This window comes from Nansenia antarctica (assembly GCF_963989245.1).
Source record: "Nansenia antarctica genome assembly, chromosome: 16".
NCBI lineage: Eukaryota > Metazoa > Chordata > Actinopteri > Argentiniformes > Microstomatidae > Nansenia > Nansenia antarctica.
The window spans coordinates 2162031-2234119 of record NC_137686.1 but is presented as its reverse complement, the minus strand read 5'-3'; the positions used below and the strand labels follow the sequence as shown (position 1 = coordinate 2234119).

At 44.0% G+C, this 72089-nt stretch overlaps 2 protein-coding genes across 2 annotated transcripts; one reads left to right on the top strand and one right to left on the bottom strand.

The window, feature by feature from the left end:
* Window positions 1–8297: 8297 nt before the first annotated feature.
* On the bottom strand, window positions 8298–15046 carry LOC308171670 (allograft inflammatory factor 1-like; the record flags this gene model as incomplete). The annotated part of the gene is made up of 6 exons (XM_080546542.1): window positions 8298–8385; window positions 8585–8750; window positions 9033–9074; window positions 9187–9253; window positions 10663–10724; window positions 14668–15046. 6 exons carry the CDS (start codon window positions 15044–15046, stop codon window positions 8298–8300), a joined length of 804 nt encoding a protein of 267 aa, XP_080402668.1.
* A 32341-nt stretch (window positions 15047–47387) lies between these two features.
* mcm4 (minichromosome maintenance complex component 4) lies at window positions 47388–65055 on the top strand. The gene is made up of 16 exons (XM_080546413.1): window positions 47388–47537; window positions 47679–47831; window positions 48007–48170; window positions 49210–49314; window positions 49431–49526; window positions 50330–50425; window positions 54732–54870; window positions 55047–55267; window positions 60139–60259; window positions 60522–60781; window positions 61661–62026; window positions 62231–62358; window positions 62634–62841; window positions 63788–64016; window positions 64581–64714; window positions 64860–65055. The coding sequence occupies exons 1-16, from the start codon at window positions 47474–47476 to the stop codon at window positions 64950–64952; spliced, it is 2577 nt and encodes an 858-aa protein (XP_080402539.1). The 5' UTR covers window positions 47388–47473; the 3' UTR covers window positions 64953–65055.
* Window positions 65056–72089: the final 7034 nt, after the last annotated feature.

Here is a 72089-nt window from a genome sequence, read left to right as displayed (position 1 = left end):
AAGCGCACAGCAGGACTGAGATCTTCTCCCCAGCTTCTGATCTGCTACGGCGAACAGAAAGCCGGGGCACCACTCTCGAAGCAGAGGCTGTCCCATTGGATTTGCGAGGCTATTAGCCTCGCATACGAATCGAAGGGGCAGCCCGTGCCGACTGGCATTCGGGCTCATTCCACCAGGGGCATGGCCACATCAGTGGCCATTCTCAGGGGAGTGGGAGTGGAGGAGATATGTGAGGCGGCGTCTTGGTCGTCGCCATCACCTTTTGTACGGTATTACTTGAAAGATATTTCTTCCTCATCCTTTTCTCATTCTGTCCTCAGTTTTGCTGATGACTGATGTAGTGGGGAAGGCACTTGGATTACCCTGGTCATGGGGATTCTATTCAAGTGCTGTCAGGATGAATACGGATGTGCCTGGGGAGGGGACCCTCCTCCAGGACATGTTCCGTTAGATCAACAACCCTACGTGCTCACGTAAGGGTTAGATCAGTGATATTTCTTCCTCATCCTTTTCTCATTCTGTCCTCAGTCTTGCTGATGACTGATGTAGTGGGAAAGGCACTTGGATTACCCTGGTCATGGGGATTCTATTCAAGTGCTGTCAGGATGAATACGGATGTGCCTGGGGAAGGGACCCTCCTCCAGGACATGTTCCGTTAGATCAACAACCCTACGTGCTCACGTAAGGGTTAGGTCAGTGATATTCTTCCTCAATCCTTTCTCATTCTGTCCTCAGTTTTGCTGATGACTGATGTTGTGGGAAGGGCACTTGGATTACCCTGGTCATGGGGATTCTATTCAAGTGCTGTCAGGATGAATACGGATGTGCCTGGGGAGGGGACCCTCCTCCAGGACATGTTCTGTTAGATCAACAACCCAACGTAAGGGTTGGGTAAGTGATATTTCTTCCTCATCCTTTTCTCATTCTGTCCTCAGTTTGCTGATGACTGATGTAGTGGGGATGGCACTTGGATTACCCTGGTTGGGGATGCTATTCAAGTGCTGTCAGGATGATTACGGATGTGCCTGGGGAGGGGACCCTCCTCCAGGACATGTTCCGTTAGATCTACAACCCTGCGTGCTCACGTAAGGGCTAGATCAGTGGAGCAGACTCGGTGTGGGTTGGGCCAACTTTTTAAAGTTGTCTTGAACCAACATCAGTGGTCAGCTCCGGGTGCCGCTGAGATTGTTTTCGGATTAATAGTCTCAGTGGGGGTACATTTGGCCTCGCTCGCTCCGCCTAAACCAATAGCAGCAGAGCTCCCCTATGGGGCGGAGCTCCACGATATAGAACGATAGTTATGGAGATAGACTCCAGTTCTATGAGTGGAGCGGAGCCCCATAGGGCTGCTGGCCCACTTCGACTCGTTCAAACCCGGCTGTTTTGTATGTTTGGGAGAATAGCACCCCAGCTGGGCGCAGGCATTGAAAAATTCAGTCATTGGCTACTTTAGGTAGCGGGTAAACCAATAGGAGCAGAGCTCCCCTATGGGGCTCCGCTCCACTCATAGAACTGGAGTCTATCTCCATAACTATCGTTACATGCGTTGTTTACTAAGCTGTGTGTATGTCCAAGTTTGGATGTTTCTTGCCACGACACGGCATAGCCAAACGTGTTAGTTTGTTAACTAGTGTACTGACATACATGCTAAGCTGTGTCAGTGTTAACTAGTAGTGTACTGAGTTACATGCTAAGCTGTGTCCATGTTTACAAGGCTAGCCACACAGGTGTTAGCTTGTTAGCTAGCTAGCTAGCTTTGTTAGAAGATTGTTTGTGTGTTTGGGAGCATGCCTATGTTCCCCGGGTCCTATGTTCCCCGGGTCCTATGTTCCCCGTTCCCCACTTCCGAAAAAGGGTTCTATGTTCCCCGCTTCCGAAAAAGGGTTCTATGTTCCCCGCTTCCGAAAAAGGGTCCTATGTTCCCCGCCTGCCGTTGTGTCAAGCGACCTCATGTGTCGTTATGTGGTACTGCATGAGAGTTTGACTCTTTTTTTTTTTTTCTTCTTTTTTTGGGGGGGGGGGGGGGGGTCTTAAGATGACTTGGAAATAATGAAGAACACAATGAATGTCATAGTATTGTCTCCGCATTTTATATAACTCCCTAGATAGATCATTTTCGAGATGGAATTGAAAATCTTATATTCCTAAAAGAACACCAGTGATATATATATACACATTATTAAATATTTTTTCTATATTTTTGTCAAACGAAATCAAATAAATACAGTAGAGATATCAATCCAAAATATAGGCTTTTATTGCAACCAACAACAACAACAACAAAAAAACTATGTTTGTGCAAACATGGTGTTTGTTTCCAAGACCAAGCATCAAAATGCCAACCTATGGGACAATACTGTACATCCCATTGGCAGGACGTCACGTAACAGCGCAGTGTGTCTCTAGGTTACAGTGTCACATATCCCATAATATAATCCCTAAGTAACTAGCCAGTTTCCGTAGCACAGTGAGTGACGTCTTCGAAATCGAAAACCCTGCTGTGCGGTTTTGAGCGACATTGAAAAATATGCTTTTCGTATTATATCTCGTTAACGGTACATGACTATGACTCCATTCAAAGTTCAGTTTGTTTAGCATGCTATTGTGATCATGGAGACATTTAGTTTGGAATTATAACCCATTGTGACCCTGAGATATTCGTCCATAAGAGACGCCCCCCCCCCTGCTGTGCGGTTTTGAGCGACATTGAAAAATATGCTTTTCGTATTATATCTCGTTAACGGTAGATGACTATGACTCCATTCAAAGTTCAGTTTGTTTAGCATGTTATTGTGATCATGGAGACATTTAGTTTGGAATTATAACCCATTGTGACCCTGAGATATTCGTCCATAAGCGACGGGTCCCCCCCCCCCTGATGAGCATTTTACGAGGTACCATAAATATGCTTTTCGTATTCTATCTCGTTAACGGTACATGACTGAGACTCCATTCAATTTTTAGAGTGTTCAGCATGCTATTGTGATCATGGAGATCATGGAGACAGACTGATTAGTCACTTTTACAACGAGGTATGACTTGTAAGGATCATGCATTTGTGGATATGAGCAACACAGCTAAACGTGTGGGTAGCGGCACAAAATTTGAAATTGTATGCATGGATTAAAGAAAGTGCATCATGGATACAACTGTGACAAAACAAAGAGTTTCCTCAGGTGTTTTTATTCAAACAATATATCCAGACAGTAGCAATCGATGGCCAATATCAGGCCTTAAACAAAGTGATAATGAACATTATAACATGAATACAAAGACATTTTGTAGATCAACTAAAAAGTCTGAATAGAGCAGATTAATGTATGAATAGAGCAGATTAATGTATGAATAGAGCAGATTAATGTATGAATAGAGCAGATTAATGTATGAATAGAGCAGATTAATGTCTGAATAGAGCAGATTAATGTGTGAATAGAGCAGATTAATGTATGAATAGAGCAGATTAATGTATGAATAGAGCAGATTAATGTATGAATAGAGCAGATTAATGTCTGAATAGAGCAGATTAATGTATGAATAGAGCAGATTAATGTCTGAATAGAGCAGATTAATGTATGAATAGAGCAGATTAATGTCTGAATAGAGCAGATTAATGTCTGAATAGAGCAGATTAATCTCTGAACAGAGCAGATTAATGTATGAATAGAGCAGATTAATGTATGAATAGAGCAGATTAATGTATGAATAGAGCAGATTAATGTCTGAATAGAGCAGATTAATGTATGAATAGAGCAGATTAATGTATACATAGAGCAGATTAATGTTTGAATAGAGCAGATTAATGTATGAATAGAGCAGATTAAGCATATGTATTGGAATTATAACCCATTGTGACGCGGAGATATTCGGCCGTAAGCGACGCCCCCCCCCCCCCCCCCCCCCACCGCTGCTGCTCAGAGAACCGCTTCCTGGATGAAACTCCCGCTGACAGCGGGGCGAGAGAATATTTCTACCCGGGAATTCGCTCCTTGCTGTGTCGACGGTGATAGGAGTGTAGGATCGACACCATTCAAATGGTTTTGGATTCCCTGTCCTCTCCCCTATCCGGACACGTTTTAATTGTTATCCTAACCCACGGTAAATCACAGTTATTAATTATTCCATTTTGAATTGCACTTGCATTAATTAGTTAGGCGACATTTAGGGTTAGGGTTAAGGTTAGGGTTAGGGTTAGGGTAACCATAGGGTTTCCAATTCAAAATGGAATAATCCTGAGAGAAGCCCCGACAGGCGCACATAACAGGCGCACCCCTGCGCTATCAGAACGAGCTACCCCAATGTCACGTCGGAATTCGACGTTTGGATGCAAATGTCACGTCGGAATTCGACGTTTGGATGCAAATGTCACGTCAGAATTCGTTGTTGTCCATCAACGTCGAATTCTGACGTCTGCCGTGTGAGACCAGGCTGATTAGAGTTAGTAGATTTGTGACAGCCCCCCAGTGTGTCTGAATTGGAGTCCTAGTATACTGTACTTCCAAATGGTTTAGCATGGGGGGTCAGGTTCAGTACTAGATTTGGGCCGAGGTCCAATAGTGTCCTACCTACAAAAGGTTTTGTACATATAATCATTTTGTTCATATAATAATGTTGTACACATAGTAATCCACAGTATGATTATGTATTTGTGTATGTTGTTCAAAAAAAAAAAAAAAAAAAAAAAAACAGTATAATTATGTATTTGTGTATGTTGTTTAAAAAAAAAAAAAAAAAAACTCATGCAGTACTACATAACGACACCTGGGGTCGCTTGACACAACGGCAGGCGGGGAATATACGGAAGCGGGGAACATAGAACCCTTTTTCGGAAGCGGGGAACATAGAACCCTTTTTCGGAAGTTTTCGGAAGAGGGGAACATAGAACCCTTTTTTTTTTTTTTGCTAAGAAAACGGGGAACATAGGACCCGGGGAACATAGGACCCGGGGAACATAGGGATGACCCCGTGTGTTTGTTTTTGTTAGCTGACTTAGCGGTTTTGTTTGTTGTGTGTGTGTGTGTGTGTGTGTGTGTTTACTAAGGCTTAGTAACTAAGCTAGGCAAACAAGTGTTCGCTTGCTAGCTAGCTTTGTTAGATTGCTTAATAGGATTTAAGCAATCTAACAATTGTGCTTTTGTAATGAATGGTAATGTTGTGTGGAATAAAAAATAATGATTCATTCATTGATTTGTAGACTTATACTGTGTAGAATAATAATGTGGACTGAAATTATATATTTCACTAGCCTACTTCTTACAGTACATGATGACTTCAACAAGTAGGCTACAGTACACTATCGTTCGAGAGTCTATGGGATGCATGCAAGCCTACACTATAGAAGTGTCCACACCTCTGACCTGAAATTTGTGTTATAGAATGATGAAGGTGAGAGGTTCTGAGAGATGATACCTTGATGTGAGTCACCAGCACTTCAGGTATTTGTCATTGTCATTGTATTAGCATTTCTATTTGATCAACATAGTAGTATTTTGTAAAAATGGTGTGTAACAGTGGGCAATCATTTTAAATGTACTGTCTTCTTTTTTTATTACAGCTTTGATGCCCAGATGGAATGGGAAGGAACTACAGTGAAGTCCCACTAGATGCTTTATGGACTAATGATAAATGCATACACACGACACAACATTATCATTTTTTACCATTCTATTATTGTATTTCTCAATTGTATAAAAAAATGCCCATTTCCATTTTGTTTTCTCTTGCTGCTGCAATTTCGACTGAACCATACTCTCTTGTACTTGTATACCGTAATAGGATGTAATAAACGTTTGGCACACATGACAATAAAAAATAAATCATGAATCTTGAACTATTATTATTATTATTTAGCTATTTAAACGTGTCAGCCCTGCAAGTTTGTTTCCTGAGGGTTAGCTGACAACCCCACTGACAGATGACAGGTAGATAATGACATGTGTAATGGGGGAGTGGTTGTCTTGAGGGAGTGGTTGGGGGGGAGTTAACCAGCTATTGTTCCCACCCATTACCTACCTGTGAAAAAAGGCTGAAAATACCTTGAGGGCGGATATCTTGGTTTGGTAATTTGGGGGGTATCAACATTTAAATATGCATGACTTCTTCAACTTGTTTCAGATTTCAATTTCCATAATCTGGAAAAAACAGAAAAATGATGTTGCCAGACTTGCAGACTTTTTAACCAGACCCAGTCACATATGTTTTGGTTGTGTCCCTCTTTCTCTTCATTTTGGGAATCTGATTTTGACACTTTGTCAAGGTCACCTCTGTCCCCATTGAACCCTCCCCAATTGTGGTTATGTTTGGAGTCTTGCCAGCCGAGTTACCTCTGCCCAAATATGTTCTGGAATTTGTGGCATTTTTAACTCTACTGGCAAGGCGGTTAATTCTTATGAATTGGAAGGGTCCCTACGTTTCCACGCAATCTCGTTGGATTGGAGACGTGCTGCATTTTATGCAGCTGGAGAAAATCAAGCATATTCCACGAGGCTGCCTATCCAAGTTTGACAAAATATGGCAGCCATTTTTACATTATATAGATGCCATTAAAATTACGTATGGACCCTATCAGGACCACTCTCGAGGCTCACAGTAGGACTGGGTCCACCAGAGCTTCATACACTGATATCAGGTATATATACATACACAGGCTCCTCTGGCTGTGAAGTAGTGTCTGAATCATCCCTTATGGGAGTAATGCACACACTCTAAAGAAAAGTAAAACATATCTACATACAAACTTACCTCACTCACACCATCAGGAGCAGAGCAGATAATTATAGAAGTAGTAGTAGTATAAAAATCGTCCTTTAGTAGGTGATATAGTCAGAGTGAGGTGCAGATCTTGGTAGTACTGGGCAGATCTAACATGTCGAACCTTGGACTTAATGCATGTAGTGAATTTTAGCACACGTTGTAGCAACCACTGGTCCCGGCCGAGGGAAACACCCACACACACCCAAATCAGAAAACGACACAGCACGTTTTAGCTGCTACGGGCATATTTAATAAAACAAAAGCAAGGAAGGCATAATCCAGCTGAACGTAGGTTCCTCATGAATGAATGAATGAATGAATGGTCTTTATTGTCATTGATATAGTACAGGTACCAAACAACGAAATTTGGGAGGGGGGGCTCCCCTGGTGCTAGGAAAGAAAAAAACAAAAAACAAAAACAAGAAGGGAAAGGAGCTGGTTTACACAAATAAAGGCTATGTACACTATCCACTATGCTATACTGTACAAATAAAACACTGTGCTGTACTCTATGCTATGCTATACCTATTCTAACCTATTGCTGTACTCTATGCTATGCTATACCTATTCTAACATTTCCTATTCTCTGCAACCCTATGTACCCTAGGGTTGTCATATTGCACATAGTGTTATTGCACATTCATTTAAAGTGTCGCAGTTTGCAGGCTTGAAATGTACACATTTGTGCCTCAGCACTACACCTGATTTTCAATCCAGCAGCTGCCATCAATCCGTCCAGACTGTCCAGGGCCCAGAACCTAGGTCTTTGCTGTGTTCAGGGCCTGTATGGCCCTGGGGTAGAAGCTGAGCTTCAGTCTGTTTGTCCTTGCGAACATGGTCCTGTACCGCCTGTTCGAGGGCAGCCGAGCAAAGTGTTCGTACCCAGGGTGCGATGGGTCTCTGGAGATCTTGGAGGCCTTCCTGAGGCAGCGTGTGTTGTACAGCTCTTCCAGAGAGGGGAGGGGGGCGCCGGTGATCTTCTGGGCCGTTCTCACGACTCTCTGTAGCGCATTCCTCTCTGCGGCTGTGCAGCTGGAGAACCAGTTGCAGATGCAGTAGGTGAGGATGCTCTCCACTGCGCAGCGGTAGAAGGCCACCAGCATCTCCTGTCCGATGTGGTCTTTCCTGAGGACTCTCAGGAAGAAGAGCCGCTGTTGTGCCTTCTTGATGATGGCTGCTGTGTTGTTCTTCCAGGACAGGTCATCCTCATCCGTCAAGGGCAAAAGGGAAACCCAGGAACTGGCCCTCTGGGTTTGTATTAGCGGCTGCCTTCCGCCACTCAGGGGATCTCTCTGGGTGTGTTCACTCCACGCCACTCAGGGGATCTCTCTGGATTAGCTGCTAGCCGGCTTCTCTTATGTGCTGCCTTCGGCCGAAGCACAGGTGAGATGTTTTTATGTTTTTCTGTGAACATGCTGCTCTAAACTAATTGCCCCTAGTGGGAATAATACATTTTAATTGAATAGAATTGAAATTGATTTTTTTTAATATAAAAAATATGAAACAAAATAACGGTATAGAGATGAGTAAAGTTTAATGGAAGTATTTTAAGGTAGATCTGAAAAGGTCTTGCGATGAGGTGGTCCACTTTTTTTTGGCTCTTGTTCTTTGCCCATGCCCTCAAACATCAAGATCCTTTGACAGAGAGAAGAGCATGTTATTTATCTATTCCCCCTCAACAATAAAACACATTAATCAATAGGTTATCTTATACAACAAAACAAACATAAAAACAAATTGTAGGTCATTCCACCATGGCTGTTTTTTTTATATATCGAATTGGAAATGTTTGTCCATGGTGTGACTTTTATTGTAGTTTTAACTTTAAACGTACAGTCTCAGTATGGCGTTCTTCTTTCCCAGCATCATATTCAGAAAGTCGGTGTAGCCAAAAGTGTTTTGTGAGGTCCCACCAACCACCTCTGACATCATCTTTTTAAGCTCCAGGTGAGTCTTGGCTAGCCCCAGCTTTTCCAGCATGCGTTTAAGCCCCATCATATCTATGACAACACAGGAGGGAGAGACACATGACAACACAATATAGTAGTATCCATACACCAGATCCAAATATCTGTTTAAACATTGCTGGCATCATATCTATCAACTTGCAACCATAACAAATTAATTATTCAAATGGGAAGTTGTTTTTCACTGTTGCAAATTTGATAAATCTCACTATTGATTTGTATGATATTGACAATGTAGATGAAGTTTACTTTGTAAACACAAATGTAAACACAAATGTGTTACTTTGTAAACACAAATGTATTTCAGTCCTGTACCTATCTCTCCTTGGTCATTGAGATCAAACTCCATGTATTTTTCTGTAAAACAATGAGATATTGAATTATCATTGATTAATTAGTGTAATTAAGATAACTGATAACTGTTGTGTCAATGTTTAATGTCTTCAATTACAATTCAGAAAAAGCTCACTTTTAAACCATTCCAGTTTAGAGGTGAGGTCCTCCTCTTCTGCATATTTAGGATCGGAGACAAAGGCCTTCATAATAGATAGATAGATAGATAGACTTTATTTGTCATTGTTACAGTACAGGTACCAAACAACGAAATTTAGGAATATTAGATTATTAGGATAATAGAATGTCAGAGGGAATGTCAATGTAAGATTAGAGTGCTACAGGATGCAATACAATTTATTTTGGTGACTTAATGAGTGGAGGTACATATCCAAGAGAGAGGCATATCAAAGAGCAGGGGCCTCATTTATAGAAAGTACTCAGATCATTTTGATCTTACCCGTGTCGTACGTAGAAAACCACATCCACATAGTGATTTATACAATTTCAACTTGAGTCAATTTGACCGTGGAAACGATCGTAGCTCTACGTCGGGTATTGACCTTGCGTACGCACATTACCTACTGGTTATGCGGAGTTATTACAGGCATGTGAGCTGCACTGCCTACTGTAATTCATGCGAAGTGAACGTGACTCGTAATAAAATTAACGATGTTGTTATCAGCCGAGAAAATGAGTTTAATTCAAGATTTAAAGGGAACTGATGTTTATGATTGTATTTCAGTCTTCCTTTATATTCCTCCGGAGCTGTCAAGGCAACGCCATCTCCCCTTCAACATGCCTAATGCGCTAAATTATACTGGATTTTTCTCCGGTGTCTCCGGTGTCTGGGAGTGAGCAGCCATATTTTCAATGTCACCTGATAAGAATAAGACCATTATATTATTACAGTATAAGCATTTGCTACTTAGTTGTCATCAGCACTCATGTTGAGGGGGGATGGCATCCCCCCTGAAATAAAAACGGTAAAAATCATCCCCCTTCTAAAACTGCCATCCCCCCTTTCCATCCGTTATGTAATTTTATTAATGAAAGTGGTATTACTGCCATTTCAACATTTAGTTGTGCGCATATTGAGTAAAATACTGTGAGCGAGGGGGGGGGGGGGGGGGGGGGGGCACGCACTGACATTTTTACCAAGTCACTGACACTGAAGTCACTGACGCTGTGTGGATGCTAAAATTGTCCTCATTATGATAAAATCCACCATCCCCCTGATTTTCTTTTACAACTTGAGTAGCCTACTGAGTATAAGCATGTGCCTGGTTAGTTGTCATGATCAAACGTTACAAATGCAACTTACCGAGAAGCCACCCTTCTCTGCCCTCTCCCGCTGACTTGGCTTAATTCAGCTGCTATAATTGAGCCGCTATCACCGGGCGTAAATACAACGCTCATTCTCAAGTATATTTGGTATTTATAGACTTTAGTACGTACGCAATTTCAAACAAGCGCAGCCCGTTTTATAAATAATGCTTACGTCCGTTTAGAAAAATGTGCTTACGTGCAAGTCAAAGATGACGTTCAAGTACTTTTTTATAAATGAGGCCCCATGTTAGATATATGAGCATAATAGAAGATATGAACACACTTCATTGATTGAGTTCAGTTTTTCCTCCTGCTGGGATTTAAGAAATCCAAATGCTTTCCCACCTGAAACAATGTGAAATAGATTCAGGAAACATGTCATATCCCACATTATTTTTCATTTCCCTCTTTTGGTTGATTGCAAGCTCGTAAACAAAGTACAATACAACAGAAAATACAACTATAAAACAGGAAGGCAATTACTGTATGTCCTGCAGTAAGAAATGTTACAGTTGTCAACTAGACACCATCATTCAACACAAATTAACTTCCATCACATTATCTCTCACTCCCACTAACAGCCAACTACAGCATTTCATTAGTTACTAGGTTTTAATACAGTATATGTGTCAGCAGCCAAAAAGCATTATACTGTATATCTAGAAACACTAGATTGATAGGGCAAACAGCTATACAGAGACAGACATACGTGGTTACCTACCTTGAACACTTTTGTCCATGTCAATCAGATGTTTTTTGGTAGATCAGAAATAGCCAAATCAAATAGCAGACTGGAGTGTTTTGTTTAATGAAAAATGAAAGTGTGGGGGAGTATGCAGTGGATCTGTATATGCTGATAGAAGAGGAAGTGCAAGTGGGTTAAAGTTAGCATGTGATCACTTGTGTGTTCCCCTCTCACACAGAGTCCCAGCAGACAGAATGAAGAGGTGACAAAGTACAACAGGGGATTTGAACACCACATTCAATGTTTCAAATTAAAGTCCTTTCATCCACTCTCCGCAAAACTTTCAAGACTTAATCTCGGAATGAACCCAGGATCTCTCATCTCTGAGACTAGCAAAACATATTTTTTTTATCTACTGAATTACTGTTACTCTAAAATCAGAAATTCATGTAAGGGGGCACTGATGAGAAGGCAGGGGTAATACAGGGCTTCAGCAACTACACTGGTTTTGTCCAACACAAACAACACGCCACTGTCTACCGTCCACTCGGACCCCAGTCCCTCCAATTATAAATAGGCACACTCAGCAGCACTACAAAACGTGAACTAAGAGATCAAAATATCACACACTCAAGCTGAATCATGAGATCACTACACAGCAAAAATACCCCTTCCACACAGTAGGGCAAACCGGAAAGCACACACATGATTGCACACGTTGCAAATTTAAGGCCGATTTAGACTTCTGCGTATTATCAACGCCGTAGCCTTGCGTAGTCCCGCGTGGGCCCGCCTTGCCTACGGCGTAGGTTGACGTGCACATCTCCAAAAATTTAAGAACGCGTCAGTTTCTACGCAACCGTAAGCTCTGTGATTGGTCCGCTTGGTAGCACATTGATTGATTGATTGATTGATTGAAAACCTTTATTGTCCCCAATGGGGACATTTTGTTGTCAAACAGCTCAGTTAGGGCAGACAGAAAACATTCAATAAAATACATAAAACAGTGCAGGCTCAATAAGTAAAAAGTTCCAAAAGTTCCATCTCCAGGTCTCCCCCACCCTGCAGGGCCTGGTTGTAGAGTCGGAGTGCAGCTGGAACAAAGGACTGTCCAAATGTTTTTGTACTTTGACGGGGGAGAACAAATCTGTGGCTGAACTTGCTCCTCATCCCCGCCAGCTCGCAGTACATCGGGTGGGAGGGATTGGCCAGCATGGCCGCCAGTTTTTTCCCCATCCTCTGTTCTGCCACCACCTCTAGGCTGTCCAGCCCGGTCCCCACCACAGAGCTGGCCTTCTTCACCAGTTTGTTTAGCTTCGCAGCATCCCTGGCACAGATGTTTCCACCCCAGCAGGCCACGGCGAAGAACAGAACGCTGGCAACCACCGACTGATAAAACATTCGCAGCAGCTTGTTGCAGACACCGAAAGACCTCAGCCTTCTCAGGAAAAACAGTCTGCTCTGCCCTTTCCTGAGAAGAGCCTCGGTGTTGTCAGTCCAGTCCAGTTTGTTATTAATTTGTACTCCCAGGTACCTGTAGGAGTCCACCCCCTCGACTTCCACCCCCTTGATGGTGATGGGGGCTGGGGTCCTTCTCTTCCTCCTAAAATCCACCACCAACTCCTTTGTTTTGCTGGTGTTAAGCAAAAGGTAGTTGGTGTCGCACCACTGCACAAAGCTCTCCACCAGGGCCCTGTACTCCTCATCCCTGTCGTCTGTGATGTAACCGACGATAGAGGAGTCATCAGAAAACTTCTGCAGGTGGCACTGGTCGGAGCTAAACTGGAAGTCGGAGGTATAGAGGGTGAAGAGAAAGGGTGACAGAACAGTTCCCTGGGGGGCACCGGTGTTGCACACCACCACCTCAGACTGACAGCCCTGCAGTCTCACATACTGACGCCTGTCTGTGAGGTAGTTGTGGATCCAAGCCGTCAGGGAGTCCTCCACACACATCACTGCTAGTTTGTCAGCCAGCAGTGATGGCTTGATAGTGTTAAATGCACTGGAGAAGTCGAAGAACATGGTCCTCACCATGCTCTGTGGCCTCTCCAGGTGTGTGTAGGCCCTGTGCAGCATGTAAATGATGGCATCCTCCACCCCCATGCTCTCCTGGTATGCAAACTGCCGGGGGTCCAGGAAGTCCTTCACCTGGGGCTTAAGGTGTTGCAGCACTAGCCTCTCCAGGATCTTCATGACCTGTGGTGTCAGGGCGACAGGTCTGTAGTCGTTTGGGGTGCTGGGCCGTCCCTTCTTTGGCACTGGGACGATGCAAGAGGTCTTCCAGAGCTGTGGCACCCTCCTCAGTCTTAGAGATAGACTGAAGAGATGTTGGAATGTGTCCGCCAGCTCTCCAGCACACACCTTCAGAACCCTGGGGTTGATGTTGTCTGGACCTCTGGACTTGTTCACATTCACCCTGGAGAGCTGCCTTCTCACCTGCTCAGATGTTGTGAGTACCGGTGTCTCCAGGTGTGAAGCATGCTCCCTGGCTCCTGGTGTTGGTAAGGGGAGGCAATTGCTGCTGGGGTGTGAGGGGGTCAGGGGGAGTGGGGGCTACTGTTGCCAGGGGTGCGGTACATTGGAGAGGGGAGGAGAGGGTCGGGGGCTGTGGGGGGTGACAGGGGGATGGTTGGTCAAACCTGTTAAAGAAGCAGTTCAGGTCATCCGCCTGCTCTCGGGTCCCCTCCACCACAGTATGTGGCTGCTTGTGGCCCGTGATCTTCTTGAAACCCTTCCACACCTCCTTGGAGCTGTGGGCCACTAGCCCGCGCTCCAATTTCCTCCTGTATTCCTCTTTGGCTGCTCTCAGCTCCTTCTTCACCTCCTTCTGAGCGGCCCTGGCTCCCTCAGTGTCCCCTGCCTTAAACAGCCTCCTCTTCCTTTTCAGAAGGTTCTTGATGTTCCCATTTATCCACGGCTTGTTGTTAGGAAAGCACCGTACCTTTTTAATGGGGACGATGCTCTCCTCGCAGAACTTGATATAGTCTGTGACACAGTCTAGCAGACCATCTATGTCCTCCCCGTGGACTCTCTGGAACATCCCCCAGTCGGTTGTTTCAAAACACGCCCTCAGCTCCTCCTCCACGTCTTCTGACCATTGCTGGACAGTCCTGGTGGTGATAGGCAGCCTTTTTATGATAGGGGTGTATGTTGGTTCCATCCAGACCATGTTGTGATCGGATGCCCCTAGTGGCGGGAGGGCAGTGGATGTGTAAGCTCCCTTCACATTGGCATATAGTTTGTCTAGTATTTTGTTCTCCCTTGTTTTACATGTGACATACTGGGTAAAATCCGTCAATGTCTTTTCCATATTTACGTGGTTGAAGTCCCCATTCACAATGACAAATGCGTTTGGGTGTGCAGTCTGTATCCCCGCGATGCAGGAATGGATGACGTCATTTGCGCGCGCCGGGGTCGCGCTTGGGGGAATGTAAACAGTCACTGCCACAACATGGGAAAACTCTCTCGGACAGAGATCTGGCCTCAAACCTAGCGCCAACAGTTCTATGTCTGGAGTGCAGACTTGCTCTTTGATTGTGATATGGCCTGGCTTGCACCACTTGGAATTAACAAACACAGCGATCCCGCCTCCTTTGTTCTTACCGCTATTTCTGGTTCTGTCCGCGCGGACCATGGTGAAGCCATCTTGCTCTACCGCTCCGTCTGGGATGCCAGGATTCAGCCAGGATTCAGTCAGGAATAGCAGGCTACATTTCCCATATTCCCCCTGTCCCTTCATCAGAGCAGAGAGCTCATCAGCCTTGTTGACCAGCGACCTGACGTTCCCCATAAGAACAGACGGCAGGTAGGTCCTCTTGGCTTGTCTGTCTCTCCTCGCCCTCACGAACGCTCCAGCCCTCGTTCCTCGTCTGCGTGTCTTTATTTCGCTGGGCATTCCTGTTGGAGGAGCGGTAGCTCGACTCCTAAGGGCAATGAGCTCCTCTCTGGAATACACCCGCACTCCTCCGTTTATCAGGCACATATTGAGCACTCCGGTTAAAAGATAAAAGATAAAAGTTAGATTAAAAGGGCTAAAAAAGGGCTAGTAGAAGAAAAAGTAGAAGTAAGACTGAGCTGTTTAACTGGCTGCCACCCAACCGGCGCCATGATTCCGACTCTCTCGTAGACCAAAATGCGGAAGCCATGACAGAAATGTCATTGACCTTTTCTGTAATTACTCATTAATAAAGATTTGAAAAATTATGAGAACCATCGTATTATCTTAGTTTAATGTCATTTCAATGCATCATAGAACTTTTATTTACAACAAGCATAACAACAAAAAGATCGTATGCCGCTTTGAGTACACCTTTCCAACGGAGCTCCCTATGGAAGCGTCAGGCACAGCCTTCCTGAGCGCGATTCACATTTACGAGATGTACAATCCTGTTTATTTAGAAATAAATGATTAGTTACAGGGAGCCCCATGGCTGTTCGTTGGGTTTAAATTATATTTATGATAGACATATTTAATGTTAAGTTATCTATAAGAACTATGATTGGTCCGCTTGGTAGCGTCACATTCCGACTCTCGTAAATGCGGAAGTCATGACAGAAATGTCATTTACTTTTTCTGTAATTACTTATTAATAAAGATTTGAAAGATTTGAAAATGTATGATAACCATCTTATTATCTTAGTTTACTGTCATTTCAATGCATTATAGACATTTTCTGTACAACAAGCAAGTTTTTTTATCGCTATTATGCCGCTATGAGTACACCGACCAACGCGACGCGGTCCGCGGACCAACGTCGAACTATAAACTTGGAGAGCCCTCGCGTAGCCACGCGTAAATTCGACGCAGGAGTATAAATCAGGCTTTAGGTTGCACACGTGATGAAGGATACTGGGGGCAGCCACAGGACAGCAAGGATACTCAACTGGCTTGTTTGATCAGTCTCAGTGGTTCTCCAAGTCCTCCGTTACAATCCAACAATATACTCCAGAACGAGAAGGTCTCGTGTGTCAGGCGTTTTGACAATAGCGTCCAGCGCAGGTCTAACAGGGAGGTGATTCGGTCCTGTCACCGTCAGCGTGCGGTGTCGGAGCCGGCGTCACGAAGACCTCTCCTCCGGCGTAGCTCTCCGTCTCTCGCGGTGCACTCGGAGGAGAGAGACAAAACACAGGTCAGGAACAGAGACAAAAGGCGGCCCCAACTCACATGCAAAATCCTTATAATAGGGTGAGGTGTCGACCGTCCCTTTTGCCCCCAACTAGCGAGCGTAGATCAGAAAGCCCAATTTATACTTCTGCATCGAATTTACGCGCGGCTACGCCGTAGCCTACGCAAGGGCTCTCCCAGTTTCTACTTCTGCGTTGGTCGGTCTGCATCGCGTTGGTCGGTGTACTCATAGAGGCATAATAGCGATCAAAAAACTTATTTTTGTTTGCTTGTTGTAAAGAAAATGTCTATAATGCATTGAAATGACAGTAAACTAAGATAATAAGATGGTTATCATAATTTTTCCAATCTTTATTAATAAGTAATTACAGAAAAAGTAAATGACATTTTTGTCATGACTTCCGCATTTACGAGAGAGTCGGAATGTGACGCTACCAAGCGGACCAATCACAGTAGATAACTTTACATTAAATATGTCTATCATAAATATCATTTAAACCCAACGAACAGCCATGGGGCTCCCTGTAACTAATAATTTATTTCTAAATAAACAGGATTGTACATCTCGTAAATGTGAATCGCGCTCCTTATAGACCTTGCTGGCACACGTGATCAAAACGCGTTGCATGCTGGGAAAATTAGGCAACTAGCGAAGGCGAGCAATGAGGTAACACATAGGTGACGCGGTCTGGTGAAATGTGCAACGAGAAGGCAAAGTCATTTTTCAGTTTGTTTGCATGTGCTTAAACTACAGATTGTAAGCTTTCAAATGATGTGTCATACATTGAAATCGGAGATAAATTGAACACGACAGGCGTATTTGAATGTTGGTACACCCCTGACTCTCAGGGTTGCTAGGTGGGATTGACAATTTACAGCCTAACCAGTTTATAACTTACCGCTAAATCGGTAACCTGCCCCATCTGGCAACCCTGGTGACTCTAAATTGGGCTTTAAACGCAGCCACAGCTACGAACGCTGCTAACAGCTAGCGGCTAACAAAACACATCGCTACGAACATCTAAACTGTATTTGAATAACATAACAACAACTAACTAGATAAACACACAGTACTTCTTGCTTTTGAACACGACCTAAAACGAAACTATGTTGTCAAGTCTAGTGAATCAATCCAATCCACAAATTATAAGTATTTAGTGATCGTTAAACTGTTGTTTATTATATCGACTGGGTACAAGAAAAATAGATATTGTTGACACAATATGTTTCGAGTGAGCGTGTTGTTCGCAAGTTCACCAGATCCCAGTGCCTTGGATTCAGTCTTTGAATGCATTACTTGAGAAGTTACAAAGCCACTTTACCTAACTAGTTTGCAGTGTAGCTTTATGTTCATTCCATTCGATGTTCACACAAATGTAGCTGTGTTGTACCATTAGATAGTCATTCTATGTATTTCAAAACAATCGCTTCTTGCCTAATTTTCCCACAATGCATTGCAGCGTGCTTGCTGCTTACACAGATGTATGATTTTACTGCTTTCATGGGAGCTCAGACCTTCCTTATGGGAGCTCAGCTCCCATTGGCTCCCACATAACTCGAACACTGAACCTATTGCATATCTATGGATCTTTTTTTGATGTTATCTGAAGGGTATACCGCCGTCCACTAGGTGGCAGTATTTCGCTTGTTATGCTGTCCGGCTCAGTTAGGAGTCGGCCAGGGTATTGTTTATCAGTTTCAGACGTTCATGTTACGGTGGTTGTCTAGTAAGCTGTCCACCTAATTCCTGTAAGTCTGTTATTCTAATGTTTATGGTTAAGTTACATGTGATACATTTACCCTGCTTATACTTTATACATTATATATACATTGTTATATTATTATTAGTATATTATATTCACATGTGTTGAGTTGTGAGTTATCTACTGTGTTGAGTTAGCCTACTACTCTCAGTTCATGCTTCTATTGTTTGTATCACTGCAGGGCTTCTTCATCTTTGTCATTAAATTATTGATTGACACCAGGGGCGGCGCTAGGGGGTGGCTACTGGGGCTCAAGCCCCGGATGTTTTCTGAAAAGCCCCGAATGTTTTACACTCTCGTGAGTAACGTGCAGTACCGGAGTCCAACAGAGAGGCAGCAGCTGCGCGACATTAGCCTGCATACTGCGTAGCCTACCCTGCCCTGAAGAAGAAGTGATCTCAATCAGTGCCTGACTTGCAAAAGTGTAAGGATGGATATCCGAAAGTTGTTTTCAACAAAACAAGCGCCAAGAACTGTTGCAGCAGCCGTATCAGCAGCTGACAACAATGACATCACCAGCAGTGATGACATAGATGATGTTTCAGGTTTGTGAATCTTATTAGAAAGGTGACTGACTCACTGACACTACTTTTCCGGTTTGCTAATGCTAGCTGGCTATCATAACATAACGTTATGTTATAATGAAAATGAAACATAGCAAGGTACTGTTACGGTACATGGTAAGAAATCAAACAAAGGATAATACTTATGGAATGGAATGGAATGGAATGGAATGGACTTTATTTGAAAAACAGATGGAATGAAGTGGTTATTCACTTTATACAAATAAAGTGAATAACAGGCTGATAGTCTTTGATATCTGCACTCTGGTTGACTGAGTAACAAGTGAAAAAGAATGATGTAACGTTAATGTTACAGCTAGTAAACATGGAGTAACCACATTAAGTATGCCCTTATGGTAGTATGTATGTATACAGAACATGACTCAAATCTATCCTAAGATGTAACGCTAACTAACTAAGTTTGTTTAATGTCCCAGGGGGGATTTGATTTCACAGTACTATACACAGGCCAACAATACATGTAATATATCGTCATATAACACAGGACAAGACTCTAAATACAATATAAGTGGTGAGCACAGAGTCTGCCCTGATATACATACTGTAACATAACTAGCCTCAGTCCATCAATTATGTAATTCTATACAAATATAAATGATGGTGACTGGCAGGGGGAGCTACGTGTGCTGACCTCCCTCTGTGCCCAGAACCACCACAATTAGTTTGCTTCATTAAAGGGTGTGAATGTGTTCTCCAGTGCCTTTTGTCCGCTTTAAGGTGGTGGTAAGTTGAAGGTTGAAGGCAAAATTTTCCGGCGCGCTCTGCGCGCACATTATATTCTCCCTCTGGGCTAAGCCCCGGATCTCCTACGATCCTAAATCCGCCCCTGATTGACACTGAGGAGCGTATTTCTTCATGAAGAAGCCAGGCAGCCATGGTCGTCGTTGTATGCTCCGGCCCTGGCTGCGCTTTCGGAACTGAAGACGTGTCTGAAGCACTCGCCGTTGTCCTGTTGACAAATCATGGATTTGCCCATCAAAGCACATCGCCTGTCACAGCCGCGCCGGCCCCGGCCCCCCGAGGCTCGAAACTGGATCGGCCTAAAGTCGACGTAGGCGTATCGATTGAGGAATGGAACGTGTTCATCCGTCGTTGGGACGTCTTCTGCACCAGCTCAGGCCCCTTTCCAGTTGTTTCAGTGCGCTGGGCCTGAACTTGGTGACAGCCTGTTGAAAGTCAACCCCAACGCCGCTTCCGAACCTTTGCCACATCTAATTGCCGCCTTGCGTTCACTAGCAGTCATTCCAGTCGCCACATGTGTCCTGCGCACCAAGCTGCTCCAGTTACGCCAGGAGCGTGATGAGACATTCCGCGCCTTCACTGCCAGAGTGCGGGGGAAAGCGGAGACATGCGCCTATGTTACAGTATGTGGGTGTGGCGAGGATGTGGACTATACCGACCACATCATCCGCAACGTTCTAATCAATGGTATCTCTGATTCGGACATTCGCCGAGAGATACTAGGGACGCCAGACATCCTTAAAATGCCAGTGAATGACGTGGTTGCACTCGTCGAAAATAAAGAGATGGCCCACAATGCTCTCCCGTCATCCGCCCTTTCGGCCATGTCATCATTCCAGCGCTTAAAAAAGAATCCACAGGCGAGCCCCACCCCGACCCCAGGCCCAGCGGACGTGGCGAAACGAGCCCCGTGCCCAGAGTGTAAGAGAACCTTTAATGTCTTCATAGAGGGATCTCGCGGATGGAATACCAAGCCCCACCAGCTTTGTATCGACTGTTATAGGGCCCGGACTGGAATGGCTACCACAGTGCGCCCCTGCGTGAATCGGATCGTCATCTGACCACATTCATCACGCCCTTTGGCCGCTGGCGCTACACCAGGGCGCCACAAGGTTTCCTATCGTCGGGGGATGGCTACAACCGTCGTTTCGATGCGGTCCTTTCGGACTATGAGCGCAAGGAACGTTGTGTGGATGACACTATCCACTATGACACTGACCTGGAGCAGCACTGGTGGAGGACCATCAACTTCCTGACTCGTGTCGGCCGGGCAGGCATCGTGTTGAACCCGGACAAGTTTTAGTTTGCGGAGAGGAACATCGAGTTTGCTGGCTTCAGGGTGTCGGACACTACTATCGAGCCACTCCCCAAGTACTTGGACGCTATCCGAGACTTCCCCACCCCGGACTCCATGACGGATGTCAGGAGCTGGTTCGGCCTTGTCAACCAGATGTCGAACTATGCCCAGTTGCGCGACACAATGGCTCCATTCAAGCCGTTCCTCAGCCCACGCTGTAAATTCTCACGGTCACCCGAACTGGAGGAAGCCTTTCAAACGTCCAAACGTGCTATTGTTGGATCCATCCGTGAGGGCGTGGAGATCTACGACATGCAGAAGCGCACCTGCCTCCGCCCTGACTGGTCCAGGCGCGGTATTGGTTACTTCCTGCTCCAACAACATTGTAGCTGCGCCTCAGGCATACCAGACTGCTGCCCGGGAGGATGGAGGATCACCCTCGCTGGTTCACGCTTCCTGTCCCCGGCCGAGCAGCGCTATGCGGCCATCGAAGGAGAGGCCCTAGCCGTGGCCTGGGGTCTGGAGCAAGCACGGTACTTCACGCAGGGGAGCGACAACCTCGTCGTAGTTACCGACCATAAGCCCCTGGTGAAGATCTTTGGCGACCGTACGCTAGATGAGATAACAAACTCACGCCTGTTCAGACTCAAGCAGCGTACCCTCCCATGGCGCTTCGACATTGTGCACCTGCCTGGAAAGAGCAACTATGCCGCTGACGCAACCCCAAGACATCCGTCTCCATCAGGCTCAGCGAACGGCCTCTCACTGGGATTACCGGGCGTGCCTGACACCGTGCAGTCAGCACTTATGAATTCCATCCGCGCCGATGCACAAGAGCTCGGAGCCGTCTCTTGGACCCTTCTTGCACGAGAAACAGCAGGTGACGCATGCCTCAGCCACCTTCTGCACCTGATCGAGCATGGAGACAGGGTTGATATGAACGACCCCGCCCTGGCGAGTCTATCACCAGTCTGAGAGTCCATTTACGCACAGGACGGCGTCCTGCTATATCACGACCGCGTCATGGTCCCTCCATCCCTCCGCGACAGCGTCCTTCGACACCTCCATGCCGCCCACCAAAGGATCTCGGCGATGGGGCGACATGCCCGTGCCATAGCCTACTGGCCAGGGATGTCAGAGGACATCCGAGCCGCCAGGTACGGATGTGCGGACTGTAACCAGAATGCTCCATCACAAGCAGCCACGCCCCCCCTACCATCCTCGCCACCGTCCACCCCATTCGAGGCGGTGTTTGCTGACTTCTTTGACTATGGAGGTCGTCACTACCTAGTTATCGGAGATCGACTATCGGGCTGGGTGGAGGTCCTATGCTCCACAGCAGGCACTGATATGGGAGGCTCAGCTGGGCTGGTTCGCTACCTCTGTGCGTTCTTTGGCTCCTTTGGCGTGCCGGAGGAACTTTCGAGCGACGGTGGTCCGGAGTACACAGCAGGCCAGACACAGGACTTCCTCCGCTTGTGGGGCGTCAAACACCGTGTGTCCTCTGTCGCTTTCCCACAGTCTAACGGTAGAGCGGAAGTTGCAGTGAAGTCTGCTAAGCGCCTCCTAATGTCCAACACTGGCCCGACTGGCAGTCTTGATCATGACCGCTTTCTGCGTGTCATGATACAATTACGCAACACGCCTGACCCCGACTGCAACCTCTCACCGGCGCAGATTGTCTTTGGTCACCCCCTTCGAGGTTCGCTTTCCTTCGTCAACAGGCTTGAGAAGTTCTCAAACCCACATATCCGTCCGCTCTGGCGCCAAGCATGGGCGGCAAAGGAGAATGCCCTTCGGACCCGGATGTCCCATACCACCGAGTCCCTGCAGGCTCACTTGAGGCCACTCCGCCCGTTGGCACTTGGTGAGAGGGTGTTCCTCCAGAATCAGCAGGGCCCAAGCCCTAACAAGTGGGACAGGTCTGGGGTGGTGGTGGAGTCACGTGATCACGATCAGTATCGGGTTAAGGTTGATGGGTCTGGACGCCTGACTTTGTGCAACCGTGCACCCCCTATGCTCCTCAGCAGCCAGCTGCTATGTCCCCTCCGCCTACGCCCCTGGTACACCGCTCCCTACCTGTCCAACCGTACCCGGTGATGCCCCAGGGGATCGTCCAGCAACCGGCGGATGGACCCTGTGGCGCGGCTCTGGGCTCCTCCTTGCCGGCGCCTGCTGGTGAGGCGGCCCCTGGCCTCGGGTCCCAGGGCGACCCTGCCCCCGCTGATGCCACCCCGAACGCTTCGCTTCCAGCGTCGCAGTCGCCTCTGTCGCTGCCCCGTCCTACGCGGCCGAGCCGTACAAGGGAGCCACTCCAGCACTACGAGCCCGAAACAGGCCGTTGGACGCGGGACTGAGTCCGGTTACCTATTTCAGTTTATAGCTTTCCGGACTTGGGGGTATGAAGGGTATACCCGCTGTCCACTAGGTGGCAGTATTTCGCTTGTTATGCTGTCCGGCTCAGTTAGGAGTCGGCCAGGGTATCAGTTTCAGACGTTCATGTTACGGTGGTTGTCTAGTAAGCTGTCCACCTAATTCCTGTAAGTCTGTTATTCTAATGTTTATGGTTAAGTTACATATTATACATTTACCCTGCTTATACTTTATACATTATATATACATTGTTATATTATTATTAGTATATTATATTTACATGTGTTGAGTTGTGAGTTAGCTACTGTGAGTTAGCCTACTGCGTTGAGTTAGCCTACTACTCTCAGTTCATGCTTCTATTGTTTGTATCACTGCCGGGCTTCTTCATCTTTGTCATTAAATGATTGATTGACATTGAGGAGCGTATTTCTTCATTAACGAATAAATAAATGAGATCCGGGTCTACCTCCGGAGCCAACAGCCGCCACCTTTGTAGACTGAGATATTCGTTTCACATACATTATATAGAATTTTAGATTTATAAAAGGCCCAAGCGCTCTTAAAGATAGATGACAATTTTGCGAAATGATGGCGCTCAGTGGTGCGTAATGCTATGTGCGTGTGCGCGTGCGTGTTCGCCCGCTAATGATTAATCAGAACATCTGTTTATGTATGCACATTCTTGTTGTCCAATTTGTCCCATTAGAATTAGGGAATGACGTGATTGTTAATGTTATGTTTCTATGCTATCGTGATTGGCCTAGGCTGCGTTCCTAAATTCTCTCCGAGAGCGCCGGAGCGCACACTCGGTCAACGTCATAAGGGACCAAGTAATTTGATTGATATATATATTTGTATATACTTGTTTTCAGTTATACACTATTCTTGTTGTTCATTTAGGGGGCTTGTTAATGATTGCCACAACATTTCAAAATGTTTTGTTAATGTTGGAAATAAAATACTTGGCCCACTCTTGTTTAGCCTATATATCAACGACCTACCATCTGTCTGCCCAGAAGTGCATGTACAAATGTACGCTGATGACACTATTTTATATGTACATGACAAGAACAAACACCTGGCAGCTGCCAAACTTAGCTATGGAAAAGGTCACCAAATGGCTCAACAGCTCTTGCCTCCAGCTCAATGTTAATAAAACTGTAGGAATGTTCTTCTCCAAACAACACAATATGACCACGGCAAACATAACCATTTCAGGGCAAAACATTAGTATAGTTCCGTCGTTCAAATATTTAGGGATCATCATTGATTCAAACCTGACTTTCAAAGAGCACATCAAGAAAGTGTCTGGTAGGGTGAAGTTTGGCCTGGCAAACTTCAGGTACATCAGAAGCTCACTGACCATGAGTGCTGCCAGACTATACATGGACGCATCAATTATGTCGCACCTCACATATTGTTTGACAAGCTGGAGCCATGCATACAGCACTTCCCTAAAGCCATTAGCCACCCTATACAAGCGGACCCTTAAGGTCATGAACCAGAAGCCCAACAGCACACACTACTGTACCATCCTAGACAAATGTAAATACCTTAGCTGGGAAGACACCATCAAATACAAAAACATCTGTCTCATCCATAAAATTCTGCATAACAAAGCTCCTCCCCCGCTTAACTCTTTCATAAACCAGCGTGACCACAGCTTACGGCCCACCAGAAGCACCTCTCGTGGCGACCTTATAGTTCCATTCAGGAAAAGCACCTTCAGTAAGCAATCCTTCTCAGTGATAGCAATAGAAAACTGGAACTCACTACCCAACCAACTCAAAGACATACATACTTACTCCACCTTCACAACACACATGAAAGCCTGGCTGACACAGAACTATACTTGTCCTCATTAATCCCTCTCTGTGCTGCCTCCCCATAATGTTTTGTTTTGTTTAATGTATTGCTGTTTGTAAGTGCTTAATGTTGTGTGGCCTGTAATTGTCCTGTGGCTTATATGTGCTTGAAATGTCGCTGCCCCCATAAGTGTGTATGTGGTGTTTGTTGTAGCCCCTTCTATCACCTCAGCTTGCTTACGTGTGTTTTTTGTCAAGTGTGATGTTGGGGTACCTTGTCTCAGCCACGTGTTCTTAGAATATTTAAATGTTTTATTTTAACTAATGACGTTACTTTTCAGGATGCCATGTTGCAACTGGCCGGGGACTTCAGCTGAAAATTAGCCGACTAGGCTAACGCTGCCTTTTTTACTGTATTTTATATGGTTCATGTATTAGGATTGTCCTCGATATAATAAACTAATAAACTAAACTAAACTAAACAAAAACTAAACTTTTCTTGACCAATGTCTATTAACTGGTTTAAATGTAGAAACTGGGGTAGATCATCAGAATTTCATATGACTTGACTTGTGACTTGCTTGACATGAGCAATGACTTGACTTGATTGGCTTATAGCAGGGACTCGACCTGACTTGCTTGATTCACCACAGTAACTTGGGACTTGCTTGAGACTTGAGATTGAGACTTGCTTGTGAGTTGTGACGTGCACATGTATGACTTACTCCCACCTCTGATATATACAGTACCATTCAAAAGTTTGGGGTCACTTAGAAATGTCCGTACTTTTTAAAGAAAAGCACAGTTTTTTTCAATAAAGATAACATTAAATTAATCTGAAATACACTCTATACATTGTTAATGTGGAAAATGACTATTCTGGCTGCAAACTTGTTTTTTAATGGAATATCTACATAGGTGTATAGAGGCCCATTTCCAGCAACCGTCACTCCAGTGTTCTAATGGTACATTGTGTTTGCTAATTGCGTTAAAAAGCTAATGGATGATTAGAAAAACCTTGAAAACCCTTGTGCAATTACATTAGCACAGCTGAAAACGTTTTTGCTGGTTAGAGAAGCTATACAAATGGCAAATTCCTTTGAGCTAGTTGAGTATCTGGAGTTTTTTCACATTTGTGAATTTTTTTCACATTTGTGGGTTCGATTATACTCTCAAAATGGCCCGAAAAAGAGAACTTTCATATGAAACTCGACAGTCTATTCTTGTTCTTAGAAATGAAGGCTATTCCATGTGAGAAATTGCCAAGAAACTGAACATTTCCTACAACGGTGTGTACTACTCCCTTCAGAGAACAGCACAAACAGGCTCTGACCAGAGTAGAAAGAGAAGTGGGAGGCCCCGGTGCACAACTGAGCAAGAAGACAAGTACATTAGAGTCTCTAGTTTGAGAAATAGACGCCTCACAGGTCCTGAACTGGCAGCTTCATTAAATGGTACCCGCAAAACGCCAGTGTCAACGTCTACAGTGAAGAGGCGACTCCGGGATGCTGGCCTTCTAGGCAGAGTGGCAAAGTAAAAGCCATATCTGAGACTGGCCAGTAAAAGGAAAAGATGAATACGGGCAAAAGAACACAGACATTGGACAGAGGAAGATTGGAAAAAGTTTTATGGACAGACAAATCGAAGTTTGAGGTGTTTGGATCACACAGAAGAACATTTGTGTGACGCAGAACAAGTGAAAAGATGCTGGAAGAGTGCCTAACGCCATCTGTCAAGCATGGTGGAGGTAATGTGATGGTCTGCTTTGGTGCTGGTAAAGTGGGAGATGTGTACAAGGTAAAAGGGATTTTGAATAAGGAAGGCTATCACTCAATTTTACAACACCATGCCATACTCTGTGGACAGCGCTTGATCGGAGCCAATTTCCTTCTACAACAGGACAATGACCCAAAGCACACCTCCAAAGAAGGACTATTTAGGGAAGAAGCAGACAGCTAGTATTCTGTCTGTAATGGAGTGGCCAGCGGAGTCACCAGTTCTCAACCCCATTGAGCTGTTGTGGGAGCAGCTTGACCGTATGGTACGCAAGAAGTGCCCATCAAGCCAATCCAATTTGGGGGAGGTGCTTCAGGAAGCGTGGGGTGAAATTTCTTCAGATTACATCAACAAATTAACAGCTAGAATGCCAAAAGTCTGCAATGCTGTAATTGCTGCAAAGGGAGTATTTTTTGACGAAAGCAAAGTTTGAAGGACAAATTATTATTTCAAATAAAAATAATTATTTCTAACCATGTCAATGTCTTGACTATATTTTCTATTCATTTTGCAACTCATTTGATAAATAAAGAACGAGGCGAAAGAGTTTTCATGGAAAACACGAAATTGTCTGGGTGACCCCAAACTTTTGAACGGTAGTGTATAGGTTTAGGTTTAGGTAATACGTGCGTCAAAATTGTCTCACAGGCGGAAACTATATCCCGAACGACAGTAAACAACATGAATTTCGTTTTCTTCGAGTTGAGGACTAGCTTAAATGCCTCGAGAGGGCGTCTTGCAGTGAGTTAAAGGCTAGCTGCAAGTTGATAGTAGCAGCATGTGGGGAATCTGCTGTACTATAAGTGTGACAGTTATAGCACTAGGACCCAGCACCAGTGGTGACTGGAAGGAGATATAGGGGGGTGGGTACCTCAGACTCATTCTCTGCACCTGTTGTTTGGAAGCCACATGGTCACTGCTTCAAGCATTGTTTCCAGATTATTGCGGTATGTTTTAATCCAAACCTTTCACACAATGTTTGATGACTAGAGGAGGAATCCTGTCTAAAGTGCTAATGTATTTCCCACAGACCTAGTCGTGGTTGGTGAGGAAGGATTCTCTGCACCCATTTGTTTGGAAGCCACATGGTCACTCAGCCAAACTTTTATTGATGCTTCAGGCATAGAGCCTCAGAGTATCAAGGTATGTTTAAATTCAAAGGTATATTTATAGTCCATTGTTATTGTAATATTCTGTGGGTTTAACTAATGTGACTAATGTAATATTATGCTTTCTATAGGAGGTCCACGCTACCTTGTCCTATCCATTGTTTTTTTCCTACCCTTGTGCCATTATGTTTTTAGTCTTGCAGTGGTTTTAGAGCAGTTTGATATTGAACTATCCCTGACCTGTTGGAGTGTAGAGCGGACGTGTTCCCTTATCTACTTTTCCCAGTTTGCTGTGCTTTTATACTAAAGGTTGCTTGTGTGCCGTGATACTTAGAGCCCTCATTTTATGGTTGTCTTTTGAACTCACTGTGTGCCGTGTATTGCCCACTAAGAATTCCTAGCCTACACTATTTGCTGTGTTTGCATGCACCTTTTAAGCAACGGTTCACGTTTGTCTGCCTTTAAGGATAGAGTCCACCCACAGGTTCCCCCCCCTTCCCCTTTTTAGTAGCCCTGTTTTTATAGGCCTTCACCATTTGAGAGTGATTATTGTGCCTTGGTTTATTGTTATAATCTTGTAATAAACTAATTGTATTTTGGGTACACCAGCCTCTGGTTCAGTTAATTCCGGACCCGTCCTAGTGGGGAACTTAGCCTTAACGAACTTAAGGGTCCCTCACCGCTACAGTGTGAGGGTGGCGTTGTCAAACAGTTATTACTGTGTTACGACTAGGTATCTAAAATTTCTGTATGCCACATTTGGCGTTGTCGGCAGGATTTGAGGCTGGTGTATGTTTCAGTTTTTTTGGTTTGGTTTGTTGAGTTAAAGGAGGCACAGGGGTAGGGTAGGAAAAAACCCAGTGGTGGGCATCTGAAGCAAGGGAGCTGCGACGGACGGGACACCAGCACCTACCTGGTCTACACAACCCACAGCCAAGGCTCTCCTGAAGGCATGGAGGAACTACAAGCTCTGATGGAGCAGATACGTCAGCTTAAGGCTGACAATGAACAATTGCAAGGACAGGTTAACACTTTAGCTGCTGTACCCATAGCGGGCCCATCCGCTGACGCCCATCGGGCTGGCACTGCAGTCACCACAGCAGAGAGCGAGTCAGTTATCACACGCTACGTTCATGTCCCGAGGGAACGTAAATGCCCAAAGTTCACTGGTAAACTATCTGTTGACTTATTGACAGTAGAACAATGGGTAGAAGAGGCTTGTAGATGCCTGGAGGTTAGACGTATGCCGCTAGCCGAACAGCTGTTGTTTTTGATGGACCATGTGGAGGGAGGAGCTAAATCAGAACTTGACTTTCATTCCTTTGAAACTAGAAATACCCCTGAAGATCTTTGCTACCTTGATTGAAAACTTTAGCTGTACACAGTCCTATGTCGCTGCCCAGTTACGACTTTATCAGCGTAGCCAGAAAGAGGGAGAATCCTTGCGAGATTAATCCTATGCGGTAAAGTTATTAATGGATGTAGTCATACGTAAAACACCGGGTGGTGTTCCAAATTCAGACAGGGTACTTCGTGATCAGTTCATTGAACATGCTCTTGATGATACATTACGTAGAGAACTAAAGCAGCGGGTGTGCTCTGACCCCAACATGTCCTTTGTGTCCCTTCGTAGTATTGCCATCAAATGGGGGGAGGAGGGAAAGCATGGGGGGAAGGCTAGGGCCAGAGCTTATTCCTGTGATACCTACATTCAAGCAGTAGGCGGGTGTGATGTGGATGTAAATGCAGTCAGTGTTAAAACCACAGACGAAATGTCAGAGTTGAAAGAGTGTTTCCGTAAACAACAGGCACAACTGGATGCCATTTTGAAGCATTTGGGCACATCACACCAGCCTGCTACCCAGCCTAGGGAGCAAACAAACTCCTCAAGACCCTATCGTTGCCTCCCCGATGGTACACAATCTATTTACGGTGCAATAAGGCTGGTCATATTGCTAGGTTTTGTCGGGGGGACACAGGAACAACGCAAAATCAATCTAGGGGGTCAGGATTCAGGGCCCCTGCTCATAGCCAGACAATAGGAGCTGCAGCAAATTTCAGTGAGCCGGCGGGAAACTAGCACCCTCTGGTGTAGGGAGCCAGACACCAGGCGGGGATCTCTCGAGCTCAAGTGACAGCAAACCAGAATACCCATCCCAGCTTATAGGGAATTGTCCTGTAGTGGAGGTGTGTATGGGGGGCATCACCGTCCCCTGTTTATTAGACACCGGGTGACCACAATCACAGAAGATTTCTTTATTGCACATTTTCAGTCTCAGGGTGCAGAACAGCTTCAGCAGTGCAGCTGGTTACAGCTAAAAGCCGCTAATGGATTGGCAATTCCCTATGCTGGATACCTAGAGCTTGATGTGAAGGTTTTGGGCAAGAGCCTCCCAAAGATGGGCGTCTTAGTTGTAAAAAATGCTCTCGATCCATCCACCAAACAAACAAAAAGCGCTGTACCTGGTTTAGTAGGGATGAACATCATCCGCAGCTGCTACAATGAACTCTTTGGCCAACTTGGTCCTACGCCCTTTCAGCCCCCGACGAAGACTATAAGTAAGAGTTGGAAGCAGGCCTTATCGGAATGTCAAACCATCGATAACCTCCTTGATCAAGGTTACTTGGGCAAAGCCAAAGTTTTAGGCCCAACAGTCAGGGTCCCTGCTGGCTCTCTGAAACTAATTCGCACTCTTTGCCCCAATTCATCCAAGATGTCCTTGCCCGCAGTACTACTGGAACCCCTAACCGATGGCAATCACCTTGCAGCAGGGTTGCTGGTCTCAAAGGCCCTACTCGCCGTTTAAGAGGGAATAGTTGAAATACCAGTTGTTAATGTTGGTTGCCAGGACGCATGGCTCACACCTCACACGGCATTGGGGGAGCTACATGCAGTAGAGCTAAGACCCAATGCCTGTGCAGTCGTCGTTGAAGAAGTAGAGGTTGGAGTAAAGTAGCCCTGGTGCAAGCTATAAAAGCAAGCAAGGCGGCCTCAATAGACCTTTCCTCTCTTTCTTGGCCTGACCTCCTTCCAGGCCAGGAGCAGCAAAGTAAAGATCTCCTTGAAAAGTACAGGACAGTGTTTAGTCAAGACGAGGGAGACTTGGGCTGTGCCACATTAGTGCAACATGAGATTCCTTTACTGGATGATATCCCTGTCAGGCAACGATACCGGCGCCTTCCCCCCTCCCAGTATGAACAAGTCAAGACACATATTCAGGAACTGTCGGATAGGGGTATTGTTAGGCAGAGTTGTAGCCCTTATTCTTCTCCGATCGTTGTGGTACAGAAGAAGGATGGAGAGATGCGACTGTGCATTGATTACCGCCTGCTGAATGCTAAGACGAGGAAAGATGCATATCCCCTTCCACGGATTGAAGAGTCACTGGATGCTCTTAGTGGCGCACAATGGTTCACAACCCTTGACCTTGCCAGTGGGTACAATCAAGTACCTATGGCTGAAAAGGACAAGGCAAATACGGCTTTCTGTACTCCTTTTGGACTATTTGAGTTCAATCGCATGCCGTTTGGCCTTTGTAATGCGCCTGGCACCTTCCAGAGGCTGATGGAGCGCATCTTTGGAGATCAAAGCTTCCAGTCCCTGCTTCTGTACCTGGACGACATAGTCATCTTTTCATCCTCCTTCGAAGAACACCTGCAGCGCCTTGAATTAGTCTTTACACGCCTCCAACAGCAGAACTTAAAGTTGAAGTTCAAGAAATGTCATTTCTTTCAGCAAGAGGTGAAGTACCTGGGCCATGTCATCTCTGCAGCAGGGGTAGCCACTGACCCAGACAAGATCAGCGCAGTGGCTGAATGGAAACAACCTACCACCACCAAGGAGCTTCGGTCCTTTCTTGGGTTTGCTTCATACTATCGCCGCTTTGTCAAAGGCTTTGCAAAACATGCAGCCCCATTGCATCACCTAGTCGCAGAAGTTGAGGGCAGCCGGAAGAAGCCCAAGATCTTTGGGAAGGGAGTGCTGGGTGACCGTTGGAGTGAACAGTGCGAACAAGGGTTTCAAACCCTTAGAAGTCTACTGGTCAGCTCCCCAGTTCTGGGATATGCAAATTTTTTGAAGCCATTCATCTTAGAGATAGATGCAAGCAATGCAGGTCTGGGGGCAGTCTTATCACAAGACCAGGAGGGACAGCGCAAACCCATTGCTTTTGCCAGCAGAGGTCTTCGGCCCACAGAGAAGAACATGTCTAACTACAGCTCAAGGAAGCTTGAATTACTAGCACTGAAATGGTCAATAACAGAAAAGTTCAGAGAGTACTTGCTTGGAGCCAAGTTTGCTGTGTACACAGATAATAACCCGCTCAGTTACCTACAGACGGCAAAACTTGGGGCTGTGGAGCAACGCTGGGCCTCAGAATTGGAGCTCTTTGATTTTGAAATCAAGTACCGCCCAGGCACGGCTAACCGCAATGCCGATGCACTCTCCCGGTTGCCAACCCCACTCTCCATCTCTGCAGTGTCATCTGGTATCACTATCCCAGGTGACACAGTCTTACGAGGGGAGAGAGAGACTGCAAGACTCAATCAGCCCCCAGTCACTAGCCATGCCATTGATGCCCTTCCAGCACGAGAAAAGGCTGATCTGAAAGCTCTGCAGAATGCAGACCCCATCATCCATTCCTTCCTGCACTATTGGAGGAGAGGGAGGCCCCCTTCAAAACAAGAACAGGCCATGGAGCGTCTAGACCAGGGGTCGGCAATTAGGTTTGGCCTCGGGCCAAACATTTTTTTGGCCACTAGATGGCGGGCCCGAACATAATTTAAGTAATTGATTGTTAAAAAAATGTGACACGTTCTAATGCTTTGACTTTTCTTTCGAGAAATGTACACATCGCTAGTCAACTAACACAGCTTGTTTTGTGAGCCTGCTAACAATGTAAAGTAGTGTTATAATTAACTAGGTAGCAGTCCAATCCATTTCGTTGCAGTATTAGGCTTGACTAGTGAGTTTGTGTTGTGATTCTCAACAACGTTGAAACGTAGTTTCACCCTTTTCCATAGTTTTGAATAATAAATGTGTGGACTGACGATGTATCGCAGCCTAACTTATTCTAATAATTATTTAACATACTTTTATTCTGAATGATTCCCCCCTCCTCCAGACAAGGTCACATTATTTATTATTGGATTGGTTGTTTGCGTGTCGGGTGAAGTTAGCTAAACATTTAACCTGCTAACTAGCAAGAGAAACATAATGTCACTCTCCAAAGGTCTAAAGAGGAAAGTTGACGGTGAAAACAGGGCATTTAAACAGGAATGGACAGCGAACTATACGTTCATCCTACCTTTCATCAATGCAAAGCCGTTGTGAGACTCACATCTTCCGTGCTCACAATGTTCCCTTTCTATACATGCGAGTCGTCCTTTTCCTCAATGAATGTGATAAAGACGCACGAAGGAATCGATAGATGCATAAAAAATAAAAAAAACTGCCTGCGGATTAAAGTGACGTCAATATCACCAGATATCAAGCAAATAGTGACCGATGGGAGATGCCACTTTTCACATTAAGTGAGTACCAAGCCTGTCGTTATTGTATTTAATAACCTAATTGTATTTTGTATATTTTGAATGAATGGCTTATGGCTCATTGTACTTATTATCCCTAGCGCGTTTGCTCTGTCGTTTCAGGAGCATAGGCCTACCACCACTTTTGCGCCGATTTTGTTGTCAATGTTTTTCAGAAAATTAAACAGAATTTGCTTTGTTACTGTGTACTGTTACTGCTAATGTGTGTTGCAGTCACATACGTAAACATTACGTTTGAATGATTTAATGAGCTGATGTTATTTTTTTTTCAAACCACACACCGCATGTCGGCTATTTCAGCACCACGCCGTGTCCACCTGCTTATGATTCACTATGAGGGGTTCAGCGTCAGTGCGCTTCGGTGCACCCCGCTGCCTGATTGTCTGTCCCTGTGTCATTCACTCTCAACATGAATAAAAGTACAATAAGCATTATTCAGGTGGTGGTAGATTCTCTATTCGGACAGTATAGGCGCGGTGTGGGACTGTCGGTCCGATATTGTAAAAAAAAAAAAAAAAAAGAGTGGATTCTCAAAATAATCTGCTGGGCCAAATATTATTGGTGACGGGCCAGCAATGGCCCACGGGCCGCCTATTGCCGACCCCTGGTCTAGACGTTCGCAAGCTGGTCCAACAATGGGCCAAGATCCAGTCGAAAGAGGGTGTTTTGTATCGCCGCATACATCCTCCTGGTGAGGGCAGGGAGATCTTACAACTTTTACTACCACAGTCCCTGCAAGCTGAAGTGCTAAAGAGCCTTCATGATGACCATGGCCATCAAGGCATTGAACGAACAACGAACCTGGTCAAAGAAAGATGTTTTTCGCCACACATGAGACGTGACATAGAACAGTACTGTCAAAAGTGTGACCGCTGTGTCGTCGCAAAAGCTGTCCAGCCAAAGGTCAGAACCTTCCTGGGAAACCTCATGGCCTCCAGACCACTGGAAGTGGTGGCCATAGATTTCACAGTACTTGACAAGGCCAGTGATGGGAGAGAAAACGTGCTTGTGGTCACAGACGTGTTCTCCAAATTTACCCAGGCCTACCCTACCCCAGACCAAAAGGCCAGCACTGTTGCACGGGTACTTACAGAGAGGTGGTTCTACACCTATGGTGTCCCAAAGCGCATTCATAGTGACCAGGGAAGGAATTTTGAGGGAGATCTGTTGAAGCGGCTGTGCCAGTTGTATGGTATCGAGAAGAGTCGAACAACACCATATCCCCCGGTGGGCAACGGGCAATGTGAAAGATTCAACAGAACCCTACATGACCTGCTGCGTACCCTCCCACCAGAGAGGAAGAAGAAATGGCCACAGCATCTACCCCAGGTGTTATTTGCCTACAAGACCACAGAACACCAGTCAACCGGCCATTCACCATATGAGTTGATGTTTGGGCAAAAGGCCCAGCTACGAGTGGATCTTCTTCTAGGCACTGCTGATGAGGACCCTAGCTCCCGACCAATGCAGGACTGGGTCAACGAACATCAGGACCATCTGAACTCTGTGTACCTTCATGCAAGGGAGCAGCTGAAAGCAGCAGCAGACCGGCGGAACAATCAACACCATCCCACAGTAACGGATATACTGGCACCCGGAACCCTTGTTTACAGAAGAAGTCACCCCTTAGGACGTCATAAGATCCATGATGTCTGGGACTCAACAGTTTATGAGGTGGTGAAGACACTGGATGACCATGGCCGAGTTTACACACTCCGTCTTACGGATGGAATGGGGCCAGAGAAGAACATTCATAGGTCAGAATTAAGAGTAATCCCAGACAGTGCTGCAACCGATCTCCCGTCATTGGCCAAGCAGCCCTTGGCTGGCCACGAACCTCCAAGCCCACCAGCTAACAAGCTTAATATCAATGAAGATGACGACAGTGACTCTGAGAGCGTGTACATGTTGGAGTCGTTAACCCACCACTCAAATGCTAACACTCCAGCAAATGACCCCCAGGTGCCTGGTGCTCCCCCTGCAGCCAGTCTCATGCGATCAGCGCAGGGAACCAACACAGACCATCTCCCCAGACAAACGTGTACCTTGCCTTCAAATGCACACTTGGGTGTGCGACGCACCATTAGGAGTACAGCAGGCCACCATCCCAACCCCTTTAACTTGCCTAGAACCATAACTCAAGTTTCTGGTAGGGAAACGGTGTCAACCCACTCAGTGCAGGCAGTGTTCAGGCCCTGGAGCTGATTGGAGGAGGGAGATTTACAGGTTACCGGGACGGTAACCTTTAGAAAGTGGGGGCGAGTGTGACAGGTATAGCACTAGGACCCAGCACCAGTGGTGACTGGAAGGAGATATAGGGGGGTGGGTACCTCAGACTCATTCTCTGCACCTGTTGTTTGGAAGCCACATGGTCACTGCTTCAAGCATTGTTTCCAGATCAGGGCTTGACATTAAGCTTTTTCAGGTACTTGACAAGTGAACTTATCTTTTACTTGTCCGAGAGCTCAAGTTACTTGTCCAAATCCAAAGATTTAGAAAAAGCAATATTATGAATAATAATATATTATACTCTCACCGGCCACTTCATTAGGTACACCTTTTCAACTGCTTGTTAACGCAAATATCTAATCAGCCAATCATGTGGCAGCAACTCAATGCATTTAAGCATGTAGACATGGTCAAGACGATCTGCTGAAGTTCAAACCAAGCATCAGAATGGGAAATAAAGGTGATTTAAGTGACTTTGAACCTGGCATGGTTGTTGGTGCCAGACGGGCTGTTGCGTGATATTATAGTGTCAATATGGACCAAAATCTCTGAGGAATGTTTCCAGCACCTTGTTGAATCTATGCCACGAAGAATTAAGGCAGTTCTGAAGGCAAAAGAGGGGGTCCAACCCCAAGGTGTGCCTAATGAAGTGGCCAGTGAGTGTATGTGTATGCAAATAACACATTTGACTACTATTGATTTGATAATGATGTATCCTTAATTTTCAAATGTATTCAATATTTTGTAATTATTTAAAAATGTAAACCCTAACCCTTTTAGATTAAGATTCGCCACAAAAGGGATGAATATCTAGGAATATTTACAAAAATGTTTGTAACTATAGTCTCTCCCCAATGGAAGCAATCTTATTTGCTAGCTGGATAGTATCCTATATTCAAATTGAGAAATCTATAATTAGTGTCATTCTGAAGTTCGTATTGTGATGTGCTGGTCTTAAAACTTCAAACCTAAAATATACGATCGCATCGAACTACATGAAAATAAGACATAGGCATTGAGAAGAAGCGAATACGCGTTCACGTGAATGGCACGAGTGACAGGAGACCCACAACACTATGGCTGCGTTCGTAAACTCGCTCTGGAATCTGATCAGCACTCATGGAATGCCTTTTGTCCAATCACGTCTTTATGACGTTGAACGCAGTGTGCGCTCTGGCGCTCTGAGCGAATTTACGAACTATGACGATAACGAACTACGAGAGACTGAAACAGCCAGAATGAGGCGCGGCATCGCTTTGCTTGCTTTTTTTTTTTTTTTTACTATTCAGATCGGAAGGATGAATTAATGTTTTGCAGATATTAATACATATTGATTAGTTTTTTTGTTTTGACTTGTCCATCGGACAACTGCAGGAGGAAGTCCACTTGTCCGAACATAAAATGTACTTGTCCCGGACAAGCGGACAAGCCTTAATGTCGAGCCCTGCAGATTATTGCGGTATGTTTTAATCCAAACCTTTCACACAATGTTTGATGACTAGAGGAGGAATCCTGTCTAAAGTGCTAATGTATTTCCCACAGACCTAGTCGTGGTTGGTGAGGAAGGATTCTCTGCACCCATTGTTTGGAAGCCACATGGTCACTCAGCCAAACTTTTATTGATGCTTCAGGCATAGAGCCTCAGAGTATCAAGGTATGTTTAAATTCAAAGGTATATTTATAGTCCATTGTTATTGTAATATTCTGTGGGTTTAACTAATGTGACTAATGTAATATTATGCTTTCTATAGGAGGTCCACGCTACCTTGTCCTATCCATTGTTTTTTTCCTACCCTTGTGCCATTATGTTTTTAGTCTTGCAGTGGTTTTAGAGCAGTTTGATATTGAACTATCCCTGACCTGTTGGAGTGTAGAGCGGACGTGTTCCCTTATCTACTTTTCCCAGTTTGCTGTGCTTTTATACTAAAGGTTGCTTGTGTGCCGTGATACTTAGAGCCCTCATTTTATGGTTGTCTTTTGAACTCACTGTGTGCCGTGTATTGCCCACTAAGAATTCCTAGCCTACACTATTTGCTGTGTTTGCATGCACCTTTTAAGCAACGGTTCACGTTTGTCTGCCTTTAAGGATAGAGTCCACCCACAGGTCCCCCCCCCCTTCCCCTTTTTAGTAGCCCTGTTTTTGTAGACCATTTGAGAGTCATTATTGTGCCTTGGTTTATTGTTATAATCTTGTAATAAACTAATTGTATTTTGGGTACACCATCCTCTGGTCCAGTTAATTCCGGACCCGTCCTAGTGGGGAACTTAGCCTTAACGAACTTGAGGGTCCCTCACCCCTACAGTGTGAGGGTGGCGTTGTCAAACAGTTATTACTGTGTTACGACTAGGTATCTACAATTTCTGTATGCCACATAAAGAATGGTATCATCTGCATATAAATGGACGTGGCAACCGGTTAGCGAAGATACCAGTTCATTAATATAGATGGTAAAAAGTACAGGGCCCAGCACCGAACCTTGAGGGACACCCTTTGTAACCGTTATGAAATCCGAATTGCCAAGTGAAGATTTTATACACTGACGCCTGAGGGTAAGGTAGTCATGGAACCACGCACAAGCTCCTAAATCCAATCCAATATCAGATAGCTGTTCTAAAAGCAAGTGGTGATCGACCGTGTCAAATGCCTTCGAGAGGTCGACAAAGAGGGCCGCGCAGTGGTTCCTCTTATCCAAGGCCGAGACTATGTCGTTAGTTACAAGTGTGATAGCAGAGATGGTACTATGGATAGGTCTGAAACCGGATTGATGGGGACTAAGAATTTAGTGGCTTGATAGAAAGCGTTTCAATTGAGAATTGACCAAGGTCTCAAGTACTTTAGACAGGCATGGGAGAGTGGAGATCGGTCGATAGTTATCCGGATCAGCCCTATCACCCCCTTTGTGTAAAGGAATGACTCGCGCAGACTTCCAGACCAACGGAAATACACCAGAGGAAATGGAAAGATTAAAAATGTAAGTTAGCGATAATTGGCGCAGCCAATTTTATGAAAAATTAGTCTAGTTTATCCTCACCAGTGGATGATTTGGGGTCGATAGTTTCTAAAACCTTGAGGACCTCAGCGGAAGTAAATGGTTGAAAGGTGAAAAGGGGGACACGGTCCACAAGGGCAGTAGCCTATCATCAGAAACCACCATAGAGGGGTGTCCAGGGTACAACCTATCAAATAGGTGACCAGCTTCGGAGAAGTGTTTATTAAAAGCAAGGCGAATGTCGCTAGGATCAGAGATCACAGAGTCATTTACATTAATACTAAGGGGCAGAGCACTGGAAGGAGGATTTTTTGTCAAATTAATTGCATTCCAAAATTTGGCAGGGTTAGAGTATGAGGTGGTTATCAGATTCAGGAAATATTCGGATTTAGCCTTCCTTACGGCTGAAGTGCACTTGTTTCTGAGCTGCCTGAAGTACAGCCAGTGTTGGGGGACACCAGTACGTCTGGCACGGGACCAGGCACTATTTCTGTTATTAAAGAGGGTAGATAGCTCATGAGTAAATCAAGGCACTACTCTATTTTTTCCCCTAGTGGTTTTAAAAGGGGCGTGCCTATCCACAACGCAATTAAATGTACATACAAAGGATTGTAAATTAGCCTGCACCATCATTTTATAGCCTATATACTTTTTTAGATGAGATTTTAGATTAGATTCAGACAACGAAATGCAATAAAAAGTGTGTCTGAAGAGGGATTTGAACCACCGTCTTAAAATGACAAATAAATACTATGGCAGGGGTCAATACCACTAGGCCATCGTGACGATATGACGGTTTGTAGCCTGCTGCTGATATCACCACAGTAGTAAGACGACACCGTGGTGGGCTGCATCTCGGGTGGGGACGAGGCGGCGTACAGGGATGAGGTAGAGCAGCTGAGCAAGCTGTGCAAGGTTAACAACCTGCTGCTGAACCAGTCAAAGACCTAGGAAATCATCGTGGACTTCGAGAGTCCTCAGGAAGGACCACAACAGACAGGAGATACTGGTGGCCTTCTACCGCTGCGCAGTGGAGAGCATCCTCACCTACTGCATCTGCAACTGGTTCTCCAGCTGCACAGCCGCAGAGAGGAATGCGCTACAGAGAGTCGTGAGAACGGCCCAGAAGATCACCGGCGCCCCCCTCCCCTCTCTGGAAGAGCTGTACAACACACGCTGCCTCAGGAAGGCCTCCAAGATCTCCAGAGACCCATCCCACCCTGGGTACGAACACTTTGCTCGGCTGCCCTCGAACAGACGGTACAGGACCATGTTCGCAAGGACAAACAGACTGAAGCTCAGCTTCTACCCCAGGGCCATCCAGGCCCTGAACACAGCAAAGACCTAGGTTCTGGGCCCTGGACAGTCTGGACGGATTGATGGCAGCTGCTGGATTGAAAAATCAGGTGTAGTGCTGAGGCACAAATGTGTACATTTCAAGCCTGCAAACTGCGACACTTTAAATGAATGTGCAATAACACTATGTGCAATATGACAACCATAGGGTACATAAGGTTGCAGAGAAATAGGAAATGTTAGAATAGGTATAGCATAGCATAGAGTACAGCACAGTGTTTTATCTGTACAGTATAGTATAGTGGATAGTGTACATAGCCTTTATTTATGTAAACCAGCTCCTTTCCCTTCTTGTTTTTTTTAGGTTTTTTTGTTCTCTTTCCTAGCACCAGGGGAGCCCCCCCTCCCAAATGTCGTTGTTTGGTACCTGTACTATAATCAATGACAATAAAGACCATTCATTCATTCATTCATTCATTCATAAATATTCATTTATTAAAATATGAACATATAACAATAACTGGGGCTAGTATGACCTACGCATTTAATCGGTCAGCAATTTCTTGCCAAACCATTTCCCTCGCCTTGTTAATTGCGGCAGTATTACACTATTTTACATCTTATTTGTCGTCTTCATTAAGATCAATCTTCATTTCGACAGTTTGACTCTTCGGGGCTCTTTATGTCTGCGTGCACGCGCCCATATCGAGGATTTCTAAGCCGGTGTTCTGTGAACACTCATGACACAAGCCTGATCCTCGTTCGAGGAATCACCTGAGGCTTGAATTCCAATCCCGAGTTGCCTGATCGCAGGATTTATTTTTAGCGCCGATATACTAATCAACGTTAGTGGAACGGCCCGGGTTCGAGTTATAAACTGAGCTTTGTGGGGGTCTCCAAAATAACAGTGCGAAATGTTCTCATGCACGCGCGCGAATCATGCCCACACAGCGATGGGACTTACGAGTTTTAATTAGCTATAGGCTACTCATTTCACCACATCAACAGCACCACATGAAATAACAGCTATAAGCAATAGTCACGGGTATCTCGGCCAATAATTTTGTTGTTTAATTTTGTATACAGTCCATTCACTTTCCCTGTTAGCACGACACATTGTCCACATCTCCATTTCCAGTGACATCGCACCTGACATAAATAATCATGTATGCTCGTCCATTAATTGTGCTTTCATCTAATGTTATGCTACTACGAGAATCAAGTGATTTGACATTAGAAATGAATTTGTTTTTCATCTCTTGTGCAATGTGCTCTACAATCTGGGCACATGAATGATCGGATCGGTGAGCAGGGGCCAACTGTCGCGCCATTCATCTCATTAAGTTTCATAATTGGATAAGTATAGGCTGCCCTGAACGAACTAGTTGTCTCCTTATACATACTGGAGGTGAGTTCTGCTACTTTCTTCAGAAGCACTTGCTTTTGTTTGAGCTATTTCAACAGTTTCAACGTTAGGTGTCATAACAGGTGCAGCTGAATTCAAGTTTGGTTTCTTGGATGAAAACCCAAAACTTTCCAGGCTTGTCGACTCGGTCAGCAGCATTGGCCTTTTTTGGGGCGGCATGATAGCTAGCTACTGAATGTTTTCTTCTCAATAATCGTGTTTTCACGTTCGCAAGCTCTCAACGATCATATTCTGCTGTTGCACAATATTCTACTGCGCCCCATTGTGTCTTGGTAAAGTGTTGGTGGTAAAGTGCAGGCAGTCAAAGGCCTACTGTCATTCACAGGAGATTAATGCTGGTGCGCGTAGTTCTTTTGGAAAACGTGTTTATTTTAGAATATTTATCATATGAATAAATATAAATAATACTCATTATATTGACATTTCTTTATCAAATAATGGTTGTGGTAATGTATTATTAGCGACCCCCACAGATGTATGATTTGACTGCTTTCATGGGAGCTCAGACCTTCCTTATGGGAGCTCAGCTCCCATTGGCTCCCACATAACTCGAACACGGTTTACTACTCTAGCTCCCAGTTTACTACACTAGCTCCTAGTTGGTGAAGTCAGAACTCAGACATGCATTCAAGTGCTTTTGAAGTGGGACCAAATCTCCAACAAATGAGATTTCGTTTGCAGTTCAACGCACACATGCATGACACATACCCGTGTGATTATTAACAATTACATATGAAGTTGTACACAAATAAACTATTGTTGACATGATTACTATGCTGTCAAAATCAGGGTCTGTTTTCTAATAAGAAGGTGAAAGATTACAGTGGTCACAACCAGAGGTGTCAAGTAACGAAGTACAAATACTAGAAATTTTGGGTATCTATACTTTACTGGAGTAATTATTTTTCAGCCGACTTTTTACTTCTACTCCTTACATTTTCACGCAATTATCTGTACTTTCTACTCCTTACATTTTAAAAATAGCCTCGTTACTCCTATTGCATTTCAGCTTGTTTTCATTACAGCTTTTCATCGTTAAAAAAAACACACACAAAAAAAACCTATCCAGATAAGTCGCGCCATCCGGATAGAGTGAATTTGATTGTGGTTGGATGAGAAGTGTCACAGCTCTTAATCGTTCACTGATCGACGTCTGATGAGCCAGGGGCGGAGCTGTGACAAGAAGTATAAACATTATACCATTCCGACACCCTATTGGTTTGTACGAGATGCATTCCATCTGCTGCACATGACACAAATCACACTCCAGCAAGGAAAGCAGATGTATGTAGCCAAAGATGTCCGTGACCGTGCCAGAGACTCAAAATAACAGCGAAATGTCCCAACCAAGCACCAGCATCAACCAGGTTGATAGCCAGGAAGATCAGCCAACCCTTCTCCATCCCTGGCCGTACCTGGAAGAATTTTTTGAAATGGTTGGATGCAAAAACAACTCCTTTCGAATGCGCTGCAAGCTCTGCGCACCCAAGTACCACGAGCTAATGGCCTTCAAAAACTCACCGTCTAATTTGAAAAAGCATATTGAGGTAAGCTGAAAGTTTGTTATTATCAGTCGACATTTTGTAGTAACCTAGTAACGTACTAATGGTAAATTTGCAATGTTTGCTATGGCTAAGAACATGCCATGGTTTGCTTGCTAGCAGTAGGCTATGATTCAATGTTTCATTTGTAATCCTTCATGTGTTGAGGTCGGAGTTTTACCGTGTTTGTTGCTGTAAAGAGTTAATTATGTTCCCACGGGAGAAGAAATGTGCGCGGTGTGTGCCATTAACAATAATGTTACTTTTCAGTCATGCCAGCAGCTGCTTGTGGTCCTAAAACAGCTTTAAGTGGCAATATTCTGGTCTGCTCAACATAATTGCATAGACCAGTGAAACTGCTCCCTAACTTGTAGTCTGACCTCCATTCATGAACTTCCAGCGTGACATTTAATACAGCGGAAGTCCTAGATAGTCTCAGCTTGTGGTTTGAGAGAAATAATATGAATCTCAATCTGTGCCTGTGCATTCATTTTCTCCACAGAAGAAACACCCCACTCGTCTAGAGAGGTACACGCAACTTTCTTCAACAGCCCTCAAAAGGAAGTCATCCACTGAAGGTTCTTTGACCCCACCCTCCAAACAAACCAAGCTGTGGGAGGCTCGAAGAGTGTCCCAGGCAAGTGTGGATGAAGTAGTCCTCAAATTCATTGTCCAAGGCTTGCACCCACCACACATTGTTCAGCAACAGGGCTTCATTGAGCTTGTGCAACATCTTCAGCCAAATACAAATGTCATGACGCGTAATACTGTTGTTAACAAAGTCACAAAGGCCTCTGTTGAAATGAAAAGAAAACTGAAAGCTGCCCTTAGTGAAATTGAGTTCATAGCAACAACAACAGACTGCTGGACGGCACACCGTCGCGGTTTCATTGGTGTCACTGCGCACTGGTTTAACCCCCAGACCATGCAGAGATCCTGTGCTGCCCTGGCATGCAAGCAACTTAAAGGGTCACATACCTTTTCTGCCCTGGCTGGTGCCCTAAATGATATTCACACAGAATTCAATGTCAGAGAGAAGATTGTTCGCACTACAACTGACAACGGATCAAACTTCCTGAAAGCCTTCAGAGTTTATGGGCAGACTGACGAGAACAACAATGCTGAACCTGTAGGAGAGGGTGATGGAGAAGAGGATGATTGTGGCCAAAATGATGATAACGATGAAGAAGAGGAAAGCCTTGAGGGTGTTGAATTTGTTGATGCCGGAGCCCTGTTGGAAGAAGATGACTACTTAGAATACCAGCTACCCAAGCACCATCGCTGCGCCTGCCACCTCCTCAATTTAGTGTCCACAGTTGATGCTTCAAAAGCAGAGGTCAACCCACTGTACAAGCGCGTGTCAAGGTCCACATTTGCCAAATGCTCTAGCCTGTGGAATAAAAGTTCAAGATCAACCACCGCATCTGAAGTAATTGAAGACCACTGCAAACTCCAACTCGTAAGGCCTGTTGCTACAAGGTGGAATTCACTCTTCTCAGCCGTAGAAAGAATAGTGAGAATAACACGAGAACAAGGCGAGGGAGCCCTTGCAGCTGTCTGCAGTGAACTAGATACACCCAAGTAAGTGCTTGTTTTTCTGCCTTACAGTTAATGAAGTGATTAACAATAGATTAAGTCACAGTTTTATACTTGGAATACTGTAGAACACGTATGCACTATGCCAATATGCAGTCCCCATATTTACTATGAATGTGATTTGTAGCAACACAACTTCATTTCTAAAAGTCTCAGATGACAATATTTTTCCTTTTTAATGATCAGTTCCTCCAGTTGAAGGTGCTACATCAAGTAGACTTAATGTTCCATGTTGTGTTTTTCTCTTCTTCTTTGTACAGGTTTACTCCAGTGGAACTTGCATTTCTTGCAGAATATGCGAAGACAATGAGCCCAGTTGCAAAGGCACTGGATGTTCTTCAGGGAGAAACCAGTGTGCAGATGGGATGGTTGGTCCCCACCATAACTCTGCTAAGGACCAAGCTACAGCACCTTCAAGTCGCCTCCAAGTTCTGTGAGCCTTTGATTGCTGCACTTCTTTCAGGCCTTGAGAAACGCTTCGGAGAGATGCTTGCAGATCCAGAACTGATAGCCGCAGCCATTCTAGTTCCCAAATTTAAGACCTGTTGGACAAGTGACGAAAATATCCTCAAACTTGGTAAGTGTCTCACTTCCGCTTAATATGTGTAATTTCTATGAAGACAGTGAAATTAGTTTGAAATTACATTTAATGACACACACACACACACAACACTATCCAATACACAGTTACAATACTGCCATATAGTCTAAATTGTCATGATTTTTGTTTTTTATTCCACAGGCCTTCACTATATCAGAAGCCACTTGGACTGTCAGGACGAGAAACACTTCAGTGAGGGCTCCCAATCGTCTGAGGAAGAGGACTTCTTTTCCTCCTTGAAGAAGACCAGCCCTCTTGAAACGTCCCAGCAGTTGGATGCGTACCTGGGGTGCCCAGGAGACACAGTAGAGGTACTGAAGACCTTCCCAGCTGTGTGCCAGCTATCACTCAAACTTAATACGGGACTCCCTGCCTCAGCAGCCTGTGAAAGACTGTTTAGTGTCGCAGGGCTGATCTTCAGGCCAAAAAGAGCATGCATTGGCTCAAAGAACTTTGAGAACCTGCTGCTTTTGCGGCTGAACAAAGCTTATTGGTAACTCTGATGCTGATGTAGATTGTGTGTATGTGTGTGTTTTTTCAGGAAATATTGAATCACTACTTTGTTATGGTTTGTATGGTTTTGCCCTCACAGTTCCAATAAAGGCTATTGACTTTTGACTTTTGACGTTTGACTTTTTGCACCATTACAATACTTAGGCAACTAGTCATCATATCTTCCGTGTTCACATGTTAATGCTCAGTAGTACACATATATGGTTCTTTAATGTATTTGCATTGTACTAAAATGTGTTCATTTTCAATGGGCATAAATGCGTCTGAAATAAGTGCATCCCAAATTTTTCAACATTAACATTGTAATAATAACATAATAGTCATTATGGCCTTTAGAAAAATGTTTTTTGGGGGGGAGGTGGGGTAGTGCACTATAGGCCCCTGTGGCGTGGCCTAAGCTTTTGTCCTTAATGGCATTTTTTCCCCCTTACATTACTTTTACTTTTATACTTTAAGTAGTTTTGAAACCAGTACTTTTATACTTTTACTTGAGTAAAAAGCTTGAGTTGATACTTCAACTTCTACAGAAGTCTTTTTAAACCATAGTATCTATACTTCTACTTGAGTAATGAATGTGAATACTTTTGACACCTCTGGTCACAACTCATACACTCGGATTTAAACTCCCACTTGGACCGCTGACTTGCAGGGCCGTTAGTGGTTATTTCCCACTCGGGAACTCGCGTCTCCCAGTTACTTTATTACATCTGCCGAACGCACCACACTCACAGCTCAGTCTCCCCTCCTTACGCCACCATAGCGCCACCCTGTGGAACATTTCGTCGTTTACGGAGTTCCTTGTGATCGGATTAAACCAAACCATAATGGTAGGGACCGTTTTGTATCATATTCAAGCCTACACATAACTATAACACCGATAAGAACAGGTCCTGACTAAATACAAATAGACTCAAGTAGATTGATTGTTCATGTTCATGTTCACGGTATGTGCAGGATTATTTTTACAACCTTATTTAGGATTTAAATATTAAATATGAACATTAGACCCCCCCTAATGCTTTGTGAATGGTTAGCGCCAGCATAGTGTTGCTTTGCTATTGGTGCAAATTCCCCGCGAATATGACGACACCACCACAATTTCGCGCCAGATTCATTGCAGTCGGACACACTTCTGATAAGGTAAAACCAGATCTTTTTTTCTAAGTGATCCAAAGTTATGTTAATCCCTTGAGCCATTTATACTTTAATGATTTAAGGAGTACATGTGCATTAATATTATGAAGATGTATATGGGGTGGAATCTAGAAGCTATAGTTTTAGATTGATTCGCTTTAGTGCATGTTGTATTGTTGCCACCACCAGGCAACTTAACTAACTTTACTCCAGCTAACTTATGACTAAATATGATCTGGCTTACCTAACGCTAATGTAGTCAGCCACGCCGATACGTCATTTGTCTAAAGATTGACAGAAAGATTGTGTAGTAATATGCATTGAAGGCAGCCATTTGTTAGATACGAAACTAGCTTCCTAGCTAACTAAAGGTGGTTGCTTTGTGCGTGATGGTGCATGGTGTCAATGGCAGCTGCAACCCGACTGTTTCCCATTCCTTCAATATACGAATATGAATGAACACAGATATGAATGAACACAGATATGATAGATAGATATCCTACTGGTTTGTTGTGTTGTTCTTGTTGCCGAACGTTGAAATGAACACAAATAATAAAGTGTCACCAGAAGATATTTTCCACTGTGGTGTATTCTAATGCAAGCGCATTTATAAACAAATAAATACAAATAGAACAACTGCGCTAGACTGTCATTCTTAACGCGAAAACATGACTAATTTAGCATGATCTGGCAGTGGCACCCAGGCGTACTGGAACACCACAGGGAAACACGTAATGGAACTTCCGCAGGGAAGAACAACACAAACATGGAGGAGATCATGAAGCCGGTGTTTAGAGTGCGGCGTTGTGTTTTCCAGATGTCCTCTTCTGTATCGTGTGACTGGGATACAGGGTGGCACTTTTAGCTATCGTCAACGGTAGCCTCTTTTGTACTTGTCAGTGTGTAGCTAATAATCGTCAATAATGTTTTTGATGAATTTCTCACAGATCTGTGATCAGGATGTCTTCTCCAACATCAACTCCCGGTGGCCGTAAGCGTGGAAGAAACGACAATCCGCCCACTCGTAAGTTGATAGACAATCCGCCCACTCGTAAGTTGATAGCAAGACGGTCTTGATAAAAAGGTATTTATTTTGGCCAGACAGAGGGAGGAATTATAGTACACTGCAGTCCTGTTCCAGTGATGTGTGTTTGTGTTTGTGCAGCGGGCAGCGATGCGGTGTCCCCTCCCTCTCAGAGGCGGCGTGGTCAGGACTCCTCCACCGGGGACCTGCCGCCCATGCCCACCTCCCCGGTCACGGACATGCACAGCCCTGCTGTCGCCGATACCTCCCTCTTCTCCAGCCCACATCGCTCAGGTACAGCCTCACCTGAGATGGGAGGTGTGTGGGGGTGTGGGTGTGTGTGTGTGTGTGTGTGTGGGGGGGGGGGGAACAGCTGTTATGGAAGAACTCAGGAAAAGCACAGGAATTAAATTGTGAATGAGATGTTGTCTTTGTTGATATGTCAAATGTCTTTGTTCCTGCCCTTCAGTCCTGCCCAGCGAGGTGGACATGAGCTCCCCGCTGATGTACGGGACCCCCAGCTCCAGGGTGGAGGGGACCCCACGCAGCAGCGTGCGTGGGACCCCCGCCAGGCAGCGCCCCGATCTGGGCTCCATCCGGAAGGCCCCTCAGGTGGACCTGCACTCTGAACCAGTGAGTTATTTATTTGTTTATTTAAATGGGACAATGGACAGTCATTGACTCCCTGAATTAGCTGGGTAGCTAAATTACATCAGCAGTCCCTGGGCAGGTAAATCCACAAGGGAAATACGGCCTCAGATGTTATAAACAATTTAAAACAGAATTACAGGACATAGTAAAATCACATAAAACAGAACTACAGGAAATAAAAACATCACACAAACATCACCCACTGGTGGTTGTCTTCAGATCTGACAAACACCTGGAATAAGAGTTTTAACATCGCAGGAGCCACATCCATGTGATGTTCTGCGCAGTGGTGGCTGAAATGGAAGGACTTTTTAACTCCCTAACTCTCCAAGAATCCAGGAACACTCACCACCTACAGTGCCAAGTGTTTTATGTAGTGTTTACCTAGCAACAACACTTTGATTGGCTACAAAATGCCAATCAAAATGATAACAGTGTCGTATCGACACCATTCAAATGGTTTCAGATTCCCTGTCCTCTCCCCTATCCGGATACGTTTGAATTGTTATCCTAACCCACGGTAAACCGAAGTTATTAACCTGCAAAGGGTGCCTCCGTTTACCGTCTTTGCCCGTGAATAACACGGCACACAATGATACTACAGTTCATAAAGCAGACAAGTGAAGGCAGTGGTTTTAAGGGTTCAAAAAACATGACTTTATTATGTGTACATAGCTTCCTCTCTCTCTCTTTCTCTTTCTCTCCAAAAAACCACGGTTAATAATATACCACATGCCGAGGAAAAGGCATACGATAGCTTCAAGTTCCTCCATGTTGCTGTTGTTGTGGCTGTGTTGTGTCTCGTGAAAATATACGTCACCACCATGGCGCGCTTTTATGACGCGTAACTCCGCCTACTATCGCCTACTCCTCCTACTAGTTCCTGGTCTGTTGTGTATAGTGGAAAACCAGAACTGTTCAAAAGCGTGCCGAAGCCACCCGACCCGAACCGAGCCGAAGCGACCCGGGCCGCTGATGGAAAAGCGCCATAACATGTCAGTGCAACTCTTGTCATCCCTAGCTACCGACAGCAGATGGCGCTGTGGCCAGTGAGCAGGCTGCAGGCCAGAAACTGGTGATCTGGGGCACGGACGTCAACGTAGGATCGTGCAAGGAGAAGTTTCAGGTACGGGCAGACTCTGGGGGGGGGGTCTTTGGGGTCTCGTAGATCATTCGAAAGTCAAACTCATTCCAGTGGAAGGGAGTGCCAAGCCTGAAGGTTGTTGGTTGTGTTCCCCTCAGAGGTTCCTGCAGAGGTTCATTGACCCCACCTCCACTGAGGACGAGAACGCCGGCCTGGACCTGAACGAGCCGCTCTACATGCAGAAGCTGGAAGAGGTACGAGTAGATTACATTACATTACATTACATTACATTACATTACACTACACTACACTACATTAGATTCAACTATAGTAATTTTAGAGTACAAGTACCAGACAACGAAATGCAGTTTAGCATCTAACCAGAAGTGCAAATAGTGATATAAAACATAAATATATTAGTAGTGATGCGTGATAGGTACAGTATGGTAGTTGGAGGTATATACAGGAGAGGACAGTAGTAAGCTATGTACAGTTCCATGCTCTGTTGACTGTTCCCCTCAAAGTCTCATTTTCATCCTCTCCCTGTTTTGTGTTTCTCAGTGTCTGCTGTTGACTGATTGTGAAACCTTAAGTCATAGGACTCCGCTGTGTCTGGGACTGTTTCGCCCCTTTGGCTTTCCCTGAGGAGTTAATTGTCATATACAGAGTAGATTGTCCTACAAAGACACTTAGATTTCGGTTTTGTAATCTAAAAATGATAACCAAGGACTTTCATAAAACCTTGATACAAATTTGAGCTTTTATAAAAATGCCGGTTGAGAGAGGACGCTGGCGTTGCTTGTTCGCCGCTTCTCCGTCCGAAATCTAGGTGTGATTGCCGTATCCAGAGTAGATTGTCCTACAAAGACAGTTAGATTTATATAGTAATCTAAAAATGAATTAGACCCTTATACTTTCTTTTATTTATTTTGTTTCTTTTTATTATTACTACTCGATCTTTTCAGTTTGTAAAGCGTCTTTGAGTGTCTAGAAAAGCGCTATATAAGTCTAATGTATTATTATTATTATTGTCATGTTTCTGTGGTCGGCCCCGTAGATCAGTGTGGTCGGGGAGCCCGTGCTGAACGTGAACTGTGGCCACGTGATGTCCTTCGATGCAGACCTCTACAGACAGCTCATATCCTACCCTCAGGTGAACACTCCATCTCACTGTTATATCTGACGTCCTGATAGCCATATGTCGTCTAAGTCGCACTGCGACTTCGTCTTAATCAGCTTTTCTTTTTCTTTTCCTGTGTCGTTAGATCTGATGGTTCAGTACAGGGATATGTGTAGCGGGATGATTTTGCACAAAGCACTTTCGAAAAAAAGGTGTTCTACAAAGTTATTAACACTAGGAAAGCCGTGAGGTGTCATAGGGTACCAAAAAAAATCTACCTTTGCACTCGATCAAATGTCAGGACCCTCCTTTCATGACTTTTCCTAGAGCGTTCTACCACCCAGCATCTTTACATTTTCAAAATCGAGTTAGTATAAAGCGATTTTGCAGTATTTCTGTGTGTGTCTGTGTATTTGCCTTGGAATTCGGCTGCCATCTTTTTCTCCAAGGCTGCAATTCTCTTTTATATCAGCAGAGGTAACAAGGGGACACACACTGTGCTCAACCTTCAGGCTTCATTGCTGAATTAGATACAGTCGATAAGACTGATAAGTATGTAACATAATGTGTTTATATATAGGCTATATATAGCAATAAGATATGTATATGTACAGACAGTTATGAAAATGATAAACTGTACAATTTGTACTATCCATCAACTGTATAAACTGTACAGTTTGTACTATCCAAGTTCCATCCAATAGTGATAAGATATTATGATATGTGTAGCCTATGTACAGATATGAATGATACACTGCACAGTATGTACCTATCAAGTTGTGTGGTGCATGCATAGCTACCGCAGCAAAGTAATTGCAGTAGCCTACGTTTGATTATGCATGTACTCATCAATGAATATTATATAACAAACGGATATTTATAATATTGTATATAATGTCTTTTTTGTATATCACTGTAGAACACGGTGCTAGACCACTGGACCACCTCAGGCCACCAGTAATAACCATAATTGTGGATTAATAACCATAATTGTACTATTTACAATTAGTAGTCTCCTAATCTCACTACAGTTTGAGCGAGTCTGTAACTACTTTTGTTTCAGCCCATTCTTGCCTATAGACAACTGTACAATCATTCATATTGAGTTTATTCACCCAATAAAGTAAAGATGAATAATACTGCCCTTCACCTTATTATCAGATGTTCAGTTATGATTAGACCTGTGTCGGCAATGATAATAATACACAACAGGCAAGGCGGTTGTACCATAGATATACGCAGATTAATATTTGTAGATTCGTTTTCGAACATTAGATAGGGCCTAGTTGATTTTGGCAACATTGTACATTGTAGTAGCCAATTGTCCGCTCGCCAACTAAAGCACTTGGTTATAAACATACTAGGCTCTGTTTCTAACAAGTAGGCTTCTGACAAAATCACTGTATGAGACAACTCGTTTCTAAAAAGTGAGTTACAATCACTTGATGTAGGCCTAATGGTTGATGGGGGGAGGGTTGATGATGGCTCTCGATCGTTTCTGATCAACAAACAAAGACATCGGGTTTCCCCCGTTCCACCACGTCCCAACGGTGTGTTTCTGTAACCATTTTCTCCTCCTTGTTGCATAAAAAAAAATCAAGACTCGCTCCTCTCAGGAGACCACTATTTTTAAATAATAATCCACAGATAGGCACAGTCACAGTGCTACATGAAAATATCTAGCCACACACCACATATCATACCTCCGCCCTATATGTATTTATCATCATATTTCTCAATATAAAACGGAGGTACGATATATGGCAGATATATGTACAGGGCTCTACGCTAACCTTTTTCACTAGCAGCACATGTGCTCCTAAATGAAAAATGTTAGGGGCACACAAAGAAATTTAGGAGCACAGTGAAAAATGTAATTATAACACATTTTTATTAGTGATTTTGCCATTTTTGCACCAAAATCACACATTGGCCCATGCCTACAGCCCTACTAGACGCAGAGTTGATGGCATTGTATTATGGTAACTAGCTGTGTCAAGTTCTCCTGGTTAGCAGCATGTTCATTCATTCATCCATGTCATGCCTGTCAGCTAGCAGCTAGCAGCCCAGCCAGGCTTTAGGGCTAGGTCTGTCAGCTAGCAGCCCAGCCAGGCCATGCAGAGGTCTGTCTCCATGCTGCCCACCTCCCTGCTGCTGGGTCAGGCTACATCAGTCACACACGGTGGCCAGACAACTCCACATCTAGGGGTATTAAACTACCCCACATCCAGATGACCAGTCCCCAGCCCCATGCTGCCCGGGGTGGTGACATGTGGAGGTGGCCAGCCCAGCACGGTGCCTCTGCGGCGGCTAGCTGTTAGCACACCACCATCCCCGGGGGTCCCACCTCTCTGCCACACTCAAGTACAACATGTTGCATTTTCATGCCATTAGGCAACTTGCTTCCTAGGGTTTCCTAGGATTAGAGATGCATTTGGACTTCTGGAGTACCTCCACTACTTTCAATGGGTTCTGAAGGTCTGAGAGCGTTCTACTTTCTACCCTGGGTAGTTAACCCTAGTTGTAACCTTGGGTTCAAATCTGGAGTGTGTGGGACCAAATCTGTAGATGTGGTGAGCTAATGAAGCTAATGAAGCTTGAGATGAGAAAAGGGCGCTTGTCTCTTTAAGGCCCAGGAGGGAGTTAGCGATTAGCGATGTTAGCTTAGCGCCAGTTTAACAGAAGTAACTTCACTTTTAACATGACTTCCCGTGGTCGTAGCGGGCTGGCTGACGGCTTAAAATGTGGCCACACGGTTCGCGCAGATTTATTTTTAGAATAAAAAAAAAAAAAAAAAAAAAAATTTATAATAATAAAATCGGTACTCGCACGTGTGCTCGTGAATTTATTTCTCTAGTCGCACAGATGTATTTTTAGTCGCAAATGCGAGTGAAATGGTCGCACTGTAGAGCCCTGATGTATGGTATATTATGGCAGTTTCTGGCGCCTGTCCCGTTCTGTTGTTTAAAGAATATTATATAAAACGCATCACATGTTTGTCATTGTGTGAAAATGTTTCTGTAGCGAAGAACCTTGGTTCAATCTGGAGCTGATCAACTCCGGACGGCAATAGCACGTTGTGGGTGCAATTGTGCAAGAATAACACTATTTACAGCGCTGTCATTTATTGCTATATTTATTACTGTTATATATAAATGTGAACATTACAGATACCTGGTCAACACAGCTTGGGATTCCAAGGAAATTACATGGAACTATGTGTGAAAGGGACAACATTGCAATATATATTAGTTATTTTTTAATAATGATAATCAACTTTCATTCGTTAGTAATGAAAACTCCCGCAGTCTTGATCAATCTCCTAGATCAATCTCCTCTCCACTTACGTTACATCTACAATGGCATGCATACGTTATTATATATATATATGTTCCTTTTCAGCTGACTCTCTGCTCTGTCCCCGCTTCTCTGGAACTTTATGCATTTTTAGAGGTAGTGTCTTGTCATTTTCTCTTCTTGTGTGACATCGCCATCCAGCGATTTGTGCGTCAGTACACACTCCCCCATTGTGAAGAGTGGTCGTGTGATTCGACACCTCTTCGCGCTAAAAGTAGGTAAAAAACGTCGCTGTTCTAGTGTTAAAAAGGTGTTCTACAAAGTTATTAAAAAGGTGTTCTACAAAGCTATTAAAAAGGTGTTCTACAAAGTTATTAAAAAGGTGTTCTACAAAGTTACTATTATGATTAGCCTTGTGAAACACAAACGAGTACGGCGATGTTGTGTTATGTAAATTCTGGGCGGCTGTGGCACAGGAGGTAGAGCAGATCGGCGGTTCGAACCCCGGATGGCCACATGTCGAGGTGTCCTTGGGGCAAGACACTGAACCCCCAAATTGCTCCCAATGAGCGGGCCGGCGCCTTGCATGGTAGCTTGCCGCCATTGTTGTGTGAATGTGTTTGTGAACGAGAGGCTGTTGTAAAGTGCTTCGGAATAAGGCTCTATATAAGTCAGTCTGTATAAGTCAGTCTGTATAAGTCGGTCTGTATAAGTCAGTCTATATACGTTAGTCTGTATAAGTCAGTCTGTATAAGTCAGTCTGTATAAGTCAGTTTATATACATTAGTCTGTATAAGTCAGTCTGTATAAGTCAGTCTGTATAAGTCAGTCTGTATAAGTCAGTCTGTATAAGTCAGTCTGTATAAGTCAGTCTATATACGTTAGTCTGTATAAGTCAGTCTGTATAAGTCAGTCTGTATAAGTCAGTCTGTATAAGTCAGTCCGTATAAGTCAGTCCGTATAAGTCAGTCCGTATAAGTCAGTCCGTATAAGTCAGTCCGTATAAGTCACTCCATTTACCATTTTCAATTCTCCGCCACAGGAAGTGGTCCCCACCTTCGACATGGCCGTGAATGAGCTTTTCTTCGAGCGCTTCCCAGACTCCATCCTGGAGCACCAGATCCAGGTGCGCCCCTACAACGCCCTGAAGACCCGAAACATGAGGAGCCTGAACCCAGAGGGTGAGCACACGCCTGGAGCACACGCATGGGACATATCCACAGATATAGATACAGATACAGATATATGGCTGAGCCATGCTCGTTTAGGCTGCAGCCATCTCTGGAAAGAGAAATCCAATGCTGATGTTTTCACAGCCATTCTCCCCACCCTTCTCCCCACCCCCCGCCCCCCCCAGACATCGACCAGCTGATCACCATCAGCGGCATGGTGATCCGCACCTCCCAGCTGATCCCAGAGATGCAGGAGGCCTTCTTCCAGTGCCAGGTGTGCGCCTACAGCACGCGCGTGGAGGTGGACCGCGGGCGCATCGCCGAGCCCGCCGTGTGTCGCAACTGTAACACCACCCACAGCCTGGCGCTGGTCCACAACCGCTCAGCCTTCTCCGACAAACAGATGGTGAGAGGGGGACGGGGGGGACGGGTGTGGTCTCCATGGGGCGGCTGTGGCTCAGGCGGTAGAGGCGGCGTCTAACAGGTGCAAACGTGTCACCTTTCTGCTAAATTAGCAGTTTTTACCTCAAAATAGGTCATCCACGTGAATCGTGTAGATCTGGGGAAAAAAAGAAATGGAAGGGGGGGTCTAAGTCTCTTCCAAGTCACATGATGCGCTAGCTAACTAATCTTCCCGTCTGCTAAACTCCGCTGCTGTTGAAATAATTTTTAGCTTCAGGCAGCTAGGTACAATTCCAGACAGCGTGGAGAACACAGTCACAGTAAACTGTTTTTGAAGTAATTCTGCAGGTGTAAAGGTCAGGACTGCCGCTACTTACACTTGCATCATTGTTAGACCACCGTTAGTGTTGCCGATATCCATTTAGCACCATTAGTGCTAGCGCTATCCCCCCGTAAAAAAAAAAGAATCTCTGCTTAGGTTCATCATTCATCGTTTTCTTCATTTTAAGGAACATACACATTTTGTCACCTTTTTGGCCCATCACCAGTTTGCACCCCATGTCTAATGATCGCAAGGGCGGCAGATCGGTGGTTCGAACCCCAGCTGGCCACATGTCGAGGTGTCCTTGGGCAAGACACTGAACCCCAAATTGCTCCCAATGAGTGGGCTGGCACCTTGCATGGTAGCTTGTCGCCATCGGTGTGTGAATGTGTGTGTGAATGGGTGAATGAGAGGCCGTTGTAAAGCACTTTGGAATAAGGGGCCATATAAGTCAGTCTATACGAGTCGTCTATACGAGTCGGTCTATGTAAGTCGGTCAGCCTGTATAAGTCAGCCTGTTTAAGTCAGCCTGTATAAGTCAGCCTGTTTAAGTCAGCCTGTATAAGTCAGCCTGTTTAAGTCAGCCTGTTTAATAGGGGTGTCACATCGATTCATCGATTTTAATAGGGATTCACATCGATGCATCGATTCATTGACTAACGATCTGATTACATCGACGCAATGTAAAAACATCGATCTATATCGTCATCTTAAAGATACACCTTTATTTTGAAATGGCACATTCTGCGTGACTGTCACCATTATATATGAGTTGCCTCTACCAAATCCGTCTAAAAAAGTCACGAGGAAAGTCCTGTCTTTCGCTTTTTAGCTTGAGGTGCGCTTGTTTTGGAATTCCATTCGCTGCAGCGGCCGCGCTCACCCCGCCCCCGTCCAGTTTCTCAACTGGATTGGACAGCGCCTTCACCTGTCTGGGGGACATCGCTTGTCCGCGCAGTTTTGTTTCATAGGACATTAATGTTTTAAAGCTGAATATCTCTTGTTTGTGAGACTAGTGAACGGGTCTATTTTTCTTTTTGTAACAGAAGAATACTGTATAATACAATATGATTTAAATGCTGGATACCTGGAAGAGCTCACAAATAAAATGGTCAAATCATATTCTAGTTGTTTTTGTGAGTTGATAATTGTGTTAGATTGGCATATGATATCGCGTCATATCGATCATATCGTCATATCGATCTTGAATCGAATCGAAATCGTATCGTGACTGACATTGTGATATCGTCAAACATTGTATCGTCATACAAACAAATCGATATCGTATCGTGATGAAGCTGGTGATTTACACCCCTACTGTTTAAGTCAGCCTGTTTAAGTCAGTCCATTTTGATACAATGACAATAAAGTCCATTCATTCATTCATACAGGGAGAGAGACACACTACAACTAGTGTTGTGTGTGTGTCTGAACATCTCTCAAGATAAATGGATTAATATATAAAATATACAAATTAAATATTTTTTTATGTATATTTTATATAGTCGTGAAAAATGTAGGACACCCCATGAAACTCTCCATGCAGAATTCTCTCAGCTGTGATGTTTGAGTCTTACATGCACAGCCCTGAAGTCCTGCTCTTTGTCTCTGGTAACGTCCCTGATGTTGTTAGGGTTGTTTTGACACCTAGCATGAGAATCAAATGTGTGCAGTCTCTTTCTGATGGTAGATGTACTTTGATATCAACTGTGGCAAGAGCTACCTGTAGGTCCCGTGATGACATTTTAGGATGGTTGGAGACGTCTTTAAGCATCTTGTGGTCTGCTCTTGGGCTGAACTTCCTAGGACTGTCTGACCTGGCCTTGTTGGCAGTTGTTTTAAATGTTCTCCACTTGTAAATTATTTTCCGGACAGTGGAATGGCTGATTTCTGATTGTTTGGAGATCTTTTTAAATCCCTTCCCAGACTCATAGGCATCGACAACCTTCTTTCTGAAGGCCTCAGAAAGCTGTTTTGATCTCACCATGGTGATACAACCAGGGCTTAAAGTACTCCGGCACAGTGCCGGATTTCCGGCGCGGGAGAATAAATAAAATAAAAAAACTGCAATTGCGGCATTGCGCCGATGTGGTGGCGGGAACGCTGTTTCACAAATAACTTAGCTTTCGTGTTTGCTAGCTAAACAGCTGATAGTTGATGTTGACTGCTCAAGGAGAATACATATTTGAAAGTACAGAATGCCTGAGAGCCTTATATTGCATTATATTACATTATATTTTGAATGGCCATCTGGTGCCTGAATATTGTTTTTTCCTTTACATAATGACATTTCCACCATAAATTTATGGCGAAAGGGCACAAATTGGTGCATATCAATTCACCAGAATGCAAGAAATTAAGTGTTTGATGCTCGTTTAAGGACCCCCAGACAGCCCTGCTTCATGGGTCCCCCCCGATGTCAAACACCACTGGTACCACCTCCGCCTCATTTTGAGCCAGGAAAAACCCTGAGTAGTGACGGGAAGCCTTATGGGACGTGGTGCCAAGAAGGAGAAAAGTGATAGTGGCTTAATAAGTAATCAGTTTGTTCTTTTAAAGACATGTATATATTTTATTCTGTATTGTTATAGTGATAGTGGCTTAATAAGTGATGCAATCAGTTTGGCCTTTTAAAGACATCTATTTATTTTATTTTATTATTAAGTATAAAACAGTATTATGAATGAATGAATGGTCTTTATTGTCATTACAGTTTTTCCCAATTGCTAAAACACAAAAGCCAATTCTCTAAACCAAATGGCCAGTTCTCTAAACACATTTAATAAAACTAGCTCCCATTTGCCAAAACCATAAACACATTTCACATGAAGACACAATTCACAAAACACAATCCTCCTTTTCTCATAAATCTAAACACATTTTGTCTTGCTAAAACACAAGTTGCAAAAAACTCTGCTCAAAATGTCAAATTCTCAAATTAAAGCTCATGTGATGCAAAATGCTTGCCACAGTCAGCAAAATGTTAACACAATGAACACACCTGGCTTCATTCATTAAACATAACGACTCAAAATGTAAGACACTTGTTGCAAATTATTGTTGTGTGTGTGTGTGTGTGTGTGTGTGTGTGTGTGTGGTATAGTTCCATAAATAAATAAATAAACATCACACCCTGAACATTGTTTTCAGTGAGTATTGTTGTGTGTAATGGATCCTCTGTAGTGTTTGCATTGAGTTGTGATACAGTACAGTATTGTACATGTTACGGTACATGTGGGAATACGGTAACATTTTTCAAACCTTTATTTACGTAAAACTCGATAGGACAACAGTGCAACAACTTCGCGGCTGAACTTTAGTAAAATTTCGGACATCATATGCCATTTAAAGGGGGGAAATAGATATCTAAAAATGCATGACTATCATGCAAAATCAGCCTTACTGTAATGTTAGATATAACGTTAGACAGGGAGCGCAGATTTATTTTTATGCATGACTATCATACATGTGGGAAAACTAGGGTTAGGGTTAGGTGCTAGGGTTACAGTAAGGTTAGGGTTAGGATTAGGGGTAGGGTTTGAGTTTGAGTTTTGAAGAGAGAAGGTGTGGTTTTGCTTATGTAGCTTATGTAGAAAAGTGTGTTGTGTTTAGAGTTTTGGGAAAATGGAGGAAAGTTTTGTGAAATGTGTTTTAGCAATTGAGAAAAACTGTAATACAGTACAGGTACCATACAACGAAATTTAGGAGGGGGGGCTCCCCTGGTGCTTGGAAAAAGACTAAAAACACGAGGGCCAAGGGTAAAATAATAAAGGGAAAAGAGCTGGTTTACATAAATAAAGGCTATGTACACTATCTACTATACTACTATACTATACAATAAAACACTGCTGTATGCTATGCTATAAATATCCTAACTTTTCCTATATCTGAACCTTATGTACACAAGGGTTGTCATATTGCACATAGTATTGTTGCACATTCATTTAAAGTATTAATGCATTTTAACATTGAGACATATTTTGTATTGACTATAAAATAGTATTAATGCATTTAAACATTGAGACAAGAAGCTGTCTTCTGTACCCGCTCTCCCAATATCTCAAACTGTGAACCCCTCCCCAAGAAAAAGTTTCAGGCACAGGATTTTTTTTTCCCACTTTAAGCCCTGTACAACTCACTTCAACAACAAAGAGCAAACCAAACTAAATGTCTGAGGTTTAAATAAGACAGGCTCCTCCAAAGTCCTCTCTAACAATGTTCTAATCATTTGCACCTGATGTGGTGCACTTGATTCTAGTTTTAGGCATTTTAACTAGTAATAAATGTGGGGGTGTCCTAACTTCCCTCACAAGAACATTTTATTCTATTCATTCAAATTCTATTCATATTTTCTTATTTCTGTTTTCTTTGTTTAGTCATATTACCTCCATCTCTCAATATTGTTAAAATGAAGATCAAATGTGTATATGTTTAAATTAGTTGAAAAACACAAGGGTTTCATGGGGTGTCCTATATATATACATAGGGTATATATATATATTTATTATTTGAGTGTGTGGTCCAGAATTCTCAAAGTTTTCTGTTTTCTTCAGATCAAACTGCAAGAGTCTCCTGACGACATGCCGGCAGGCCAGACCCCTCACACCACCATCGTCTACGCTCACAACGACCTGGTGGACAAGGTGCAGCCCGGAGACCGCATCAACATCACCGGTGAGCTGTTGGCTCATAAAATGACAGATGTTGTATCTAGCTGGAGACAGTTGGAGATAGGGTGTGGTCACTGGCAGAGCCTCAGATATTCTTTGGGTCACTCTGGGCTGCTGCTTTGAGTTAGCCATGCAGGCTGTGGCTCACTTTGTTAGGTTTGAATGAGCAGCCTTGGTCTTATTGTGAGGTTTGAATGAGCAGCCTTGGTCTTATTGTGAGGGTTTTTGGTCTTATTGCTAAGTTAACTCCTCTCCCACCATGACAGGCATCTACCGCGCGGTCCCCATGCGCGTGAACCCTCGTCAGAGCAACGTCAAGTCGGTGTACAAGACTCACATCGACGTCATCCACTTCCGCAAGACGGACGAGAAGCGCCTCCACGGGCTGGATGAAGACTCTGAGCACAAGCTGTTCACGGAGGAGCGCGTCCAGACGCTGAAGGAGCTGGCGGGCAAGCCTGACGTGTACGAGCGCCTCTCCTCCGCCCTGGCCCCCAGCATCTACGAACACGAGGACATCAAGAAGGTGCCTTCTCCAATATGGAATAAATACATAAACTCATTCAAGGATGTTTGGAGGGCTGGCATGGAAATGGCAAATAATGAACTTGTGAACTGTATTCTATTGGCCTGTCGAATGCCAAAATAGGAATCTAGCCATTCTAGTGCAAACCTCCTTGAGGTTTTTAAACATCATCAAATGACCATTTCTAAAATGATGTGAAAAGGTTGCGTATGTCCGAAAGCCGGAACATTTACACACAAAAATATTCTGATTAATAACACAGGTACGCACGTCCCACGCCTTTTTCCCCTTATAAATCACTTACCCCTGTACATTTTGCGCATGTGAACGAGCGTCTTGTCCCGCCCATAGTTGCCTATAAATGGTCAGTGAAACGCCCCTAATTAACGAACACGTGATAACAATTAAATGAAATTGTGCACTCATAACTGCCCGACTGAGGCATTGAACACGGCATCAGATTAAACGTCATTTGTCACCTTTTCACCTTATTATTTATGGGAACACATTGCAAATATTGTTTAATGATTACAGATCCTTCTCTCTAAAGGGTATTTTACTACATACAGTATTGAGGTCCTTCTCTCTACAGGTATTCTACAGTACTGAGGTCCTTCTCTCTACAGGTATTCTACAGTACTGAGGTCCTTCTCTCTACAGGTATTCTACAGTACTGAGGTCCTTCTCTCTACAGGTATTCTACAGTACTGAGGTCCTTCTCTCTACAGGTATTCTACAGTACTGAGGTCCTTCTCTCTACAGGGTATTCTACAGTATTGACGTGTGCGTCCTTCTCTCTACAGGTATTCTACAGTACTGAGGTCCTTCTCTCTACAGGGTATTCTACAGTATTGACGTGTGCGTCCTTCTCTCTAACAGGGTATCTTACTGCAGCTGTTCGGAGGCACCCGGAAGGACTTCAGCCAGACGGGTCGGGGGAACTTCCGGGCCGAGCTGAACATCCTGCTCTGTGGCGACCCCGGCACCTCCAAGTCCCAGCTGCTGCAGTACGTGTTCCACCTGGTGCCTCGCGGTCAGTACACGTCCGGGAAGGGCTCCAGCGCCGTGGGGCTGACCGCCTACGTGACCAAGGACCCGGAGACCCGGCAGCTGGTCCTCCAGACGGGGGCGCTGGTGCTGAGCGACAACGGCGTGTGCTGCATCGACGAGTTCGACAAGATGAACGACAGCACGCGCTCGGTGCTGCACGAGGTCATGGAGCAGCAGACCCTTTCCATCGCCAAGGTAACTGACGCGTCAGGCATCACACACACACACTCAGTCGCTCGGAGAGAAATATGCAGGTTCGAGTCACTTGTTTGTGTTGGTGATAACGGTGTACAGTTGGGACAGGTCCACCTCTCTTACAGCGCTGTGTTGATTTGGTCAATGATTAGACTGTTTCATGTCTTTGAACGATTTTTTTGTAATTGTTGTCTCGTGGTTCAGGCCGGGATCATCTGCCAGCTCAACGCCCGGACCTCTGTCCTGGCTGCAGCCAACCCTGTGGAGTCTCAGTGGAACCCCAAGAAGACCACCATCGAGAACATCCAGCTCCCTCACACGCTGCTCTCAAGGTGAGTCATCCGTCAATGACCCTCTGCAAAGAACATTAGCTACAGACTCAAGTTAGGAGTGAAATAGCAATACAAGTGTGGTGACTTGTTCCGAAGAGAACAAGGGAAGTTAGGGAATTCAGAATCCTTGCTCAGAACAAGGGAAATCAGAATCCTTGCTTATCTGAGAAACAAAGACTTGAAACAAAGAAGTGTAGTAGACAAAACAAACATCGACAGTTAGAAAAACGATATCTTTATCTCTGGTACTGAATGTCCCCCCCCCCACCCTTCAGATTTGACCTGATCTTCCTCATGCTGGATCCCCAAGACGAGGCCTACGACCGCCGCCTCGCCCACCACCTGGTGTCCCTCTACTACCAGAGCGAGGAGCAAATCGAGGAGGAATTCCTGGACATGACCGTGCTTAAGGACTACATTGCCTACGCCAAAACCTACATCAACCCAAGACTAAATGAGGAAGCAAGCCAGGCACTTATTGAGGTATAGCCGTTTGACTCTTTCCACGCTCCAAAGTCATTGATAATATGTAATGGTGTAGCCCCGGGACAAAAATATGGCCAGATATATGAAAGGGATTGTTCTGCCTATTTTCATGTTTAGCTGTTTAGCTTTTCCGGGTCTTGCAGCACAGGCGAACAGCTAGAACTTCTTTAGACAGGATTCCGACCCTAACTGGTTTAACATAGTTTAAGATATGCCAAACTCCTACCCTCGATCGTCCATTTCCTCTTTGCAGACTCAGTGGCTCTTTGTTTTGACTTCACCAGCCAAACTCTCTCTCTCGGTCACTAGACCAGTGTGATGACTAGACCAGTGTGATGACTAGACCAGTGTGATGACTAGCCGTGAACAGAAAGCTGGCAGAATCGATCGATGAATTGCAGAATCGACCGATCATTGCATCGTATTGCAAAATGACGCAGTTTGCGATTACAATACAAGCAAGTACAGGATGTCTAGCATGTCTAGCCACTACACTTTGTTTGACATTTCTCTGAAGGAGACGTTGGCATGTCATTTTCAACTACGCTAAACTAGTTACGGTTGGAATCCTGGTGGTTGGAGAGGGTGCTGACAGTTAGCAGTAGCAAAGCAGAGAAGGTAGAGGGGGAGGAGCTTTCACAGCTGGCCTATCAGAGAAGGTAGAGGGGGAGGAGCTTTCACAGCTGGCCTATCAGGACAACTTGTGGATAAGATGACAACATTTCTCCTTGTCTGCTTGATGTTTAGGTAAGATGTTTGCACCAAGCAGACTGAACCAAGCGCAGCTCGAGTGTCGGTGTTGGACTCTGTTGCCATGTGGTGTAGATAGATGTGGTGTAGATGGTAGTAACAGATGTAGATGTGGTGTAGATGGTAGTAACAGATGTTGATGTGGTGTAGATGGTAGTAACAGCAGCTGACCTTTGACTGTGCTGGTGTTCAGGCATATGTGGACATGAGGAAGATTGGCAGCGGTCGTGGGATGGTGTCTGCGTACCCCAGACAGCTGGAGTCTCTGATCCGCCTGGCCGAGGCCCACGCCAAAGTGCGCTTCTCCAACAAGGTGGAGACCATCGACGTGGAGGAGGCCAAGAGGCTGCACCGAGAGGCCCTCAAGCAGTCCGCCACAGACCCCAGGACTGGATTTGTGGACATTTCCATTCTCACAACAGGTATGCAACTTCTGGTTGGTTGCTAGCTTATGTAATTCTTTGACTTGAAATGACTGCCCACAACTTGATTTCTCCATAAACTCTTCAGCTATCTGAAATTACATTGTGTAGCATTTTGCGATCCTTACAACAGTCGTTTTACTTTCTAAAGCCATTTGTTTTTACCTGAGAAATGTGTCACGTTGTAATGCTTTTGTCCGCATGTCGGGATCTGATGTAATGATCAGACTTTTCTTTCGAAAAATGTGAAAACATTTCTGCGTTGTTGAAAATCAATGACACACTCGCTAGTCAACTAACACAGCTTGTTTTGTGAGCCTGCTAACAATGTAAAGTAGTGTTCTAGTTAACTAGATAGCAGGGGGGATTACTCACCCAATCCACTGCGTTGGAGTATTTTGGCTTGACTAGCAAGTTTGTGTTGTGATTCTCAACAACTTTGAAACGTAGTTCCGTGTTTCAAAAGAAAAGTGAACATTTTGATCGGTTGCCGATATGCGGACCAAAAGACTAGAACGTGTCACATATGATGATTGTCCTAATGGCTTGTGTTCTGGACCACAGGGATGAGTGCCACAGCCCGTAAGCGCAAGGAGGAACTTGCCCAGGCCCTGAAGAAGTTGATCCAAGCCAAGGGAAAGACCCCGGCAATGAAATACCAGCAACTATTTGAAGACCTTCGAGGACAGTCCGAAGCTGTAAGTTGGACTTTCTCTCCTTTCTCATGCCTTTTCTGTTTAATTACTAACACAATGTCATTCCATGCTGATCATATAAATTCAGCAGAGTGTGGTATATCTTTGTCCCCTTAAATGTGTTCACGTCTGATTCAACCTTTTTCAGGCAATAACGAAGGACATGTTTGAGGAGGCTCTTCGGGCTTTAGCAGATGAGGATTACTTGACGGTCACTGGAAAGACTGTTCGCCTGCTGTAAAGACTCCCCTTACTCTTGCCCATGTACAGTCATTTAATTTCAGACAATGTTTAGTTTTGTTCTGTATCTTCCTTTTCTCAGCGACGCTGAAGACCGATCTGTAAAGAGTACTTTAGAACAATGTTCATGTTGTCCACTCCAAGTCAGAACTAGCATTGTGTCTTAAAAAGAAATTCTGCTTGGTGGTTTTGATATTGAAAAATAAATAAATAAATGCTTTGTGTATGACATTAGGTTGGCAGAGTTGTTGTTTTTCCACAGCTAACAGCTATGGCATTGAGGGGTTCTAAATTCGGACACAGACAATTCACTGACTGGCGCCAGATTTTGCTGATGCCATTCTGATGAGTGCCTTGTTTGAATCCTAGATTTCCCCTTTATACAGACTGTGACTGACAGTTTGCTTGTTAGGGCACAAACCCACACAGTGGGCATAGCTCTATGGTAATAATTAGTTATTATTCATGAAAATGGCCATGACTCCCACAAACATGGGTAACTTTTTTCCACACACACTCACAATAATGTAGACGGCAAAACTTCAGGAGAGGGCGCTATAGAACCATGTTGAATTGTTTTACTTTGAGAGGCCATGACTTTTGAAACATTTGTCCTAGAGGCACCAAATCAATACTGGCCTCCTCTAGACTGAAGAATCTTCTTGTTGGTAAATGATGGAATGGATCAATCTATTGAGGATTTTGTGATCTTAAATGTCATCTCCATAGATCTTGGTGCGCAGCATACACGAATTGACAAGGAATAGATATCCAGACACGGGTTGTAATGAGTACTATACGATTTATTTAGCCAACAGCAACTAGCTCCGTCAGCAGAGTACAAACATTAGACAACCTCTTCTGGGATACAGACATATTTAAATACCTTGCATGTTATCACAGATGTTACGCAGTTAGTTGAATCACCCTCTCTGGCGCCTACAACACCCAAGGTCTTAAGATAACACACCAGAATCTGTCTATTTGTGGAGTCAAGATCATCCTGACCTTAGCAGTGATGTAGCCTGATACTCTGGTTACGAGAGAGAGAAGAGAGAGAGAGTCTGTGTGTGTGTGTGTGTGTGTGTGTGTGTGTGTGTGTGAGTATGTACCGGGCCCTAACAAGTTTGAGAATGAACAGTTCCCTCGCTACATAGAAATTAATCAGCACCATAATGAATGTAATATGCAAATTAGGTAAAGTAATGTGAAACTTGGTGAGCCTCAAGACAGTAGTATTATAATACAAATATGCAGGGTTCGAGTTTCAGCTGAGCTTTGTGGGGGTCTCCAAAATAACAGTGCGAAATGTTCTCATGCACGAGCGCGAATCATGCCCACACATAGGGCTTTCACACCGGCAAAGAACCGTGCTGGTGTCGGTACCAGATCTGCGAGAAGGGTCCAGCTGCATCCGCAGGGTGTCGACACCCGGACGCATGAAGACCATATTTGGTTCGAGCGCGTCATCACTGTAACCGCGAGAAACCTCGAGACTTTAAAGGACTTTAGAGGACTGCGAGATTTTAAAGGACAATGGCAAATACAGCTCAGGTGAGAATTTCGAAATATGATTAATGAACATGTTATAGTTTTCATATATGTATTTATTATTTAGGTTGTTGGATGTGTTACGCATTTGGCTGTTTCGCACGTAGTTTTGTTCTTAAATCAGGCTTGGCTAACTGGGTAATCCTATGGTTTAGCGTTATCAGATATTAGATTAGATTCAACTTTATTGTCATTGCTGAGTACAAGTACCAACAATAAAATGCAGTTTGGCATATAACCAGAAGTGCAAATAGTGACAAAACAAAGATAATTATATACGATATATATGAGCTATGTAGAGTTAATGTATTTCTAAACTGGTAAGAAGTCGCTCTACGACTAGAGGGCTGCAGGGGAATTTTCCTGGATGCACAGTGCACAGGTTTTTTACCCTTGCGTCCTTTTGACCAAGCTATCACTGGAACCTGGACACAACACTGAACACTACACTACACTGGACACTGAACATCTGTCATTACGTGAAGCGCTTTGAGTCGCATCTTGTGAGATGCGCTATACAAATAAAACTTGAATTGATTTGATCCCTTGTACACTTTTTTGGCATTTGTGTTGCAACACACCTGTACATTCTGCACTCTACCCTGTTAGGCCCTTATTTTACTCTAGACAGAAGGGTTGTAACACTTGTTATTAATTCCATTTGGTATACCTCATAAACTTTCTTGCATTTCTGGTGTTTGCATTTTACATATTCTAAATCTATGCTATCTACATGTCGCACTGGATGGGGTTAGTGCTCTTGACTCATCAGAAAGTAAAGACTAATTCACAGAGTGTATGAAGTTTCCAGTAAGGGTTTTGTGAAGGAGCCCTAGTGCTGTTGACTCATCAGAAATAGAATGTTTTATTTAGCTCATCAGTGGGCACTCAGCACCATGGACACCTCCAGCCCAGCACCTTGCACCACGGTTCCTGCCCTGCTCCATGGATTACACCGATGATCGCCTGACCCTTGCCTGACTCCACCAAGTCCTTTGCCTGACCCCTCAAACCTGTTTGACCTAATAAAGTCCCACACCTGGGGTCATTGACATTCATTTATTTATATACAGTTAGGTCTGGAAGTATTTGGACAGTGACACAATTTCCATAATTTTGGCTCTGTATGCCACCACAAAGGATTTGAAATGAAACAATCAAGATGTAATTGAAGTGCATACTTTCAGCTTTAATTCAAGGGGTTGAACTAAAATATTGTATGAAACGTTTAGGAATTGCAACCATTTTTATACACAGTCCCCTATTTTCAGGAGCTCAAAAGTAATTGGACAAATTAACATAATCATAAATAAAATGTTCATTTTTAATACGAGAATCCTTTGCAGTCAATGACTGCCTGAAGTCTGGAACACATGGACATCACCAAATGCTGGGTTTCCTCCTTTGTGATGCTTTGTCAGGCCTTTACTGCAGCAGTCTTCAGTTGTTGTTTGTTCGTGGGTCTTTCTGCCTTTAGTTTTGTCTTCAGCAAGTGAAATGCATGCTTGATTGGGTTGAGATCAGGTGATTGACTCTGGCCATTGCAGAATATTCCACTTCTTTGCCTTAAAAAAAAGTCCTGGGTTGCTTACACAGTATGTTTTGGGTCATTGTCCATCTGTATTGTGAAGCACCATCCAATCAACTTAATTTGTCTGAATCTGAGCAGACAGAATGTCCCTAAACACTTCAGAATTCATCTGTCTGCTTCTGTCTTCTGTCACATCATCAATAAACACTAGTGACCCAGTGCCATTGGAAGCCATGCATGTCATCACACTGCCTCCACGTTTTTTTACAGATGATGTGGTATGCGTCGGATCATGAGCCGTTCCAAGCCTTCTCCATACTTTTTTCTTCCCATCATTCTGGTACAGGTTGATCTTAGTTCCATCGGTCCAAAGAATGCTGTTCCAGAACAGGGCTGGCTTTTTTTAGATGTTTTTTTGTCAAAGTCTAATCTGGCCTTTCTATTCTTGAGGCTTATGAATGGCTTGCACCTTGTGGTGAACCCTCTGTATTTGCTTGTGTGAAGTCTTTCTTTTATGGTACACATGGATAATGATATGCCTACCTCCTGGAGACTGTTCTTCACTTGGCTGGATGTTGTGATGGGGTTTTTCTTTACCATGTAAAGGATCCTGTGATCATCCACCACTCTTGTCTTCCATGGACGTCCAGACCTTTTTGTGGTGCCGAGCTCACCAGTGCGTTCTTTTTTTCTCAGAATGTACCAAACAGTTAATTTGGCCACTATTAATGTTCCCACTATCTCTCTGATGGAGTTTTGTTTTGTTTTTCACAGCCTAAGGATGGCCTGTTTCACTTGCATTGAGAGCTCTGTTGACTGCATGTTGTGCGTATACAGTACAGCAACAGCTTCCAAATGCAAATGCCACACTCAACTCAGACCTTTTACCTGCTTAATTGATAAAGAAATAATGAAGGAATAAATAGCCCACACTGGCCCATGAAACAGCTTTTGAGTCAATTGTCCAATTACTTTTGGTTATTATATATAAAAGAGCTATAATTCATAAACCCTTCCTTCAATTTGGACGTGAATACCCTTAACCTTAAGCTGAGAGTCTGCACTTTAAGCCCACTCCTATTTCTAGGAGTAATATTAGACAGTAAATTCTGTTGGAAATCTCATATAAGATACGTTAGATCCAAAGTATCAAGGAGTATTGCAGTATTGTGCAGGGCAAAACATATTCTGGAACAGAGGATGTTGTATACTCTATATTGTTGTCTTGTCTTACCCTATTTGAGTTACTGTGTGGAGATAATGGGGAAATGCATATAAAAGCACTTTAAACCCATTGATTACACTACAGAAAAAAGCTGTGAGAATTGTACATAAGGTCGGATATCGTGATCACACAAATAACTTGTTCCTAATGTCAAATGCCTTAAAGCTCATGGACAAATATTATTCATTAACAAATTATTTATAGAGAGGGATAAGGGATATAATTTGAGAGGTAACCACAACTTTAACAAGGGTTATGCTCACACCCATCTCAGGAGCAGGTGCATATCATTCTACGGAGTTACCATATGGAATGGGCTAGAGGAAAATATGAAGGAAAGCAGAAATATTGCTCTATTTAAAAAAAAGTTTAAAGAAATTATTTTTGTTAAATACCAAATGAGGAAAGGGAAGGTTGTTAATCTTCTGGAAACTAAGGTGTGGTTTTCTGTGTCTTTTTCTTCTGTATTACATTGTGGATACTGACGTTTGTTATTTATTTATTTTGTGTTGTTTCAGTATTAAGAATGGAAAATGATGTTTATTTATTTATTTTGTGTTGTATCAATATTAAGAATGAAAAAGTATTAGAACGGATGATACTGAAATATATGTATTAATTAATTGGATTATATAATGTAAGCAATAAGCATAATTGTTAAGTATAAACAGGGGTAGGACAGGATAAGCCTAGGCTTCTTCCTACTCCTTTTCGAACAATTGATAGGACTGTACTCTACATATTAGTTATTTGTTATTTATTATTTATTATTTTTAAATTATGTTCGAAATAAAGATTCATTCATGCATTCATATTCATTATGACTGTAACTTGTATATGACTGTAACTAAGATGTTTTGGTAAACAGCTAAAATAACACAAATTCTGTCTGTGACCAAATATATATGGGCCTAACTGTAGAATCCATTGCTGGAAATGTGTTTATTTGGTTTGTTTTAAAAACTAAGCATTAAGTGAATAGGACGAAAATTATCTGTCATATCCATAAATACTTGAAATACGAAAATGAATCTATCTCATATCGACATGCAGAGGCGCCCCGTCCATAGAGGCAACCAAGGCAATTGCTTGGGGCCACCAAACAAAAAGGGCCTCCAATTTATTTTATTTTATTTTATTTTTTAAATATCCTTTTTTTTTTTTTTTTTTACAGATGGGAGTGTTACATTAGTTTTCTTAAGATAGGATAATACATAAATCTGTTCAATGGGCATTTGCCAAAGTAGCCTACTGTTATTCAGTATTTATCCTGTATAGAATAGAATAGAATAGACTTTATTGTCGTTGTACAGTTGCCTATACAATGAAATTGTAGTGGCTCTTCCGAAGGTGCAAAAAAACAGAAAACATATTCACAAACATATACACATATAAGATAAACATTTATGAACATGTCTTATGTCTACTGTTCAGTGTCTACTGTATGGTGTATATGAAGATGTTATGACGTTTTATCATGAAAATAATGAACAGAAAGCTAGATCCAAAACTAGGGCCGGTGGAGGAGGGCAATTGTCACATTGGACAGACTACCAAAACAGAAAAATAAAGTATCTTAACGACAGCAAAAGTGATGGATGTCAGAAATACATTACCTGGAGATTCAATAAGGTACTTTTATATGACAGGATATGGGTTAGGGTTATATGACACCTGTAGCGAGATAGATAGATAGAGCCAAAAGTAAAAAGTCGCTGAGAGACGCAACCAGGGTCTGGCTGGTAATTGTATGACGCGCCAAACAATCCGCTGAGATGAAAAGTACGTTATATAAATATCATTTACATGCTCCATGTTGCATGTAATTTGTATGCTACTTGTGGTCCAGTATGTCGCAATGTGTACTAGGTGTGCTACTGTACCTGTGGTCATGTACTGTTTTTACTGTTTCTACTGTTTTTACTGTTTTTATGTAATGTGCTTTGCATGTTTTTATGTGCTTTTATTATGTCAAATGTAATTGTTGTATTGTGGCTGTCTTGGCCAGGGCTCCTTTGTAAAAGAGACGCTAGTCTTTCAGACAGTTTTTTTACTTACACACACACGAGCGCGCGCATATGCGCGAACTTCGTAAAACCGTATTATATTTTAGTGTCAGGGAAATAAATACATTTTAAAATGTCCACATCGTCACCCGCCTAAGACCCTTACCAGGGGCCTCCATAATGTTGTTTGCTTAGGGCCCCCAAAAGTCTAGGGGCTCCACTGTCGACATGCATAGTAAGCGAATGATCTGTCATATCCATAAATACTTGAAATAAGAACTTGAAATCTTCCTCAGCCACCGTAGTAAGGCGATGACGTAGTCCGAACCAAATATGGGTCGACATGCGTCCGGGTGAAGCGGGTGTCGTAGACGCAGACGCAGCTGATATACTTGTATTGGGATCTGCTCGGCCTGCCAGATCTGCTCGGGGTCCTGCCATTACTGATGGCACACATTCACATTAGGATTGGCTGTGATCACGTGACACATTATGATGATGACGTGACACATTATGATTGGCTGTACGTCTGAACGCTCCTGGGAGCTGAGTGGGTGAGCAAGAACCTCCACCGGCTGAAAGGGAAGTTAAAAGAACCTCAGTTTCTTAGGATGGGACAAACACAGCAAAGGGACGTTGAAAAGAAACTGCTTGAGGCACACGATAAAGAAGAACATCAGATTTGATGGATTTTTTTTGGGAGTTTGAGCTTCATGTTGATTATGATTTGTTTATGTCTGAGGTCAGAGATGCTCTTGACATTCCCGTGTGTGCAAGCTTCATGAATGAATGAATGCAGGGCCACCCCTAGGCATTCAGGTGCCC

Coding starts and splice junctions, on each gene's coding strand:
- mcm4 (XM_080546413.1), top strand. CDS start 47,474: ATGTCTTCTCCAACATCAACTCCCGGTGGCCGTAAGCGTGGAAGAAAC. Junction 49,315..49,430: donor CGTGCAAGGAGAAGTTTCAG/GTACGGGCAGAC, acceptor TGTTCCCCTCAG/AGGTTCCTGCAGAGGTTCAT. Junction 64,017..64,580: donor CATTTCCATTCTCACAACAG/GTATGCAACTTC, acceptor TCTGGACCACAG/GGATGAGTGCCACAGCCCGT.